This window comes from Ostrea edulis, chromosome 10 (genome assembly GCF_947568905.1).
Source record: "Ostrea edulis chromosome 10, xbOstEdul1.1, whole genome shotgun sequence".
Lineage (NCBI taxonomy): Eukaryota > Metazoa > Mollusca > Bivalvia > Ostreida > Ostreidae > Ostrea > Ostrea edulis.
Genome location: NC_079173.1, coordinates 19,642,225 through 19,714,313, shown reverse-complemented (window position 1 = coordinate 19,714,313; position 72,089 = coordinate 19,642,225). Strand labels below are relative to the sequence as shown.

At 34.7% G+C, this 72,089-nt stretch overlaps 2 protein-coding genes and 1 long non-coding RNA gene across 4 annotated transcripts; 1 reads left to right on the top strand and 2 right to left on the bottom strand.

Annotated features, from left to right (window-relative positions):
• Positions 1-10,501: 10,501 nt before the first annotated feature.
• Positions 10,502-21,535, bottom strand: LOC125665261 (arylsulfatase B-like). The gene is made up of 10 exons (XM_048897916.2): positions 21,484-21,535; positions 19,703-20,885; positions 16,206-16,307; positions 15,493-15,556; positions 15,293-15,390; positions 14,593-14,729; positions 14,418-14,476; positions 11,255-11,378; positions 10,846-10,994; positions 10,502-10,761 (listed from the first exon to the last, which is right to left on the bottom strand). Exons 2-10 carry the CDS (start codon positions 19,745-19,747, stop codon positions 10,589-10,591), a joined length of 951 nt encoding a protein of 316 aa, XP_048753873.2. The 5' UTR covers positions 19,748-20,885; positions 21,484-21,535; the 3' UTR covers positions 10,502-10,588.
• A 21,161-nt stretch (positions 21,536-42,696) lies between these two features.
• Positions 42,697-63,660, top strand: LOC125665257 (arylsulfatase B-like). The gene is made up of 14 exons (XM_048897909.2): positions 42,697-42,888; positions 44,741-44,852; positions 46,658-46,709; positions 49,218-49,321; positions 52,019-52,125; positions 59,605-59,666; positions 59,945-60,046; positions 60,704-60,767; positions 60,862-60,959; positions 61,907-62,043; positions 62,162-62,220; positions 62,449-62,572; positions 62,845-62,993; positions 63,084-63,660. Exons 1-14 carry the CDS (start codon positions 42,759-42,761, stop codon positions 63,254-63,256), a joined length of 1,473 nt encoding a protein of 490 aa, XP_048753866.1. The 5' UTR covers positions 42,697-42,758; the 3' UTR covers positions 63,257-63,660.
• On the bottom strand, positions 51,019-59,560 carry LOC125665264 (uncharacterized). Of its 2 annotated transcripts, XR_007366209.2 has the most exons (3): positions 58,622-59,560; positions 57,655-57,721; positions 55,015-55,393 (listed from the first exon to the last, which is right to left on the bottom strand). It is a non-coding gene; the product is annotated as an uncharacterized LOC125665264 (long non-coding RNA). The 2 variants fall into 2 exon arrangements; XR_008799427.1 differs by having other exon boundaries at positions 51,019-57,721.
• Positions 63,661-72,089: the final 8,429 nt, after the last annotated feature.

The following is a 72,089-nucleotide window of genomic DNA, read 5'->3' as shown; positions in this document are numbered from 1 at the left end:
ATTATCATAACTACAGTGTATATTTATGACACGTGCTATCATTTTACACCTCGTTTTAAAACTTTGCGTATCGTTATGTCATAATTACTTAAGATGCCTTAGTGTAGGGTATTCCTAAGAAAGCTTTGATTTACATTCAAAGTTTGTCTAAAAATTACCTTAAAATTTCACTAGATTTCAAATATGTCCTAGAAACTTTTTGAAGAAGAATCTTAGGAATTTTTGTAAACATGGCTGCTGAGGCATCGTAGTGTGCAAGAAGTGAATTCGCTATATACAATTCCCAAAACATTTCATGTATACTTTATATAAGAGCTCTAATGTATGCAGTCAATCGAACCATAAGACATACATTCTTTATTACATATACTAGTAAAAACTTTTGTTACATTATGCAAACTCCGTATGACTTCAATTTATCATAAGAGTCTAAGTGCCATACAAAATCTGGTCCACTGCATAAGTATTTTCGCCTCTGAAGTATGTTTCGCAACAATCAAACACTCTCCTGATTCACAACAAAACCATTCTTGATACACTTTAAGTGTAACAGTTGTAGCTGACCTGATTTGTCAATTTGTTCCGTTATAAACATAGCCACATCAAGAATATTCGAATAACCCTTGCGGCGAAACAAACCCATTTTTGCCAAAAGACATCTCAAGCTTCCAATACTAATAACAATCCCATTATAAAAAGCTAGCGATTGCAAAATTTCTTTGTAGTTAAATCCAAACTTCAAATAAAACAGGCACATCAACTTTTTCTACGCCGTCCATACTTGTTGTTTGGTGCAATTATGTCATTCATACGGCTTAATTATGTCGTAATAACGACTTATTATCTCGTCATTACAACTTAGTATCTCCTTATTACGACTTATTATATCGTTCGTACGACGTATTATCTCATAGATACATCTTATTATCGTGATATAACGACTTATTATGTCGTACGTAAGAGTTAGTATGTGTCGTTCATAGAATTCATTTTCTCGTGATGACGACTTATCATATCGTTCGTAAGACTTAGTATCCCGTGCGTACAACTTAGCATCTCGTACTTACGACATAGCAAAAAATTATATCAATTGGCAGCAATACGCTTCAGTAGGTTACTGAATTTATTGCTAAAGAGGAATAAATCGTATAAAATTACACTATTTTGTCTGATAAAATGTTTGCTTTTCTCAGTAATACATTTTCAAGTTCTATATACATGTATGTATTTTTAAAAACATTCTCTACCTTTCAAGTCCTTACCTGCGTATAAAATGTTGGCATGTGACATACAACATTAAATGAAACGACAAACATTTAGCAACAATAAAAGATGATTCATCATGATTTCTATATAGTGTTCAAATAGGGTAAAAGGAAATCGTAAACATTAAAAAATGTCCAGTTGTACTACATCAAATTTGGACTTTCTCTTCATAATTCCATATGAAGCTTATTCTATTACTGGAATAATGTAACGAAGAGAAAATACATGGGGGTATGAACGTCCTTGAACACCACCACATTTCTTAAAGTGTTATTACTTTATCAAATGTATACCAGTGTTATACCAGTGTTAAGCGAGTGAAATCATTACAATTTGTAAAGAAACCAAAACACGCACACATTCATCCAGCATTAGACATATTAAAACAAAACTACGTACCATCTATCCTTCTGTGTTTAGTAAACCAGAAGTGATAAAAGAAGTAAATAGTTTACATGATGAATACGTTTTGGTTTCAGCTGACAAAGCTTGTAGCAACATTGTTTATGTTTGTAAGGCTCATTATTACAACTTTATTTTAAACGAACTTGGCATTAATTCCACTTTTGGTAAACATACTTATACTCCAACTGCCCTTTCAAAAGATGAAATTCTTCAAAACCATGCCTCAGTTTTAGACACATTTAATATCCCAGTTAATGGGTCGAATGAATATGAGTTACCGTATCAATACTGGATTCCTAAACTACATAAAACCCCTTACAAACGAAGATACATCCCTGAATCCAGTTAGTGCTCTATCAAGCCCCTATTTTTGCTCCTCACGAAAATATTAACAGCTATGAAGAAGAAACTTTAAACTTACTGTGCGACTACATATGCCAGAAGTGGTGTTAATCAAATGTGGATTCTAAAACATTCTAAAGAACTTTTAGTGAACTTGAAATCGCAAAACTTTTCAAAAAATCAATAATATGAAAACCTATGACATTTCAACACTTTACACGACCACTCCTCTCGATAAATTAAAGACTAGACTTTTTAACATCATAGACAGTTGCTTCTTCAATAAAAATGAAAAACAGAAATATTCATATCTAGTTATCAGTCATTCAAAAAAGTTTGTTAAACACCACTCTGATTACACGCACAAGTACTCTGAAGTTGAAATAAAAAAAATATGCTAGAGTTCCACATTGACAATATTTTCGTGGTCTGTGATGATCAGGTCTTTTAACAGTTTGGTGCAATTCCCATGGGTACGAAATGTGCTCCTTTGTTAGCTGAACTGTTTCTATATTCATATGAAGCAGAATTTATTCAAAAACTTCTATGTGAGAAGAAAACATCTCTTGCTGTGACCTTCAATTCGACATTTACATATCTTGACAACGTTTTGACTATTAACAATAATAATTTTCATTCATATGTCGATTCAATATATACTTGTGAGCTCGAAATAAAAGACTCCACAGAGTCGTCCACTCCTGCTTCATACTTAGATATTTTATTGAAAGTAGACATTAATGGCAAACTGGCAATTCAACTGTATGAAAACAGGATGATTTCAGCTTCTCCATTGTCAACTTTCCAAATTTATGTACCAATATTCCATTATCACATGAATATGGTGTTTATATCTCTCAACTGATTTGATACGATAGAGCTTGTTCTCCTTAGACCTAAAAAATTGTGTGTTTCGGGTAACCCGACCTAACCTATAAAAGTGTGCCGATCCTAAAGATTTTTTAAAGTCCGTTTTTATCCGATGAAAATTCCTATTATTTCTGTGGAAAAATCCGTTTTTATCAGAATATTTTTTTTCTTATTCTTAAAGCTGACATGAATTAATAAATATAGTTTACTTCTATATGTCCGCCATATTTCTTTGCTAATCCGCCATATTAGTTAGATATTCTATTGTTATATGTATCAGGGTTCGCATGGTATATAAGGGTATGAGTTGTGCTACGTTTCACTTCACATCCGTGTCTTCGATTTACCTGTGCGGGTAGCTTCGACAGGTAACACGTACATCTCCGATACTAATTTATAGGACACCAAGAAGAAATGAAATCACGTTTTGAAATACCATGCAGTGCTCAAAATTACAATAAACATATCGTACAGTAGTAAATCATTCTAAAAGCTTTGGATAAATAAATATAGAACGCCTTTTCTTTACTTGAATGTGCGTACATTTGCAATAAATACGTCAAAACTATACAAAAAACGCGGAGAAATATTCCATCTATTATCTAGATCTATTGATGAAATGGAATAAGCAAAGGGTATAAAATCTATACCATTCACACTTACTTCAAGCAAAATGCAAATACATAAATGCTACTATACGTATAAAGAAGATATGGACATGTATGCTCGCCATGAAAAAGCATCGAATGCGGATGACTATTTACCTGGGTCTACTCGTAATATCTGTAAAGGACCGAAGATGTACGTGTACACTTGTCGAAAATACTCAAAGTAGTAGTAAAACTCCCTTTATTAGCATAATCCATGAAACAAAACGGTACACTCCATTTGTATTCCAACAGTAAACAACATTGTCCATTGTACAGACTGCGACACACTTAGCCCGTGCCGATCAGCTATCTTCAATCAGGGGAAGTATCAAAGTAGAATATTTACCCTGTATTGTGCATGAATCCTTATACCGTATGGTATGCTTGTCAGAGTATTGCAGATTTATAAATCAGGAAATCTTTTTAGGTACATAAATTGTTTGTGCATAGATAATTTGCATATACAACACTGCACGAGTGTATGGGATGAGAGAAGAGAGAGAGAGAGAGAGAGAGAGAGAGAGAGAGAGAGAGAGAGAGAGAGAGAGAGAGAGATTCAAACGATGATTTTGTAATAATCGCGCTCTTATTACGACAAATGATATCGTTAATTCAATACATGTGTAAGAGAACAGTAACTCAATATTGCTCTCATTAATTGATATTAAAGATTTATTTGATTCATTTAAAGCACGCAATAATTAAAAATTAAACATATCATTAAATAATGTTATTTTCAATTACTTCATTTTAAGCTAATTCGGCGCTTAATAGATCTTATATATCTATGCCATTTTGCTTTATTACATTCTGCGTCGGATGCAAATTGTAGTAATGCAAAATGTAATAATTGAGTTTATCATATGCGTAGTTATCAAGCACATATATTTTTTTTTCATTTAAACATATTTTATTGAGAAACTCAACAGGATTGGGCAACAGGCATAGCCTATATATGTAGGCCCTCTCCCAAATACAAAGGTCAAGTACAATTAAGGTACATAGAATCAAAGGGAGGGGCCAAGAGTGTCTGTTCCCCACCTTTGATAACAATATCCACTTTTTTGTTATTTTGTTTGTTTGGTTTTTATTTTATGTTTTCCGCCACACTCAACAATTTTACAGTTATCTGGTGGCGCCCAGTTTTTGTTGGTGGAAGAGAGAAACCAGATACAATGTACCCGGGAAGAGACCACCGACCTTCCGAAAGTAAACTGTGAAACTTTTTCACTTACCGACACGAGCGGGTTTCGAACCCGCGCCGACAGAAGTGAGAGGCCGTTATTTTGTAATGCAAATAAAAAAAAATATTGGGTGACAACCCCCTCCCCACAAACTTGACCCCAGCTTGAAAGTTCTGATATAATAGTAGAAGACACATACCACCACAATTAAGAAAATGAAGATATTATGAGGCACTCATAGTAGAGGACTCTAACCACCCCATCCCACCCCCAACGATGGAAGAAAATAAAGTGTAGGGGGAAATTATTGAGGCAGTCAAAATAAAAGACTCTTGTAACCCTTCGCCCCCACATTAGGACTTTGAACATCGGATAAAACATCTTGGTTTGTTTGGGTTTTATGTTTTATTTTATTGATGTTTTCGTTCATCTTTTTAATTATTATTTTGAATGGCAAGAAATTTTAAAGAATCCAATATTCCATTTTTTTCTTCCTGTTGTACCCCCCACCCCATGAAAAATGACGATACATGTCTGGTTATTATATGTACATTTTGCTTTTCAACACATGCATGCATACTAATTGTATGGTGTAGAATTGCACCCTTTACCAAGTTTTACTTCATTAACACAGTGTAAGGAATGGTAAACCAAAATCACAAAACAAAATGCATAAAGGCCAAGATAGTTTTAAGCGTAAGAACTTCATTCACGAATACATAAATACATGTATTCAAAAAAATCTCATGCATGTATTGCAGGACTATAGCATATGTGTGTTTTAACGTTTCTGTAACATGCCATAATGATTATTTTCATTTCGGAGATCTGGGGCAATGGATATATTCTGAAAATAGACATACCGCTGTGCGTCGAAATTTCAAATTCAAATGTATTCGATAAGATGTTAGTATTCATAAATCAGTAAAATTCGTGTTGAGGTTTTTTTTTTCTATATGAGACAGTGTCAATCCACTGTAATGCATTAGTAGGATATGCAAAAGGCAAGAGTATAAACATTTTCTAGTATCGATATCTATATGATCACGAAAAAACATTATATAAGTTGTATCCGGATTCATATGCCGATTTAGATATCAATAAAAACAAAGCTGGATAGTTTGGGGGAGGGGGTTCAAATGAGTCTGATGAAATCAAAAGAAGGAACCCCACATTTGCATTCAAACTAGATGTACTTCAAAATGATTTTATTTCTGCTCTGACTGAAAGCATGATTCTAATTTCGGGAACGAATCTTGCATACAAAATAATCAATAGGGGAACACGTAAATCCGAGCTCCTTTGGAATTCAATGAAATGCAGATATGCACCTTTCTTTCAACACGAATTGATGTTGTTTCAGGCACGTATACAGGGGGTTGGGGTAGGCAGGGAGGCTGGGCAAGCATCAACTCCTGTAAGTTTTTAATATATTGTCAATAACAAATTTTTAAATAGCTGAAATGTTTTAATGCTTGTAAGCTTACCATTATATCAGTGATCAATTTTCTTTCCTTCTGTGAAATGATATATTGTACATCGAAGTAGGACAGTCTCTCTCTCTCTCTCTCTCTCTCTCTCTCTCTCTCTCTCTCTCTCTCTCTCGTCCAATCAATGAATATGGACATACGGAGACTGTAAATAATTATGTGGTTCCCAAAGAAACAATAAAACTATATTTTCGTTTATACATTTCCTTTTATATGTGTCTTTGTGTAATCAACTGTTTATTATGGATTGCAAATGTAATACCCGCATTTTTAAACAGACATATATTTTCGATCATTATTCCCTTATTTGTATATCCAAGTTTGTATATTGTGAGGATTTCACCCCGTATCGATCGGGTTTTTTTTATTTTTGTATTATTGTTGTACATACGTTATCAATAGTTCTCATATGATTAAGGAATTGACTTGCTGCTATAAATTATTGAATATCTTACTTGTATATTTCTCTACGGATGAATTTTCACACGTGTTTAAACATTACAGCTACTTTCACTTTGATATGTCAATTTCCTGTCGATTTGGCGTTTACCTTTGACTGTATGAAACATACTGAGGAGTTCCGTATGTCAGAATTATCGATCTGTTTAAATGCGGGAAATATGAAAGGTTTACCATTGTACATACGATGTGTATTGATGATTATTTTTTTATTGCAAATGTTTTAATGTTCAATCCTAACACTTTATTGTTTCATTATGTAAGGACGAGATTCGACGTTATTTGAGTATAGAATTCTGTTTGAGAGTTTCTTTGTCAAGCGCGTGTCGTATACAGATTTCGGTGTTTTTCTGTATTTTTCTATGATTTGCTCGTGCGGAATATAGAATTCTGTATTTTTTAGTATAAAAGGCTGTACTTGCGCAGACTCGCTCTTTTGGTTCTCTCTTTATTTGGAAGCGACGTAAGTCGTCTGTTTGTTTTATTATTATTATTTGAGCAATAATAAGATTTATTTCTGAAAGAAGTTATATTTTAATTTAATTATTTTTGAGTCTGCTCTATTTTTCTATCGTTTTGGGTAACTTTAGAAATCATTTGGATTATTATTTGTGTTTTAGAGTAAGTTAGTTATTAATTTGATTCTCATAAGTGTAATAGATTTATCTTAGGGAATGTTTGGGGGAATTCTTCTTTGGGAATTAATAATTGATTTATTGCTTATCTAGAGTATGGTAATGTAATCTGTGACAGATTTCACAATTTAACTTGTGATTTAGATTCAATTTAGTATTGAATGCAGCATAGGGTTGTTTTCTTATTTGAAATTGAAGATTGATATTTATTTAAGGCTTATGGTAGGGTATTTCTCAAGAGTGATTGTCCTCTGAGAAATCTACAGATTAAAGATTCTAGTTATAGCACATTTTTACTTAGGAGTAAGCTATTGTTTGCTTTATGAGTAACTCACGAGAGTGAATACCCTTGATATGAGTATTTCGTTCATTATTCATATCTGATTTTGTCCCGAGTTATTCCCCTTGAATGTGTTTTCGGAGGATGAATTATAGAATAGTTTTTAAGTAGGATTTTCGTGCGCATGTCGATCTCGTCATCTCGTTTATTGACTCGTTTGTCATCCGCTTTTCTTTTAACTGGTTATTGTGAATATTGCACTGATGGTTTAGCTTCAACGCAAAAGAGTGAAGTCCTCGGGTGCGTTAATTTCATGTTGCTTATGTTGATTATCTTTGAAATGAATAAATAATTGACTTTTGAATTTGAGTATTATTTCTGACTTATTAAGACACTGTTTAGGTGAATCGCTTAGTCGCAACCCAGGTTTAAGTATAGGTTGAGGTTGAGTAGGGCAGACAGGTGTTTAGTATTTATTTTCCCTTGCTGGTGGGGGACATCCAGCTGGTGGCAGCGCTACTGTGGGGAGAGGACTTTCCCACCACACATTTCGATCATCGATAAATTTTGAATAGAGTACGCAATATATCCAACCAGATGCTCAGTTTATATGACTAGATTCCCGATTTCTATCAACTACAAAACCTCGACCAGACAAGCATTCAATACAGGAAAAAATTTCGACTCTGAACATCTCCCCCGATTGAATACACCCTATTTGGCACGGGTGAAGTGTGTCGCAGTCTGTATAATGGAATGACAACTTGTAAAGTTCTAACGAGATACAAATGGAGTTTATCATTTTGTTTCGTGGATTTATCAGAATAAAGAGAATCTAATATTTTCGGTAAGTGCACATCTCCGATACCTGTTGAATAGACGTCCGTATTTGATACGAGTTTTTTTTGGCGAATATGCCATGTGCATTACATATTATGCATATGGCATGGACCTGTATTTTGCAAGAATTGATATAAATAATATATTTTATGCTCTTTGCTTATTCCATTTTATCAGTTTGTAATTGGCAAATGATTTCTCCGCATTTATTCCATAAGAAACTGCAAATACTTGCATGCACTTGCAAGTATGCAAGAAAAACTTCTTCTTTTTTTTGCATCTTTTCTAAATTATCTAAACTTTCGGAATGTTGCATTGGTATACAATGAATATTTTGTAATTTTGAGCAAAGCATAATGTTTTAAAATGTTATTCTATTTGTTTCGCATTCCCTATATATTACTATCGGAGATGTGCACTGGTCGAGTCCAGCTAGAAAAATCACTCAGGTGTGACAATCACATTTGGGATATATACGGGTAGAGTAAATTAGACTACCTGAGAGAAATATGGCAGATAAGATGAGAAAGGTGTACGTATTTATTAATTCATGTCAGCTTTAAGAAATGTCTTCAAAAACCTTAGGCTTACAGTGAACATTAAAGATATTAAAATCAATATGCAAGCATTTTGATGACGGATCCGACGGCATGGTAGGGTGCTTCGTGGTCATAGGATATTGCACTATAACCTATATGTAAATACTGGAGGAAATTCGAACCCGGAAGAAATATTTCTCTCCGATCTATGGTGTCTCTTCATACATTTTTTTTTTCATGTTTAAGGAAAATTAGATACATGAATTCATGAATCGGTGGGATAAGACATTTTTTAAAACGTGGATAAATTAGTGTTCTGTCAAACATAAAAAAAATGTATAAATAGACACCATAGGTCGGGGAGAAATATTTATTCGAGGTTCGAATTTCCTCCAATATTTACATATAAGTTATAGTGCAATAATCTTGACCCAGGCGCTTATGTCCATGGTCAATATTTGGAACAAAAAATGTTCACACAGAGAGGAAAAATGGATAATTAGCATTGTAAGACACAAAGAAACTTTTGATATGTTTATAATTTTGTCAATGTATTAATTGCTGTTTAAACAATACTCTTTTGAAATGTTTCTATCTGTCTGACACATCATCTTCAGAGAAACTATGGAATGGGAAATCTTTTGGATAATATAATTCTGACACTGATATGTCTGTAATTTAAAGTTTTGTGACACAGCAGAAATGAAGAGAAAATGAAAAATTAAAATAGTATGAAATTCTGTATAATTAAGTTGTCTGATGTTTTTCAAACATGTTTGAGTTAAATTATAAAATACAAAATAATATTCTCATGATTTTCTATCTATATTTCAGTGTTTATACATATAAAAAAAGAAGAAAGAATTCCTACCTACCTACCCTAATTTTTTCAACAGTGTTACCCCAAACACACAATATTTTTAGGCCTTATGGTCAGTTTTTAAACCGAGGCAAGCTAATGACAAAGAAGTTGATGGTATATGGGTATCAACAGTCTCGATTGAAGTCGGTATTTCACAAATTCTATGGTTGTTATAACGATCTAGTTCGTCAATACATTCCACCATTGCGTCACATGCTGTCTGACGTGTTTCATGCCGTTAGTTAGGCCGTTCTTGACACACTGATTTTGACTACGGATAACTCAGTTTACCTGATCAGGATATAGGGCTCACGGCGGGTGTGACCGGTCGACAGGGAATACTTACTCCTCCTAGGCATCTGATCCTACTTCTGGTATGTCCAGGGATCCATGTTTGCCCAACTCTCTATTTTGTATTGCTTACAGGAGTTATGAGATAGATCACTGTTCGTTATCTTCCCCTTTTATTTATGATGGGATCAAGTGCCTAAGAGAAGTAAGCATTCCCTATTGATAAAGAAATAAATCCAATTTAAGTTGTTCTACTCTAGTTTGAATTTTACAATACAACATGTGATGCAGCACGCAGACTTTCCATACAAGGCATTGTTCAAGATTATTGTTGAACATTCGTGTCTGATGTTTCTTCTCAGTATGTGTCTCAATACACTCAACGGGATTTTCATGGTACGTGTACATTTATATAGTAACTCATTTAAACAAAAACAATCATTTTAATCATCGGGAGTGTTTTAACATTCTCTATTCAGCACCATCCTGGTGTCCAAAATCCGCCGAAATTCTGTGGAGCTGCAGCTTTGGAATTCGGTGGAAAATTGGCAGGAATGATCAACTTGTGATATTCTTCAAGCCTCGATTTCAGTTTTGATACCACATCTGGTAGCTTTTTAGATAAATCGACACGTTCATTTGGATCGTCTGGAAAAGGGAACATTTTATAAAAATTGATATATATTAGAAATTAAAATCCAATGAGAACAATGATTATTTAACAAATCATACCTTTTAGGTTAAATAGCATCATTTTGTCAGCGAAAAGCTGTGTGGCGTTGACAGGTGTATCACCATAGTAACCCTGTTCCACTTGATCGGGTTTGTACCAGCCCTGATAAAACCCCGGGTAACCGTCTATCAATTTATAATCACCCATTCTAAAATATAAAAAAAAAAAATAATTAGAAAAATTTAACTCATATTTAGAGATAAATCAGCGCACTTTATATTCAATTCACTAGAATTAACATCCCATTCTAAAAAGTCTAGAAAATTTAACTAACTTAAAGATATACCAGCATGATCTCTCTCTCTCTCTCTCTCTCTCTCTCTCTCTCTCTCTCTCTCTCTCTCTCTCTATATATATATATATATATATATATATATAATTTACTAGAATTGATACATTACAACTTACCTTATAGCAGCATGGCCGTTAACCTCGGGCCGCTTATCGTCAATGTTGTATACGAATTCTGTTCTTTTGGATGCCCCTCCCGTTTTTAGACTGTCCCACTGATCAATGCCATCCAGGTTTGGATCTACACATAGTAGAAAATATAATGTATGACGATCACAATTATTTTTACGAATACCTAATACATCACGATCTTATCAATGAAAAACAGTCTGGTTTTAGACCTATGTATTCATGCGAAACAGCTCTTCATAGTATAATTGAAATATGGTTACGAAACATTAACAATGGAAAACTTACAGGTGTCTTATTTGTAGATCTAAGTAAAGCTTTTGACACGGTAAATCATGACGTATTACCTCACAAACTACTGTCTTTTGAAATATGTGAAAATTCATACAATTGGTTTAAATCTTATTTCACAAATAGACCACAATGTGTTAGATGGAATGGAATTCAGTCCGACAAACTATATATTACAATAGGAGTACCCCAAGGATCAATAATTGGTCCTTCGTTTTTTATTCTATATGTAAATGACTATCCAGATTGCTTACAATACTCTTCAGTCCATATGTATGCGGACGATACAACCCAAGATGTCTCGGATAAAAGTAAAGATGTTATAGAAAAAAAATTACATATGGATCTTAAGAATACTTTGGAATAGATGGATAAAAACAAACTTACAATCAATCTCAAGAAAACGCAGTGCATGATAATTGGTACAAAAAAAAAGATTAAGAAATTGTAGAAAACTTTCGATAAAAGTGGACAATATCGCCATCGAAAATGTATCATGTGCAAAACTACTTGGTGTTTATATTGACAGATATCTCACGTGGTCTGAACATATTGAAATTTTACCCAAAAAACTTGCAAGCAAAATAGGTGTGTTATCTAGATTACGTTCATTCTTGTCAACTGAATTATTACTGAAAATTTTTAATGCAATTGTTGTTCTTCTTTTTAACTACTGTTGTACTGTTTGGGGCAATATGAAAAACAAGGACGGTCTTTATAAATTATGCAAACTTCAAAAGCGAGCTGCTAGAGTGATTTTAAATAGAAATTTTTATACACCTACAACAGAAATGATGCAGCAACTAAGATGGATGCCTTTGTCAGACTATTTGTATATAGAACTATTATTCTTATCTTCAAAGTTTTACATAGTCTAACCCCAGATGTTTTTCAGTATGTTCATGAAATTAGCAGTACATCTACCAGATTAAGTCAAAGTAATTCATTATATATCCAGAGAGCAAAGACACAATATTTTAGAAGATCTTTTACAATTTACGGTTCGCAGTTATGGAATAATATGCCAAAATTTTTAAAACATTACCCAACATTGGAAAGTTTTAAATCCGCTTATCTTAGAAAAATTTTTCATTCGGCAAATTAAAACCATATAGATTTGTTTTTGATTATTTTCAGTTTTATTTTAATTTGTTTATTCATTCATTTTGTTTTATTTTCAGTTTTAAATATGTAAATAGCATACATGTATGTATACAACATACCTTCATATACTATTTTATATTGTATCTGTATAATACTGCCGTCTGTATATATGTTTTCAGGACCACAATGGCAAACTGACAACTCAACTGTATGACAAACGGGATGATTTCAGCTTCTCCATAGTCAACTTCCCATATTTGTGTAGCAATATGCCATTATCACCTGCATATGGTGTTTATATATCTCAACTGATTCGATATGCAAGAGCTTGTTCTGGATATAATCAGTTTTTAAATCGAGGTAAGCTACTGACAAACAAGTTGATGGAACAGGGATTTCAACAGTCTCGACTGAAGTCAGCATTTCGAAAATTCTATGGTCGTTATAACGATCTAGTTCGTCAATACAACCTATAATTGGGTCAAATGCTGTCTGAAGTGTTTCATACCGATTGTTAAGCCGTTCTTGGCACATTGATTTTGACTGCGGATAACTCCGTTTACCTGATCAGGATATAGGGCTCACGGCGGGTGTGACCGGTCGACAGGGAATGCGTACTCCTCCTAGGCACCTGATCACACCACTGGTGTGTCCAGGGGTCCGTGTTTGCCCAACTATCTATTTTGTATTGCTTGTAGGAGTTATGAGATTGATCATTGTTCGTTATCTTCACCTTGCATTTAACTAATTGTGCTATCCTGTTTACATAAAGGACATTGTTATTATTATTATCACTGTTTGTGCCAAACTATTGAATCAAGTGGTCCAAAATCTAGTTAATGCTTCTGAAAATTCATAAAACATACATTAGTGGTGTCATCGTAAATTATGGTTTATGATAATTGTAAATTGAGTTTGTGTACAAAATTAGACACACAGGTTACCTCTTTATCAATGAAAGGTGAAGATAACGAACAATAATTAATCTCATAACTCCTATAAGCAATACAAAATAGATAGTTGGGCAAACACGGATCCCTGGACACACTAGAGGTGGGATCATGTGCCTAGGAGGAGAAAACATCCCCTGTCGACTGGTCACACCCTCCGCGAGCCCTATATCCTGATGAGGAAAACGGAGTCAAAATCAGTGGGCCAAGAACGATCTAATACTCAGTATGAAACACGTCAGAGAGCTTTTGACCCAATAATAGATTGTATTGACGAACTAGATCGTTATAACGACCATAGAATTTGCGAAATGCTGACTTCAATAGACATTGTTGAAACCCCTGTACCATCAACTTGTTTGTCAGTAGCTTGCCTCGATTTAAAAACTGACTATACGCAGAAGAAGCTCTTGCATATCGAGTCAGTTGAGATATATAAACCCAATATCCAGGTGATAATGCAATATTGCTACATAGATATGGGAATTTGACGATGGAGAAGCTGAAATGATCCCGTTTGTATGAAGCAGATGTGGACGACTATGTGGTGTCTTTTAATTCGAGCTAACAGGGATATATCTAATGGAGATGTGAATAAAAGCTATTATTGTTAGTAAACAAAACGTCGTCGATATATCTAAATGTCGAATTGAAGGCCACAGCAAGAGATGTTCTCTTCTCATGTAAAAGTTGTTTTTTTTTAGTAAATTCTGCTTCATATGAATATAGAAACAGGTCAGCTAGTAAAGGAGCATAATTCGTGCCCATTGGAATACAATTTTTAAACAAAGCAATCATGATTTTACCTGGTGTCCCACCGGCTGCGCTGAGGATTGTGGGCATCCAGTCTACTACATGGATTATTCTGTGTGCAAATATCAATCAAAATAGTTTTAAAGCGTGTAATTTACAAAATTGTTGAAAGCATGCCAGGAATACAAATGATGGTACATGGAGACAATGTATGAATTGAATACCTACCCATCGTAGATGGAATTGGTTTTCTGGATACCGGCCCCGGACACAAAGGCTGTGGCTCTGGTACCTCCCTCAAACAACGTGATCTTACCTCCCCTCAATGGGTAGTTATTTCCGGCAAATGTCACCCAACCTCCATTCTAATGGTATAGAAATATCTCTCTTACAGAAACATTTATAATATACACCAGCGGAAATTTGAATTTGTATGTATCTGTTCATTGGCATAAAATAGTGTAAATCTGTAATGAAGGTTTTGGGAAGTTAAAGGTCAGTTAAATTCCGTCGCAAAACCGGGAACACCGATCAGATAAAAAGAAAACAATATACCAAGCATGTAAAAAGAATGTTCGTGTTGAAGTTACAGGAAGTCGATATTCTAAAAGGAATAAATCCATAGTATATACTATTAACTAGGTTTATTTCTAAAATGAAGAGTTTGCATCCCCTTTGTGTTAATGTTGGCGTCCTATATCAACTGAACATTGCATTAAACTGACATTATGTAAAGTATGACAGACAGTTAGCATTCAAACAAACATTTCTTTATACACTGATATACTTATTGTTTGAAAGAGAAACAAAAATGCAGAGAAAGTTGAGAGTGCACCGCTGTGTATACTGATATTTAATCTTACCACCACACACACAGAGACCCCATGTAACTCATTGACAAGTATTGCCTCAACTGCACTGTACTCACGTCAGCTGTAAATATGACCAGGGTGTTGTCGAATATTCCTTTAGCCTCTAGAGCTTTTGTGATATTTCCGATGGCTTCGTCCATGGCCGTGACCATACCTGGAAAATTTCAACATGCACAGCAAAGAATTTTAATCAATTTTTCTCAAAACTTAATGACCTAGAGAAAAACGTTTGGAAGGCTAGTTTCAAAAACGTTACCCAGGTATGTCTTCCGCGACTCTGTCTTGACATTCGGGTACTTGTTGCTGTATATATCCGGAACCTACGTAACAGACAATAATATTACCTCACAGACAATGACAATGCATCACATACAGTGATATTAAATCACAGACAATAATATTACGTCACAAACAATAATATTGTAGTAATAGATGGCTTCATCAATAGTTTCACTTGTCATTTTAACTTTATATGAATGTTTATCTTGTCTCTTACAACATTCCCCAGAGAGTTAAGACAAATATCAACCCTCATACTCAGTGTCTCTATACACGAAGAATGCACTTACTGTATGACGTCATATTTATTTATAGACGGTGTTTGCAATCTTAATATTTATTTTTTGGTAAACTTGAAAATAAGGCACTGAGCAAAAATATTTTTGTTGTAAGAAATCACTGAATTAATGTAAATGCTAAATACATGTATTCTATTAATTTTGAACTTGATTCAGGATACACCTCTTGCTCAATGTTGAGCTAGTATATGACGTCATCTAAGTACGAAGCAATGTGCACTAATAGACGCTGAGTCCAAAATAAACAGATACTTATACAATCGTGTATAGTTACCTGTTATGAATTTTGAGAGCAATCTCATACTAATGTCTTATTAAATACCATGCATTTTATTAATAGTCATAACTTTTGTCCCTGTATTATAGTATTATTTGTGTCTGGATGTCTTACCTGAAGAGGTGCATGCACGGATTGGAATGGTAGATATATGTATAGCGGGGTACTGACGTCAGGGTCCTTAATGATTAATTCTGCCCTCCTTGCATAGATGTGCTGTAATTAAATGTGTGTTTTTTAACCAAATCTCCATGCTCAATAGAAGTAAACCTGTTAATACATGAGCCGTCAAATCATTCAATAACAATGTTTAGGCTTAATCTTTTTGTGTGTTTTCTTAGTGCACCAGCTGAATATTGGACCAACAAAAAGAAAAACTACTTGTAGATGTACCCCGCCTGTAATAAAGACAAATGTAGGACATCCATTGAAGTATAGCATCAAATGTTGTATTCAGATTTTATATTATTTTGGATTTCAAACATTTCGCTTGAGCATCACTGAAGAGACATTATTTGTAGAAATGCGCATCTGATGCATCAAAATTAGTACCGTATAAGTTTTACATTGTGACCCCTGGGTCGAGGCCTCTGCTGGTGGACTGTAAGTCCCCGAGGGTCTCTACAGCCCAGTAGCTAAGTACTTCGTTACTAGCTTGAAAATACGGATGTGTATTTAATTGCTGTTATAAAATTTAGAAATTCATTTCGAAATTAAGGATTATCTCCCTCACGCATAGCTCTTATCCTTAGACCAATTTGACTCCACTTTTTTTGGCACATTGTTTTTCCCTATAATAGCTCTAAAACTTTATTGTTATTTCGGATTTCAAACATTTCGGTTGAGCATCACTGAAGAGACATTATTTGTCGAAATACGCATCTGGTGCATCAAAATTGGTACCGTATATAAGTTTTACACATGTTACACACATTTAGTACAATGAAGAACTCAACAACCATCCTTTATATGTTTTCACAACCATAAAATAAATACAACTGCATCAAAAATCAACGAACTAGAACAAAAACCAAACTTGATCTGTAACTCATCAATATACATATGCATACAAAAATTCAGTTCAACATGTCAAGGCGTTTAGGGAAAAGTGCAAAAAACAGTATATTTTCTACGTTAAAGGGACACAAGTGCATCAAAAAGCAACGAACCGGAACAAATCTCATACTCGGTCTGTAACTTATCAATATACGCCTGCCAACAAAATAGCAATTCAATATCTCAAGGCGTTCAGAAAACAGACACGTGGACGGAAGGACTTAGTGGGGGGGGGGGGGCATGAAAAATAAAATCTAGACATTTGATCCACTAACTTGCATGTCAAATGAACCACAATTTTTAGTCATTACAAAGTGTTACGAAAACAGACGGACTTCCTCGTTCATTACGAGGATGAGAAAGATTTAGTAAGAGAAAGAAACATTTACAGGTGTTTTGTTGTCTCTGAGGTCTTTTCCGCCACCTGATGGTACATAGTAAATTATTCAATTGATGTCCAAAAGTAAAGAAGATTTTGTAAGATATATTGCATTTTCAATATATGACCAACTTCTCATAGGCCTGGGTCATGAAACCCGAACCCAAAATCCTAAATTTCAGTTGTGATATAGGACTCATTGCTCATTTTAATCATGTCAATAGTTTGACTGTTTGAAGAGATATTCCAAGATGTAATGCATTTGTGGTAAATGAACAACTTAGCCCCATCTTGGAAACCTGAAACTTGACCCCAAGAAAGCCTGAATTTCACAGTTTTGGTAAGATGCTCATTGGTTATCATAATCATGTGATAGTTTCATTGCTTGGTATTTAGGATCCTGATTTAAAAAAGAACAATTGTGAAGATTGCAATAATTTTGATGGTTTTAATCACCACTCTTATGTCCCAGGAATGAGTATTACAGAGGCAGGGGGTCTGGGAAGTTATCGACATTTTAACAACGTAAAAGGTTGTTTTTTGTTTTTTTTACCGAGGCAGCTGCCTCGGTTGCCTCAATGGAAGCTACGCCACTGAGGATCCTGATTTTAAAAAGAACAATTGTGGAGATTGCAATAAATTTGGTGGTTTTGAACTCTTATGTCCACCATGGCATTCACAATTTGTATTCCCCTTTACCCAAGTAGATGCTGCATACCAAAATTGGTTAATAGGATTGCTCAAGAGAAGAAACTGAAACTTTTCAATATTTTATGATCGACGCACAAAACAAATGATAACAATAAGCCACCTTAGTGACTCAGGTAACCAACACAAGATATTTGATGTATAGCATACAACCTTAAACGGCTAAATCTAGTAAAATATATGACGATTAAGTACTATATCATTCGCCTTTTCATATTCGGATATACGACATGAAACATCAAAATGGGAATGGAGGAAGTATTTCGTAAAATGTGACCATTTCACATACATTGTACCCAGAACAGGAAAATAAATATCTACGTAGGAAATCCTATGATTGATGAAAGGTGAAGATAACGAACAATGATCAACCTCATAACTCCTATAAGCAATACAAAATAGATAGTTGGGCAAACACGGACCTTCCCTATATCCTGATCAGGCAAACGGAGTTACCCGTAGTCAAAATCAGTGTGTCAAGAACGTCATAACAATCGGTATACAATACATCTGACAGTATTTGACCTTACAATAAGTTGATAATTCTTACAATGGGCTCTTTCTTTATTGTTTAGCAGAAACATTTCATTCATTCCTTGAGGAAATTGGTTTTTTGCACTGCTTATTGTAATAAACTTTTACGTACTGAAAGGGCATAATCTGATAATAGTCGTTATTTACTCACAGGAAGCTGATAATATTTATCTTATTGACGACAGTAATTTAATAATAGTTCTATATTTACCGAATGTAAACTAAAGAAAGGTGAAAATAACGAACAGTAATCAATCTCATAACTCCTTTTACGAATACAAAATCGAGAGCTTAGTAAATACGGACAGTTGGACATACCAGAAGTGGGATCAGGTGCCTAGGAGGAGTAAGCATCCCCTGTCGACCGGTCATACCTGCCGTGAGCCCTATGTCTTGAGCAGGTAATCGGAGTAATCCGTAGTCAAAATCAGTGTGCCAAGAACGTCATAACAATCGGTATACAACACATCTGACAGTATTTGATCTAACAATAGGTTGTATTGGCAAACTAAAACATTATAGCGACCCTTGAATTTGCGAAATGCTGACTTTAAACAAAACTGTTGAAACCATTGTGACATCAACTTGTTTGTCAGTAGTGTGCTTCGATTTGAAAACTGATCATACGCAAAATAAGCTCTTGCATATCGAATCAGTTAAGAGATATGATAATGGAATACATGAATATAGAAATTTGACGATGGGGAAGCTGAAATCACCTTTCATGTCATAAAGTTGAGTTGTTAGTTTACCGTTAACATTTATTTTCAATGAAATATCGAAGTACGAAGCAGATGTGGAGAAGTCTGTGGTGGTTTTTGTAATTTCCAGTTTATAGGGATATATCGAATCCTCATATAAAAAAAAATGATTACCGTTAATAGATAAAACGTGGATGTGGTCGATATATCTAAATGTCGAGTTCTCTACTTACCGACAGTAAGCTGATAGTAGTCCTCCTGACCATTGTAAAATCCATAGAATGTGTCAAAACCTCTATAAGTGGGGGTGCACTCCCAACTACAAAATCCCAGGTGCCATCTGAAATTGCAAAACGTAAGTTTCAAAGAGATACATGTGTACTTAAGAACGGTTGCAAAGTATTAATTTGCTACCACGTTTACAGATGACAAAAATGTAGTTCTTGTATCGCTATTTCATCCAAAGATACATGTACGTTGTATTGGCAAACAAGATCATAATAGCCACAATAGCATTTGCGAAGAGCTCACTTTAAACGAGACTGTTGAAACCCCTTAAACATCAACGTATTTGTCAGATTGTTTTGATTTAAAAACTGATCATACGCAGAACAAGATCTTGAGTATCGAATCAATTGAGAGATATAAAGATCATCTGCAGTTGATAATGGAATATTGGTACATACATATAGGCATGTGAAATTGACGATGGAGAAGCTGTTCAGGATTGTCAAACATTTGAGCTGTTAAATTGCTATTGATATCTTTTTTTAACCAAATCCAATTACAAGTCCAAATATGGAGACAAGCCAAGGTCAGGTAATTTTAACCTGTTATGTTTAAATAACTATCAAATCAATAACATCTTTATTTTACGTACTTGAAAGTATTCATATATATATTTTTTAAATACAGAAAAATCAGAAAAAGAAAATGTCCTTTTGTATTTGTTTAATGGGAGTCAAAGGTTGCTCATGTATGCGATATTGTTGTAATCGACACGTGTATGAATCCTTGTAAATATAGAACTGCTGTTTTAACATCTGGGAATATTGACAGAAGTGAAAATCGAAAGTAAATATAAGAAATAAAATTTAAATTCTGAAAATACACTAGGATAAGAATTGCAGGCGCGGGTTATGCATTTTTCTGCAATATTTGCAACCTTCATCTCCCCTTTAACAAACCAAAGAAAGCATTTCATTCATGAACCAAGAACCGTTTGATCAAATCAAACAGAAGAAAATATACCGCTACATCGCCATAGAATCCATTTTACTCGGTTCAACATTGCAAATTGCGGTATATATACTTTCCTATTGCATGGGTGGCGTATCCTAGCTCTTTAAGCTTCTGTGGTAAGAAAGTGTAGTTAAGAGGCGAGCAGACAGCCTGCTGGGACAATAGCACGGCGTGCTGAAATCACATGAACAAAATGTTTTCTCAATTTCAGAATGTATACATCTGAACGTTTGTAGTTTTTTCCAGTTTTAGATTTTAGAATGTTACCAAAATTTGAATATCTTTTGTTCAGTTTACATGTAAGATACAACTCTGATAATGCTTTGTTACGTAAACAAAGTTCGGTCATGTTTTTATTTACATATATATTGAAGTTGTCATGTTTAAAAGTGAATGAGATGTGATAAATACTAGAAGCCGTTTAATTGTGTTCAGAATTAACTTTGAAAATTGATTTCTTAAAAACCTGCTCTACATGAAACTTTTAATAGTATATTTAATCTATAAAATTTAAGCGCGTTCTTGTATTTATTTTCACATATAAAATTTAACCAAATCTAAGTTAAACAATTTCAATGCTTTATATACTCCATGGCTGAAAGTGATATATTTGATATGTCTTGATAGCAAGTTTGTTATTCCTGTAAAGTACACTTCGATTTCCTCTGAATCGAATTTGAACCACGTTTGAATTCAGATATAATCCAAATGCATGAGGCACGTGCATTAACACGTACAATTATGAGTTTTCTGTAAAATGACGCATACATACCTGGAGACCAGACTTGTAGGCATAATGACCACTCATAAACGAGTTTCTAGACCTGATGATTAGAAACAAAATGGAAAATCACCTTTCTGAATATTCATGTCATTGATTTCTAATTAGCATATCATAACATATTATCAATTTAAAGCTCAGTAATTCGTCATATTCGTGATCTTGTAAAACTATGCAAATATATGGCTACATAAATATTTAGCATAAGTTGATGTCAATCCTTTTCTATTTGTAAGTTATGGAATGTGAAATGTGGAAATATTTGATCTTTTCCATTTCTATTATAAAAAAATTTCATTTGTATTATATATTTTCTGTTTGTATTTCATATTTTCCATTTGTATTGTACATTTTCTATTTGTATTGTAAAACGATTCATTTATACTATACAGTTGGGTTTTTTGTTTGTTTTGGGGGCTTTTTTTTCGGGGTTTTTTTTTTTGGTGTTTTTTTTTTTGTATTACACTTGCATTAATTCCGAAAGATTGTTTACTTTTATTTGTTATCATGAAGGATTTCATTGATCATATTTAGACTGTTTCATGTTGAAAACGTTCCAGATGCTAAACCACATGATACATGCCTCCCTATTCTCATGCATGACTACATGTAGTTAAGGTAGATCGACCCTCATGTGATGTCATAGATTTTTGCAAAAATATTTAGTACATTAACTTTCTGCATGATAGAACTATATCTTTCAAAGGAATCTTATTCACTGAATAAAATAAAACAAATTGGTAAACAAATGATTATGAAAAAGTTTATATTTTCCCTAGGTAGTCAATGATTTATAATGAATTAAAAAATGTTGTCTAGGGCAATAACTCCTATGCAGGTATACTGTATGTCTATCATACAATGAGTTCCCTAATATCCACGATTGATTTATACATATTTATAAATTAGCCGTTTCTCTAAACTGTTGACACTAAGTATTTGCCATTCTAGCAAGTTTCAATCAATATATTTATTATTCTGTTTTACGAAAATATGTTACTATCTGTTGTTGACCTATATTTATGTTTTTGTATGTCTGACATCCTTAAAAAGGTGATCACATACACCTTTTTGTTTTGTTATTTTTTGTTGTTGTTATTAATCAAATTAAACTATATTGAATAGAAATTAATACAGTATTCCCACTTTCAACCGTAAGTATTGATAAGTCACGTGTGGGTGGAGCTACCTTAAATGCGATAACAATTACTAGTATACGTAGTTGTTGTAATAGTTATAGAACTAATAGATAGCTGATAAGCGCGGCAAAGTTCAGTAGAACCTACCTGTAGATAAACAGTAGTAATGAAACAGTATATTGCTCGATAATCGACCCACGGTTTGAACCAATGAAACCCTTTGTAACAAATCGACATGTGCATAAACAATATCTCCAATAGCATTGCAATATACATGAATATTATACAATACAGATAGAATATATAGAACACAAACGAAAAAATATGCAATGAAAATGGACAATATACAATAGAAATTATTTTTTTGTCAAGTGGAGAAAAGTTACGATACAATTGGAAAAAATCAAATATTGCACCGTTTGACATGCCATGGTAATTGAGACCTTAATGCCATTAGGTGTACAATTGAGTTTTAAAATAGATCGAGGCAATAAGGAAAGGATCGGAGATAAGGTAAACTGCATGTCATTATGTTTGATGTTTTGGATATTGGGCAACACTTACAAGCCGTAACAGGCATGTAGAACCGCTTTTAAAATTGGTGTACAATGTATAACGATGGCATTTCCCGTTAAAGAAATAGAAGGTGGGATTTTTGTAATCATGCTATCATTTTGAAAAGTTCATCAAATGAAAATAATCCACCACACGCATTTACAGAGTTTTGATTACTGCTTGATTTATTTCACCTAGAATTTTACATTGAAGCATATGGGAAGAGCATGTTTTATTAAATTATTTTTGAAAAAAATCATACTTTCATACAAATTTCTTAGTAAAAATTTACCTTCACTTTCTCTTTACAAAATCATGAAATAAAATTAATCAATTACCACACATATTTTTAAAAAAATAGGTTTTTCTTAATTTTACCAAGGACGAGTAACTCTTCAAAAAAGTTTCAAAACTGCAGTAATGTGAATTCGATCTACTTCACTTTCATCATTATCTATCAATAAGCATTTATGTGCAAGGTGAAGATAACGAACAGTGATCAATCTCATAACTCCTACAAGAAATACAAAATAGATAGTTGGGCAAACACGGACCCCTGGACACACCAGAGGTGGGATCAGGTGCCTAGGAGGAGTAAGCATCCCCTGTCGATTTAAATCATTTAAAATCGTTCATTTTCCTTTCGTTATACATTAAATACCTTAACCACTTTTCGGTTTTTTTTACATACAAAGTTATTGATTTTCAGAAACAAAAGTGTGACATCTGTTGGCGGATTTCCCCTCTATCTTTGATAGTAGTATTTGATGGAAGGAATGTAAGATTGAGGTAGCTCGTATAGTGAAGGTCAAATTCCCCCGCCAATGTAGGATTTTGAAATTTGAACAGAAGTTAGGACATCTTAATTTAAAAAAAACACGAAGCTACGTGTCTGCGTAATTAGGCCCATGTTTGATCCTTTGCACGCTAATTTATACTTACGGTGTACAAACGGGCATCACATACGAGGAATTCAGAATCATACCGCTGCGGGCCAACTTATCGATGTTTGGGGTGATAACGTCGGGATTTCCAAGACAGCGTAGTAGTTAGTTAGTTAATTGGTTTTCTTCTGCTGGAGTTCATGTTTTTAAGTCACAAAATACATGATACTTATTGATTCCTCATTTGTGAGTACATCTAGATACTAGTACCAGGGAGAGATATTCACAACAACATTCGATGCGCTGGAATAAGTCTATGATGATTTGCAGGAATAGATGCAAAAAGCGCTAGTTGCAGAACTATAGTTCTCTGAGAGATCTCCGATTTGTCCCAATATTTTCCCAGAGAGCTACAGTTCTGCAGCTATAAAAGTGCATGCATTTATTTCACCTTTAAGATTGGTAAAGCGCACCATACCAAAAGACGCTTGTAAACAAAATAGTAAACTTACCGTAGTCGTCCGCGACGATGAAAAGAATGTTGGGTCGTTTAACACTCAGAGAAGTAGCAAAGGATGAAAAGAAGGACAGCCCGAGGAAAAATAAAAGACTTGCTGCAGACATGATGCGGTAAAGATGCATCGAATCAAAAGTGCATCATTTATTGATTCTATACCTTTTATATAGATGTACATAAAAGTCATGTGAATTTTACGTGTCAGAAAGGGGGACGCATTCCTGTGCTATTGAAACATAGTAATCTATGTTATACCTCATTATGTCATGCCTTCTAGACTTATATTGTAGCACATAATGTATTACAATATTTTATTTCGAGAGACAGGGTTGATAAATCATCACTCATGTAGCATTGGAGGATCTAGAGAGACGAGATCAATAAATCATCCCTTATGTAGCATTGGCGGACCTAGAGAGACGAGGTTAATAAATCGACATTTATGTAGCATTGGCGAATCTAGAAGGACGAGGTTAATGAATCATCACTTATGTAGCATTAGCGGATCTAGAGGGACGAGGTTAATAAGTCATCATTTACAGTGAAACTCTTCCAAACCTCTCCCTCAAAAACCGGTTCTCCCTGAATATCGGCCGATTTTCAAAGTCCCGGCAGAAATATTCACATTTCCTTACAAAGAAAGTCTTACAAAACCGGCCACCCCTGAAAACCGGACATCGGCCACTTTTTAAAGTACATTTATTAACAAACATGTGTAATTTACCCTTATCATACCGGCCACCTTTTGAAGACAAGGCAATTTTGGCCAGATGTTGATCAAGATCGTCCTGGTGTGCAAATTGACTGACCGACCGGCCAGGTGGGAAATTATTGACCGGAGGTGTGGAAAACACGAGTGGCCTCTTTAATTTCTATTGTTTACCTGTGCTGTCAAGGGTGTTAATTGACACTTAGCTAATCTAATTGGCCCTTCCAAATTCTGTACAAAATGTAAAAAACAGTTAGGAACATATTGAATGAATACAGTATCAAACGCAATATTGTTGCACCATTCTATCATATGGATATAAGCGGTAGTTAATAAAGAAAACAAAGTCATGACTGTAAATGATAATTATTAAAAGATAACTTAATTTTCTTGGTTTCTGCAGACTTAACATTCCTAAGAAATATTCAAATAACAATTTCATTTTACTACTGTACTTTTCAAAAACGCCAAATCTAATTTGTTAATAATATAAGCGTTGCATGTAAACATAGTTTTTATACGTAAGAGAAATTCCAATATGCCTCTGTTTTCTTTATGTATCGGAATCCTGTTATAGATTTTCAGTTTAAAATTAGATGATTTCAGTGAGAATATTTCTTGTTAATTACACATGTATAATTACCTGTAGGTACAAGCGGATCCCCGTCGATAATTGATCACAGATCATAAGAAAGGGAACAGTACCTACTTTTGAATATTGAGATAAAATGTCTCTGAAATGCTAAATTCTCGGTTAACCGGCCACCCCTCCGAACCGGCCTGGGTTTTTTTTTCGATCCGAGAGCCGGCCGGTTTAGAGAAGTTTCACTGTATGTAGCATTAGCGGATTTAGAGGGACGGGATTGATAAACCATCACTTATGTAGGATTGGCGGATCTAGAGAGACGAGATTGATAAATCATCACTTATGTAGGATTGGTGGATCTAGAGAGACGAGGTTAATAAATCATTAATTATGTAGGATTTGCGAATCTAGATAGACGAGATTAATGAACCACCGCTTATGTAGCATTGGTGAATCTAGAGGGATGGGGTTAATAAATGATCACTTATATAGCATTGGCGGATCTAGAGAGACGGGATCAATAAATCATCACTTATGTAGGATTTCCGGATCTAGAGAGACGGGATCAATAAGTCATCACTTATATATAGCATTGGTGAATCTAGAGGACCGGGGTTAATAAATCATCACTTATATAGCATTGGTGAATTTAGAGGGGCGGGGTTAATAAATCATCACTTAAATAGCATTGACGGATCTAAAGGAATGAGGTTAATAAATCATCATTTATGTAGCATTGGCGGATCTAGAGAGACGGGTTATTAAATCATCATTAATGTGGCATTGGTGGATCTAGAGAGACGAGATTAATAAATCATCATTAAAGGACACATCGCATGTTTTTAAACTTTTTAATTTTTTCAGCAAAATTAATTCATTTCATGCCTAAAACCACTTTACATGTGTTTTAAATGAAACAGTTTGCGTAGTTTTCGAGTTTGAAAGCGATGAAATTCAAATCTTGCGATATGCATATTTTCTTTGATATTTTACGCGCCATTATCTGTGACGTCATATGCGACCTCGAGCGAGAAGATTTGAAAACAGTTGATAGCTATTTCATAAACAGATTAGATTTAATTGACAAACAAACAATTATCACATTAACAGCTTGTAAATAACACTGCATTAGGATGTTTTGTGCCGTTTAAGGGTGTACTTGCTGTTAGTAGAGAGGATTTGGACTGTGTTTTTTTCAATTTTCGAAGGAAAGTATTAGGGACAAGACGTGAATATTTTTTATCGGTACAACGACTTTGCCATAAAAACCCCAGTAGAATTTGTCCTTGTACTTTTTCAAACAAGCACTTGGACAAAGACGTAGATAAACTGCGAGAAAATTGTTCTATCGAAGCTACGCACTGTTACATATAGGCCTACGGCATATGCTTTCCGTTCTGCTATCGAATTCAATACACACTCGCACCAACTGACCTTCACCTTGTAACAACATATAGGCAGAACTAGCAGTGTATACTAACTGGTAGTTTTAAAAAAGAAATTTAAAGATAAAAGATAATTGAACTTTCAATTATAAATAATAAAATATAATATTTCCCGACTTTGAATTGAATTATAATGCTTTCATTTTTTTTAAGGAACGCGTACGTGTTTACAACAACAGCATACCGCGCTCCCACTTCCTAAGTAACAACGTGTTGATAACAAAAAATAATGATTAGGCCTAATAAAATTGCTTTAATAAAATAATTTAAAAGTATTGTGATTTTCACGATAAGTTTGATCATTATTATTATTATTATTTTTTCGAAATGCACCCGTGACAGTAGGCCTAGTTGTCAATGATACATAATCGTATCATAATTTAGGCCTATCTAACTTCTCCAAAAATAAATTTAATAATTATTGCACTGTTTATTTTAGAAAAGCAACAACGCTAATTACAGTTGTTTACAGAAATGGCATTACCAAATTGTGTTTAGACAGTGATCCCATGTAAACATTATTTACTCGCAAATTTATGCAGATTTCATACTCGCTTTTCTCGCTACATTTGGGTCGCTATTTGTATGTACTAGTGGCTAAAAGATATAAGACTCGGGAAATTTGTCAACATCGAAATAAAAGTTATCCATGGTAAATAAATTAGGCCCCTAAAACCCGAGTTTTTAAAAATATCTAACACTACTTTTACAACAAGTTGATCGACGAAGGTCGCATATGACGTCACTGTACCACGTGACTACCTATCTCATTAACTAGGCTTTTTGAAATCGGGGCTTAGATTTAAGTCCGTATTGTGGCTAATTATCGCAATACTTCAGCGAACGAACTATTACAATTAATTTCTATAAGCATAAGGAAGACAAAATGCCTATAATTCTGTATACTTTGAAAACACGAAATGTGCCCTTTAATGTAGCATTGGCGGATCTAGGGGGATGGGGTTCATAAATCATCACTTATGTAGCATTGACGGATCCAGAGGGACGAGGTTAATAAATCATCACTAAGTCTTATGTAACATTAGCGGATCTAAAGAGGTGAGATTTTAAAAAAAAATCATCACTTATATAGCATTGGCTGATCAAGATGGACGGGGTTAATAAACCATTGGCGGATCTAGAGGGTTGAGATTAATAATGTTTGATCGTTTAACACTCAGGGAAGTAGCAGAGGATGAAAATAAGGAAAACTAAAATACCTGCTGCACACATGATGCAGTGAAGATACATGGAATTCAAAGTGCATCCTTTACTGATTATATACCTTTTAGATACATACAAGTCATGTGAATTTTACGTGTCAGAAAGGGGGACACATCTTGTGCTATTGAATTATAGTAATCTGTGTTATACGTCCGTATGTCATGCCTTCTAGACTTATCTTGTAACACATAATGTCTTGCAATATTTTATTTGGAGAGACGGGGTTAATAATTAATCACTTATATAGCATTGGCAGATCTAGAGAGACGGGGTCAATGAATCATCACTTATATAGCATTGACGGATCTAGGGAGACGGGATTAATAAATCATCACTTATATAACATTGGCGGATTTAGAGAGACGGGGTTAATAAATCATCACTTATATAACATTGGCGGATCTAGAAAGACTGGGTTAATCAATCATCACTTATATAACATTGGCGGATCTAGCGGGACAGGATCAATAAATCATCATTTATATAGCATTGGCGGATCTAGAGAGACGGGGTTAATGAATCATCACTTATATAGCATTGGCGGATCTAGAAAGACGGGGTTAATAAATCATCACTTATGTAGCATTCGTGGATCTAGAAAGCCTGGGTTAATGAATCATCACTTATATAACATTGGCGGATCTAGTGGGACGGGATCAATAAATCATCACTTATATAGCATTGGCGGATCTAGAGAGACGGGGTTAATAATTCATCACTTATGTAGCACTCGCGGATCTAGAAAGACTGGGTTAATCAATCATCACTTATATAACATTGACGGATCTAGCGGGACGGGATCAATAAATCATCACTTATATAGCATTTGCGGATCTAGAGAGACGGGGTTAATAATTCATCATTTATGTAGCACTCGCGGATCTAGAAAGACTGGGTTAATCAATCATCACTTATATAACATTGACGGATCTAGCGGGACGGGATCAATAAATCATCACTTATATAGCATTTGCGGATCTAGAGAGACGGGGTTAATAATTCATCACTTATGTAGCACTCGCGGATCTAGAAAGACTGGGTTAATCAATCATCACTTATATAACATTGACGGATCTAGCGGGACGGGATCAATAAATCATCACTTATATAGCATTTGCGGATCTAGAGAGACGGGGTTAATAATTCATCACTTATGTAGCACTCGCGGATCTAGAAAGACGGGGTTAATGAATCATCACTTATATAACATTGGCGGATCTAGCGGGACGGGATCAATAAATCATCACTTATATAACATTGACGGATCTAGCGGGACGGGAGCAATAAATCATCACTTAAATAGCATTGGCGGATCTAGAGAATCATCACTTATATATAACATTGGCGGATCTAGAGAGACGAGGTTAATAAATCGTCACTAATGTAATTTGTGTTATGAAGCAACTAAATCTATTGTGAACTCCAGAGTACATCAAAGTTAGATTATTCTTATGCTCTACTGGTTGGCGAGCTAGCTCCAACACATTCAAAACACTGCCGCACGTCTCATATCCAGGACCTCTCATTACAACCATATCACTCCAATACTAAAAGAACTACTCTGGTTACCTGTGCAGTAGAAGACACAATATAAGATACTTACTTATACTTACAAAGCCTTACATGATGAGTGCCCAATTTCTATCAAACGATTGCTAGAGGTATATAAGCCTACACGAAATCTTAGGCCTATAAAACAATCGATCACTCTAGTTGTTCCACAAAAGTAGAACAGTTAAGTACGGGGATCGCTGTTTCAGAACAATAGCTCCAAAACTGTGGAATGCCCTTCAAGAACATGTAAGGGGCTGTAGAATATTGTGTGCATTCAAGAAGTCACTGAAAACACATTTTTTCCATCAAGTTTTCCAGGACCAGTTTCTATCAATTCAGTCATTCGTCTTTGCTGTTTCAGTGCATTAAGATTATCTTGTCTGTTTTGACTGTGTGTTTTAGTTTTTCGAGTACCATTTTGTGATGTTTTATTTAAAAAATATGATTTTAATACACCCTGAAACTGATGTTTATTCTAGCATATTTATGGTATCTTCTGTTTTCATGTTTTATGTGTACAACCAGAATATGTACAGCTACGGACTGTTTACATGTCATAACGCCTTTTATATCATTGTCTTTTAATGTTTTATTTATTTTCTATGCATTATGTGTATAACATTCTATAGTAAGGTATATATGCATTGTAAAGCACCTTTGAGAGTACATAGTGTATAAAAAGGGTGATATATATATATATATATATATATATATATATATATATATATATATATATATATCCAAAATTGAAATAGAGTCTCAGTAATCGGATACTAATATAAAAAAAATATAAAAAGAAAACACAGAAATCCTCCGTAAAGCTTTAGCGCTTTCATTACATCTTCAGAAGCTTTACAAAAATGTATACATAGCAGTATCATAGTAACAGTGATTATGACGTCGAAGTAAGCGGAAAGTTAAATGTATATATTGTGACGTCATGGATAATGTACAACAATGATCTGGAAAAAATACGGGAAAATCATAGGCAATTATAAAAGACTATTAAGATTTGACTTTAGAATACCAATGAAATGTTTTTCTTTTTCCCGTCTCTGAATAGCATTGGCACATTTGAGTTTATAAAATGGGAAAATGTTAAATCGTTTTTTACCACACGTTTCCAGGTGTGCATTTAATTGGATTTGTCTGTATTCGGGTGTACTGATGTGCTGCTTATGTACACGTACACGGGCACGGAGAGTGTTGCCAGTTTCACCAATGTAATATCCCTTGCATCCAGGACATGTGATGGCGTATATGACATTCTTTTAATATATATATATATATATATATATATATATATATATATATATATATGGTATTATTTTATATTATGTGTCATTATGTCATGCCTTCTCAACTTATCTTGCAACATGTAATGTTTTTCACTCCTAATGTTTTAATTAGTATGCATATTCAAGAGAGACAGGGTTAATAAATGTAATATTGGCGGATCTAGAGGATGATTAAGGGGGTTATAATCCTACTTCCTTTAGTTGAATATTTTAAACAAAATATTGTCATTTTGTGCTATTTTGAGGTCTTCAATCTTCCTTTTTAGGAGGCGGAAAAGGTACAAATTTGGTTGCACTCTCTCCCCATGTTCTAGATCAACCACTTTGTAACACTTACATGTATTATATAATAAGCTAAGAAACCTGTTCCCATTGTGCTGAAGATATAGCGTGGCGGTGGGAAGATGGCATACGAATCATACTGGACAAATATGAGCGGATTCGGGAAATTATGAAAACGGGGTGTTGCAATACAACCTTTTCCCACAAATGTGCAATGTCCAAAATGCTGCAAAATAACGCTTTAAGGATATTTGTTCTAATAAAAGGGATAGGTTGCGGGTTTGCAACCCCTTCTATATATGGATTCTTCACTAACATTGCGAGAAGATACTGTTAAATGATGAAAATTAAAAGGCGGAAACCTTTAGGGTCATTTACCTTGACGACCTGAGGGCAATGTTAACCAAACCCGATTGAAATCGCAGAGATTCGTGGCAATTTGTAAACTCGCAATATAAGATCCCACCTCTGGTATATCCAGGAGTCCGGGTTGGCTAATTTCTCTATTTTGTATTCCTCAGAGGAATTATGAGATTCATCACTGTTCGTTATCTTCACCTTTCATAGAAGCAAATATATGTTAATTAAGTATTTTGCTAATAGCGATAATAGGAAAACATATTTTAGTATTCACCTTTTAACTGAAAAGAAAAATAAAAACAACACAGGGTCTGTGTTTACGATGATTTCTGTGTGGACTTTATTCAAGTTCTTTGTTAACTTTAAATCGTAAGTAACATTTGTACGCTTTGAGATCTCTGATAAAGCTTTGTTTATTCTTTTAAGAGATACGAATTAGTCAGTCCCCCGTGAGTCACATGATATTCAAGATTACATATTGTTTATATCCGCCATTATTATCTTATTTTTTATCCATATCTTACTTCCGACATGTTCAATACCAAAATGGATGGGAGTAATTGAATAATAATAACAATCTAAAACTGAAGCGAGCAATAAAATACTAAACAAGCAGATAATGATTGAAGTGAGTCGTAAAATCCAAAACAGAAGAAAAATTGAAGGGAGTCGTTAAAAACTAAACAAACAGGCCAAAATCGACACGAGTCATAAAATACTAAACGAATATGATAAAATTGAAGCGAGTGATAAAATACTTAACAAACAGACCAAATTGAAATAAGTCGTAATATATTAAACTAACAGGCCAAAATTGACACGAGTCATATGATACTAAACGAATATGCTAAAATTGAAGCGAGTCATAAAATACTAAACAAACATGCAAAAATTGACGTAAGTAGTAAAATACTAAGCGATCACGCCAAAATGACATGAATTGTAAAATACTAAACAGTCAAAATTCATTGAAGTGAGTACTCAACACTGAAAACAGTGAAGATGACCAAAAGACTGCATTTTTACCATTATAGTAAAACTTGCTGATAAGGTATTTGTACACATAGTGTATTGTTGTAAATTAGCATGTCATCGTAAAAAAGAGTGACACATTACCCCGTCTATGATAGGACACATCTCGTAGATGTACAATAAGTTTCTGGACTATTTATTGATTTGAACGTATTTATTGTATATAATATATGTAAAGGATCAGAAACAAATTAATACAACTTACGAGTTTTTATCCTTATAACCTAATAACACAATGTTCGTTGGAAAATTAATATACAGAGAATACAATCATAGTAAGTGTTATATAAATGAACAATACAATATGTTCTGCGCATGGTCGTGTTTTTTTTATAAATCGAGACAGGCTACTGATAAACAAGTTGATGTTGCAGGGGTTTCAACAGTCTCGTTTAAAGTAAGTATTTCTCAAATTCTATAGTCATTAAAATGATCTAGTTTGCCATTACAACCTATCATTGGGTCAAATGTTATCTTACGTGCTTCATGATGATTCTTAGGCCGTTCATGGAACATTGGTTTTGACTACGGGTGACTCTGTTTGCCTAATCAAGATATAGGGTTCATGGCAGGTGTAACCGGTCGACAGAGGATGCTTACTCCTCCTAGGCACCTGATCCCACCTCTGGTGTGTCCAGATGGTTGCATAGCTCTCTATTTTGCATTGCTTATAGAAGTTATGAGATTGATCACTGTTAGTTATCTTCATCTCTCATGTTTTACATATTTTAGTTTCATGAATGTACGTCTGAACATAAGAAAAGTTATAATCATTCAATTATTCGGTAGATAAGACAAAGTAGAAAATGTGTATCAGTAATAAGACATTTAACATTAACAATATATTCAATATTCTGTATCTAGCGATTGAGTATTTCTTACAAATAAAGAAAATGTGATATGCATCTTCACGCATCCACAGAAACATAATGAAGAATCTACAATATTGCGTCTACAAGTATCATAATTCAAAACACAGATGTGTCGAAGTTTGGTATAGATAATATTCAGCAAACGAAAACCATATGAATAAAGGCCTTTGGTTACAAGGGATTGAAGAAAGATTTAGGACTCGAAAACTTCGTCATCGAATGGTCTTATTTATATTGTAAACGCCCAGTAAGCTCTCGGATTCTGTCTTTGTAACACAATATGTTTCATACTCTGTAGCTGCTCATCAAAGTTTGGGACGCTGTATGACCTTCACACATGGAATGAATGACCTTATGAAATGTCTGAAGACACCTTCATTTGCATGCAACTACCCGTGTAAGTTCTTGAAAAATAAAACATTTCACGTGTATAGACTAAGTCTAACGTTGCACCAACTTCAGCCGTTTCATTAATATATTGTTAGACTTTGTTTACATGCTAATTTTGACCAAAGACAATTTAAGTGCTTTCTTGATCCGATGTGTCTTCTCAAAGTTGGGTCTACGTTCGAGGCCAATGTTTTAAACCGATTTACACTTAAAATGTCGAGGTAACAGAGACATCATTCGGGTATCAAATGTTCATTTTGTTGGAACAACCTATAACTTACGTTGCTTTTGTCTCTTTAAAAACATGAACCAGGAATTAATTCTTGATTGTAATTGCATTTCCTTTCGTAGAAACTTCATAAAAGACTTCAGATGAAGAAATTATTTTCTGATTCTAGCTGTCATTTCTTATTCCACTAAAATCATGAGGACATTTGAGATGGAGACTGCAAACATTTTTTCATCAAACATTTTTTTTTATTTCAGAGAAAAATAAGCTAACCTTCTTATACTTGGTATGATTGATTGATTGTATCTTGCTTAACGTCTCGCTCGATAATTTTTCACTCATATGAAGACGTCACCAAGACCGGTGAAAGGCTTCAAATTTAGGCCTATGCTCGGCGCTTACGGCCATTGAGCATTGAAGGTTCTTTAGCGTGCCACACCTACTGTGACACGGGACATCCGTTTTTAAGGTCATCTCCGAGGACCCATCATATTCACATCTGATGCCGAGCGTTTGACGGTGGAACTGTCACTACCTATTTTAACGACTTGGGTCTGTCGCGGCCGGGACTCGAACCCCGGCCTTCCGCATGCGGGGGTGAACGCTCTAACCCCTCGGTCACCACTACGGTAACTACTTGGTATGAAGTTAGTAATGAAACATATAGTTTTTCCGTGGGAGTTAGGGTTTGGCATGACATTGTTTTATTTCTAGGTTGTAAAAGTAGTTTAAGGGTCGTTCATACCCTCAACGTCATTCAGAAGCTGTCTCTTTCCCAGCGCAATGCACACCTGTTGTGCCGTCTCCCCGCTTCTGTTGGCCATGTGTGACCACTGACCAACCTAGTTATCATAAACGCTTATAGATAAATTGATATATGTATATCAAAAGACTGAATAAACGGAATGTATCCGCTTGTAATGAAATATACATTCAGTGCTGTTGTCTTCTATAAAGGCTCTATGCTGGTATCCATCCAACGTTTGCACTGGCGCAGACTGACTCGCTTGATCAATCTTCCACCCATGAACTTTCTGTCATTTGGGTTACCTAAAGGAATGTTTGAATAAAAGTAAAATGTTTCAAGATTAAAACCGACGGCAGTCGTGTTCGAAAATCCGCATATGTAAGTTTCATAATTAGGACATGATACGTGCTGAGTAATTTATTAAATGTATACAACTGTTTGTTTCTCAAACAAGAATATTTATGCCAGTACATAGATTAGTAAAGGAAATAATATAATAATATAAGGATGCCGTGTTCATTGATAAAGTGCCCCATCTTACAAGGTTACAGCTCCATGGAATAAACGTAAAATGTGAAATTAAAAGATCATACACATTTAGAACAGAATTCTCTAGAATATTTGTCTGAGCGGCACATTGAATGCTACCACATTTAAACAGGTTTAAAGTACAATCTTATTTTCAAATTAATCAGGTCATTATATATAAACCTTGCATACTAATAAACTTGTAATCCATCCAGACACCATTGTGTTCTACTATTAATTGACAAACCTCGATTCCACGATTTAACCGCCGGGTATATTCTAGTTTCCATATCATCACTGGTCCCTCTCATGTCCTTGAGTGTGCATCGCACAGCTGTCAGTCTCTGAAAAATGTTTTTGAGATTTATATTCTAAATGTATTGCTACATATATACTTTTAGCGGCCACGATGATAAGTTTTAGATTGAAAGATAAAGTATAGTATGAACGCTAATTCTGAGTTCATGATCCACCAAACAAAATAATTCACCTTAGATACTCACCGTCAGCAAAATGTCCCTTCTAATGGCTGGAGCGGCACAAACAGCAATGATCATTGTCAGACATGGCACTACAGAAAACACATTCATCGCCATTTAGAGCATCATATGTATGATAACATCAACGATACTTTCATTGATCAATGCTGATTAAATCCTGATAGATACTCTCTTCAATTATAATGGGAGTGTAGGACATACATAGTATAAATGTTCACGATTTTATAGGATAAGGTCATTTGTTCTCTTTTATATGGAAATGGAAAGAAAGGGACAGGAAGAGAAAATGAAGGAAAGAGGTTGAATGGAGAGAGGGTGGGAGGAGAGAGGGGAATAGAAAGAAAGAGATGAAATCTTTGATTATCCTCTTTTGAGTATGATGCAACTTCGTGAGACCCTGCAGCACAAAAGAGGACTCACTTAAGAAGCATGAAATGGTTACACTTTGAGAGTTATTTGGTCAAGTGTTCAAATTCCATAAAGCCAAAAGGTCTTTATGGAAAATCTGATTACGTAGCAACCCGTATTGATATCCTGATCGATATTTTAAAATGATACCTTATTACTTAGATAACTCCGTTTACTTGATCAAGATACATGGTTCTCGGCGGGTGTGACCGCTTGACAGGTGGTGCTACTCCTCCTAGGCACATTATCCCACCTTTAGTATACCCAGGGGTCCGTGTTTGCCCAAATCTCTATTTCGTATTGCTTGTGGGAGTTATGAGATTGATCATTACTCGTTATCTTTGCCTTTCATTTACATTTTTGGTCAATAACCATTGTTGAATTGTGTTAACAACGCGTTTCCATACATTTGATATTCTTGACCTACATAGCGCTTCGTTCAAAATGGCGAAAACACTAAATAAAGTCAAGTGAAGAACTGTTTTAACTACATTGTATTAAGACGTCGAAAAACAATTATATCAACAATAACTCAGGATATATAATTGAAAACTCTTCCTTATATGTATGTTTAAATTGGTATTTTTTGAAAAACTGATAAAACGTACTGTGAAAGGGGGTGCACAACGTTACAGTTTTGATGTGCCTTTCAACAAACCGTTGAACGTTGAAGACGCAGTTGTTGAAGACCACCTTTAAAAGATATTCTGTAGACATTACGGAGTTAACAGATGACTAAGGTGGAGGAACATGAAGAACAGGGCGGCAATCGTCAGGTATAGGCAAATCATTTATAGACAGGAGAGAGGACGCAGATTAATCTCCCTGACATCACTGAGGATATGGAACTCATGCTTGCTGTGGCACGCAGGCAGTGTGGTTTATTGGTCTTGATGTACTTGGACGACTTACAAATATCAGTCATACATATGTAAATCCTCTGAAAGACGTTTTTGCTATAACCTAATATCATCGTCTAGGTACAATTTCGCATCACCAATCTCAAAGTTGCTAAATTCAGTCAATGTTTACATCAGGGTGGCCAGAGTGTAGCAAACGAAATTTAAGCTATACATCAGTAAGACATTGTTTTACAGAAATGTTTTTATTATTGATGAAAGTCCACTGCTTGGAATACAACTAGAATCATAAACACAATCTATGATGTTGATTTCATCTATTGATAGACTTTTATAGTAAGCGGGAGCAATGGCTAGATGTGTATTGCCTTAGTAAAAGTAGTACCTGCAACCGACTTTTAATAAATGTTCATACACACAGTCCTGTTGACCCTGTATAAGTATTTATACACTCAAACATATGCATTACTTGTAATAGTGTTATATAAGAGAAAACATTTGAAAATGTAAATATTATAATAGATTTTTTTAGATTTAATTTCTTGTCTTCTCAAACACTATAACAGTATGCTGAGAGATCAATGAATATAGTAGGGGTTTGAATTTCAAAGGATCCGAGGGTACCTCTATCCCAAAAAAATATTAGGTTCTAGTATTATACAATTTACATATCCGGGTTAGAATAGGTCCTCAGTGCCTCTTTCTTCTCGTAGAAGGCGACTAAATGGGGCGGTCCTTCAGATGAGATCGCAAAACTGAGGTTCCGAGTCACAGTAGATGTGGTATGATAAATATCCCTCCTGTTCCATGGTCGTTGGCACCGAGTATAGCCCAAGTTTTACAGTTGTTCACCGGCAATGGTGACCTCTACATATTAGTGAAAGATTCTCAAGCGTCAAACAAAATATAATCAGTCATTCAATGTATAGCGACCGTATCCAACAGTCTGTTGGAATTCCCATGGGCACGAATTATGCTCCTTTCTTAGCTGACTTGTTTCTATATTCATATGAAGCAGAATATATTCAAAAACTTCTATGCGAAAAGAAAAAATCTCTCGCTGCGGCCTTCAATTCGACATTTCGATATATCGATGACGTTTTGTCTATTAACAATAATAGCTTTCATTCATATGTTGATTTGATATATCCCTGTAAGCTCGAAATAAAAGACACCACACAGAATCGTCCACTTCTGCTTCATACTTAGATATTTTATTGAAAGTAGACATTGACGGCAAACTGACAACTCAACTATATGACAAACAGGATGATTTCAGTTTCTCCATCGTCAACTTCCCATATTTATGTAGCAATATTCCATTATCACCTGCATATGGTGTTTATATATCTCAACTGATTCGATATACAAGAGCTTGTTCCGCGTATAGTCAGTTTTTAAATCGAGGTAAGCTACTAACAAACAAGTTGATGGTACAGGGGTTTCAACAGTCTCGATTAAAGTCAGCATTTCGTAAATTCTATGGTCGTTATAACGATCTAGTTCGTCAATACAGCCTAACATTGGGTCAAATGCTGTCTGACTTGTTTCATACAGATTGTTAAGCCGTTCCTGGCACACTGATTTTGACTGCGGATAACTCCGTTTACCTGATCAGGATAGAGGGCTCACAGCGGGTGTGACCGGTCGACAGGGGATGCTTACTCCTCCTAGGCACTTGATCCCACTTCTGGTGTGTCCAGGGGTCTGTGTTTGCCCAACTATCTATTTTGTATTGTTTATAGGAGTTATGAGATTGATCACTGTTCATTATCTTCACCTTGCATCCAACAAAATCGTAAAACTAGTAACACATGAAATATAACGAAATTGTAAAAGTTTAACTAGTAATTCACATGAAAATTCACAATTTTGTCTTATCATTAAGATACAGTCCCCATGACATGGAAATGAAAATCATTGATTAAGTATAATATTTTTTTAAATACTTAATCTCGTGAAAATATAAGTCGGATGTTTGGTTCTCTAATGGCTTAGATTAAATATGTTCTCAGTTCAAATATTTCTTATATTTTAATGACTAAATAGCTGAACTAGTCCAGTGTCTCGTAGATTCCTATCATGGATGACTGCGAGCAGGTATTGATTTGTAACTGGACTTAGACTGAAAAGGAAGTACACAGGTAGTTGCATGCAAAGGAACGTGTCGTCAAACATTTCATAAGCTCATTCATTCCCAATGTGAAGGTCATTCATTCCATGTGTGAAGGTCATACAGCGTCCCAAACTTTGATGAGCAGCTACAGAGTATGAAACATATTGTGTTACAAATACAGAATTCCAGCTCAAGAATCCGAGAGCTTACTGGAGGTTTACAATTTAAATAAGAACATTTGATAACAAAGTTCGAATCCTAAATCTTTCTTCAAGCCCCTGTAACCAAATATTTTTTTCATATGTTTCTCGTTAGCTGAATATAATCCATGTCAAACTTCGATACATCTGTGTTTGAATTATGATCTTTGTAGACGCGATATTTTTTATTGTCCATTATGTTTCTGTGGATGCGTGAAGACGCATATCACATTTTCTTTATTTGTAAGAAATATTCAATTGCTAGATACGGATTATTGAATATATTGTTAATGTTAAATGTCATTACTTATACACATCTTCTACTTTGCCTTATGTACCGAGTAATTGAATAATTATAATTTTTCTCATGTTCAGACGCACATTCATGAAACTAAAATATGTAGCTGATAATCATGAGAGATGAAGATAACGAACAGTGATCAATCTCATAACTTCTACAAGCAATGCAAAATAGAGAGTTATGCAAACACTTGGACAGACCAGAGTTGGGATGAGGTGTCTGGGAGGAGTAAGCATCCCACCCCCTGTTACACCCGCCGTGAACCTATATATTGATCAGATAAACAGAGTCACACTTACTCAAAACCAATGTGCCAAGAAAGGCCTAAGAATCATCATGAAACACGTCAGATAACATTTGACCCAATGATAGGTTGTAATGGCAAACTAGATCATTTTAATGACCATAGAATTTGAAAAATACTTACTTTAAACAAGACTGTTGAAACCTCTGCAACATCAACTTGTTTATCAGTAGCCTGTCTCAATTTATTAAAAAAAACCTGACCATACACAGAACATATTGTATTGTTCATTTATATAACACTTACTATGATTGTATTCTGTGTATATGAATTTTTCAATGAAAATTGTGTTGTTAAGTTATAAGGATAAAAACTCATCAGTTGTATGAATTTGTTTCTGATCCTTTATATATGTTATATACAATAAATAGGTTCAAATCAATAAACAGTCCAGGAACTTGTTGTACATCTACGAGATGTGTCCTATCATAGACAGGGTAATGTGTCAGTCAAATGAATTCTTTTTTACGATGACATGCTAATTTACAACAATACGTTATGTGTACAAATACCTTATCAGCAAGTTTTACTGTAATGGTAAAAATGCAGTATTTTGGTCATCTTCACTGTTTTCAGTGTTGAATAATCACGTCAATGAATTTTGACTTCTTAGTATTCTATAATTTACGTCAAATTTGGCATGATCATTTAGTATTTTACAACTTACGTCAATTTTGGCTTATTTGTTTCGTATTTGATGACTCATGTCAATTTTGGCTTGTTAGTTTAATAGTTTACGACTTACTTCAATTTGGCCTGTTTGTTTAGTATTTTATGACTCGCTTCAAGTTTTCTTTTGTTTAGGATCTTACGACTCACTTCAATTATGGCCTGTTTGTTTCGTATTTTATTACTCGCTTCAGTTTTAGACTGTTATTATTATTTAATTACTCCCATCAATTTTGGTTTGTTTCTTTAGTATTTTATGACTCAGGTAAGTTTCATACAATGATTCAAATTTTTAATTTAGTTCCGTGCTGCTTTATTTCCTTTTTGCATTTTAGTAACACCCCTTTATGTCAACACCAATGATTTTGTATTGAACATGTTGGAGGTAAGATATGGATTAAAAAAATAAGATAATAATGGCGGAAATAAACAATATGTAATCTCAAATATCATGCGACTCACGGGGGACTGACTAATTCGTATATCTTAAAAGAATAAACAAAACTCTATCAAGACATCAAACCGTACAAATGTTACACACGATTTAAAGTCAACAAAGAACTTGAATAAGGTTCACAAAGGAATCACCGTAAACACAGACCCTGTGTTGCTTTTATTTTTCTTTTCAGCTAAAAAGAGAATACTAAAATATGTTTTCCTATTATCATTATTAGCAGTGATGAATCTCATAAGTCCTATGAGCAATACAAAATAGAGAAATTAGCCAACCCGGACCCCTGGAAATACAAGAGGTGGGATCTTATATTGCGAGTTTACAAATTGTCACGAATCTTTGCGATTTCAATCGAGTTCGGTTAACATTGCCCGCAGGTTTTCAAGGCTCTAACAGTTTCCGCCTTTTAATTTTCGTCATTTAGCAGCATCTCGCAGTGCTAGTGAAGAATCCGTATATAGAAGGGCAAACCCCAAACTTATCCCTTTTATTAGAACAAATATCCTTAAAACGTTATTTTGCAGCATTTTAGATATTACACATTTGTGAAAAGGAGTTTCATAGCAACACACCCTTTTCATAATTTCCAGAATCCGCCCATATTTGTCCAGTATGATTTGTGTGCCACCTCCCCACTGCCAGGCTATATCTACAGCACAATGGGAACAGGTTTCTTAGCTTATAATATAATACATGTAAGTGTTACAAACTGGTGTATCTAGAACGTGGGGAGCGAGTGCAACCTAAATCTACCTTTTCCGCCCCTTAAAAAGGAAGATTGAAGACCTCAAAATAGCACAAAATGACAATAATTTGGTACAAATATTCAACCACAGGAAGTGAGTTATAACCCCCTTAATCATCCTCTAGATCCGCCAATATTACATCTATTAACCCCGTCTCTCTTGGATATGCATACTGAATAAAACATTAGCACTAAAGACATTACGTGTTACAAGATAAGTCGAGAAGGCACGACATAATGAACCATAACACATGGTTTAATAGCACACGATGTGTCCCCCTTTTTGACACGTAAAATTCACATGACTTTTATGTATTTAAAAGGTATGAAATCAGTAAATGATGCACTTTTAATTCCATGCATCTTCACTGCATTATGTCTGCAGCAAGTATTTTAGTTTTCCTCGGGGTTTCATTATTTTCGTCCTCTGATACTTCCCTGAGTGTTGAACGACCCAACATTCTTTTCATCGTCGCGGACGACTACGGTAAGTTTAATAATTCGCAAGGTTGATTATATTTACAAGCGTCATTTTTCAATTGTATGGTGCGCTATACCTATCTTAAAGTTGTATGATCCGATGATCATTTAGCATTTGTGAACGGAATTATTTTCAAGCAGATTACTTAGCTTTTACAAGCTACTGTCCCTTTATTACATGCTTGAAAACATTTGCATGTAAATAAAAACAGTGAGAAGATTATTTAAAAAGTAAATATAGTGGGCATACAGAAATTATACATTGTCTGTAAGGCGTCTATAAATAGCTCCACGTGCGGCAGGGGAATCCCAACATTTTGTATCTAACTCATCTGCAACTGTCTAACGTAAAAAAACGAATTACTAAGAAGTATTTGATAATTGTATTTCTCTTAAACTTATGACACGATACTTTTGTAAGCAAATACACAGCTTTACCCATATAAGACCACCGATGATCAGCAAGACTGAACTTGACACCTGACTGTCATAAGAAATGGCTGAGTTTGTAAACATTGATCTAAAATCAAATAATTCTGTTAAAAATAAAATACACCAGAAAGTCGTCCACTTCTGTTTCACACTTAGATATTTTATTGAAAGTAGACCTTCTTGGCAAACTAACAGCTCAACTTTATGACAAACGGGATGATTTCAACTTCTCCATCGTCAATTTCCCATATTTATGTTGCAATATCCCATTATCACCTGCATATGGTGTTTATATCTCTCCACTGATTCGATACGCAAGGGTTTGTTCTGTATGTCAGTTTTTAAATCGAGGCAAGCTACTGACAAAGAAGTTGATGGTAGAGGGATTTCAACAGTCTCGATTGAAGTCAGCATTTCGCAAATTCTATGGTCGTTATAACGATCTAGTTCATCAATACAACCTATCATTGGGTCAAATGCTGTCTAAAGTGTTTCATACTGATTGTTAAGCTGTTCTTGGCACACTGATTTTCACTACGAATAGGTCCGTTTACCTGATCAAGATATAGGGTTCACGGCGGGTGTGACCGGTAGACAGAGGATGCTTACTCCTCCTAGACACCTGATCCCACCTCTGGTGTGTCCAGGGATATGTGTTTACCCAACTATCTATTTTGTATTGCTTATAGGAGTTATGAGATTGATCACTGTTCGTTATCTTCACCTTCCATGCCCTACAGTCTCATAAATATGTATGTGCAAGTATTTGATAGCTGTTTTCCTAGGTGAAAAAAAATTGTCGAAATTCGGACCATACTTCAAACTTACCCCTATTGTGACCAGAGAAAAATGATAGGAAGACAATACATTATATGTTCCGAAACTTTAATTGGGGAACATAATAACGTATGATATGTCATACACCCTCACAAATACTATATATAGTACGTACGTGCGATGATTTAACACCGTTGTTTTTAAAAGGTGTAGAACATAGTTGAAATTCGGACCATACACCTTTGAAGGTGAAATAAAAATGCATGCGCTTTTCTATCTATTCGAACGCATCACATATCAAAAAATTGGACATTGAACGATAAGTTGTTCTTTTTGATATTGAACGATAAGTTGTTCTTTTTTATATTGAACGAGAAGTTGTTCTTTTTTCATATTGTACGAGAAGTTGTTCTTTACTGCATTACTGATTTTATTAGAGAGATTCTAGACAATGTGTCTTTTTATATCATCATAAATATCATATTCCGATCTGTGTTCTTTATACCAGTCGTCTACTTTGTGACTAGTATTTAGATGTATTCACAAATGAGGAATCAATAAGTCTCATGTATTTTGTGACTTAAAGACATGAACTCCAGCAGAAGAAAACTAATTAACTACCACGCTGTCTTGGAACTTCTATTTTCCAGGCTGGAATGATGTAGGATTCCGAAATCCCGACGTTATCACCCCAAACATCGATAAACTGGCCCGCAGCGGTATGATTCTGAATTCCTCGTATGTAATGCCAGTTTGTTCACCGTAAGTATCAATTAGCCTACAAAAGGTCAAGTATAGGCCTAATTCTAATTATGCATGCACGTAGCATCGGATTTCTTTTCAGAAAAAGGAGAGGATCCAGAGAAGATTAGATGGCCTTCTGTACAAATATTTTTATTTAAACTATATTTTATTCACAAAGTGAATGGGATCGGGCAGCAGGCATGGCATTTTAAGCCCTCTCCCTGTTTCTGTCCAAATGTTAAAGTCATACATTGGCGGGGGCTACACGAGCTAATCAAATTCATCACGTCAAGCTTACATTCTTTCCATTAAATTCTACTATCAAAAATAGAGGAGACAATTCCCCAATAGATATCCCACTTTTCATGTGAAAATCAAAATAACGGAAAATGGTATTTTAAAAAGTGGGAGGGTGCAGAACCCCCTGTCCTCTGTTCTACGTGCTCTTTACGGACTTGTAAGAGTCACCCAGCATGCAAAACATCAAACATGATTATTGTAGTATATATGATATGCAATTTACATCATCTTTGATCTTTTCATTATTCTAGCTCTCTTTCCATCAAAATCAATAGTAGAAAAACTGCATTGATTTCCACTTAATATAGTTTCATTTAATCAAGGAACAAATGGAATATGTATGTTACTAACATTTTAAAGATGTCAGACAAACAAAAACGAACATTTATTCCAACATAAGAAAGCGGACATTTTCATTAAACAGCATGGTAAAATGTCCTTAACGACATTTGGTAGATAATTGATTATTTATAGAAAAAAGTCAGTATCAAATAGTTTGCCAATCTTTTTATTATGTACAGTGATTAAAATTCCTCCAAAAGATATTTCTATCCTGCATAACATTTAATGAAATAAAGAGTTTTGCAAACACTTATGACAGCACATGAGTGTGGAGTTGTGTTTCGACTCAGCTCTACGCCTAAATGCATAAAGGTCTCACTATGGCATGTCCAACGTTAGAATATTTGATATTTTCCATCTGTGTTGTATATGTTTTGTATAATTTTTCATGTGTACTGTATTCGGGATGTGTTTATTTTGATTTGTTACAAAAGATATCATTGGTTCAAACCATGGGTGGAATATCGAGTTATATCCTATACCTGTTACATTATTGTTGTGTATCTAGAGGTAGGTTCTACTGACCTTTGCCGCGCTTATCAACTATGTACTAGTTATATAACAATAACAAATAGTACCAGTCACTTTGTTGTAATTAACTACATGTAGTCCTGCGCGGAAACAGGGGACCATATAGTTTATGGTTGGGCATCTGGAACGTTGTCAACACAGAACAGACTAAAAATCAACCAATGAAACAAGTTCAAATCAACCATTCTTCGGTAGCAATACAAATGAAAAGTCATGCTATACAAATAATATATATATACATACATACATACATACATACATACATACATACATACATATATATATATATATATATATATATATATATATATATATATAATGCAATACAATTGAAGTATTATACGATACAAAGAGAATATATGAACTTCAAACAGAAAATACAAATGGAAAATTTTACAATACAAATGGAAAAAATTAAATATTGCAACGTTTGACACGCCATAACTTAGAACTAGAATTTTTTTTTACATCAAAGTACTGATAGATATGTAGCTATAGAGTTGCATATTTTTACAAGATAAAAAACAAGACATTTTGTTTATCATAAATATGGCGAATTACTGAGCTTTAAATTGATAATATGCAATTATGCTAATATGCTTTTATGAACATTTAGAAAGGTGATTTCATATTTTGTTTCTAATCATCAGGTCTAGAAACTCATTTATGACTGGCCATTACGCCTTCAAGTCTGGTCTCCAGGTAAGCATGCACCATTTTACAGAAAATTCATAACTGTACCTGTAAATACATTGTTAAGCCGTTCTTGGCACACTGATTTTGACTGCGGATAACTCCGTTTACCTGATCAGGATATAGGGCTCACGTCGGGTGTGATCGGTCAACATGGGATGCTTACTCCTCCTAGGCACCTGATCCCACCTCTGGTGTGTCCAGGGGTCCGTGTTTGCCCAACTATCTATTTTGTATTGCTTGTAGGAGTTATGAGATTGATCACTGTTAGTTATCTTCACCTTGCATGTGCACACAGGGGCTAAGCCTGTTTTGGGACCGAACTATGTGATACCATAGATATAGAAAGGGGTCTAACTCTGACCCAGATAAAAAACTAGCCACTCGCTTCAAATGCCTAAAAAATCTTAAACTAGGTAAGAAATGCGTAATGTGTCGTTTTTCTTGCATAGATGAATGCTTTAACTACTTGCATGCCAAAATTCAAGTCACAGGTTCTTAAAATAACAAAGATATACGTCATCGTTCTCTCGATTTCACTTGTTTATTTTTACTAGGACATTTACCGGTCCAGGTCACGGAGTCGTTTCTCACCTATGACAGCAGCGAAATTCAGATTAGTGTGGAAGATTTCGGACCTGTCTATTAAAATTTCACACCAATTATACGCTACTTATTTCCTCATACTTTGATAATGTTCTTCGTGTAGACGTTACACGACTTATTTTTCCTCAGCAGCATCAACTGTTGACAAGATCGGTCATTTTAATGAAAGAACTAAATACCCGATAGACTTAAAATCTCAAATACCTTAAAATTGATCAAAACATTATTCTTGTGATGTTTCACCTAGAGAAGGAAATTGAACATTATTTTTTGGCTTTCGTAATTTTTTGTTTTTGTTTATCTTATTTCATTTAGATTATTTTTGCCCATTTTCCCCTTCTTTAAAGTTTTAGGTATTTTGGGTCTTTAGTGCATATCTCAAAATGGCAGTTAGAATCAGGAGTTGATGTTTTGCAGATGTTTACGCATAGCGTACCTAGTTTAAGACTTTTTAGGCATTTGAAGCGAGTGGTTAGCTTTTTTATCTGGGTCAGAGTTAGACCCTTTTCTATATTTATGTTCGGTCCCAAAACGGGCTTAGCCCCTGTGCATGTGCAGTGTTCATTTGGATTATGTCTTAATTCAAACGTAGTGAGTGGAAAGTGAAGTCTTCGTGATTTAAAATGAGTTTTACAGAAGTAGGACACATCAAATAGGCCATATTCATTCGTAGAGTATATAAAGCAATGGGGGTGTTTCACTTTTACATTAGGACGAGGATTCCTAACTATGTCGAAGAGGTCAAATTTTTCATACACAAGTAAGACTCCAATGTAACGCCTTTAGAATCCATATGTAGCACATGGAGCTTTATGACTCCCTTTATTGCACTAGTAATAAAACTACCTATCATTATTTTGGAAACCTGTAAAACGAAACCTACCAAAACAAAACGAAACTTAATGAAATGAAAGTAAACCTATCGAAACGAAATATAACGTAAATATATCATATTGAAACGAAATATAACGAAACAGGTTGTAAAACCAAATTCCTTGATAATGATTATAATAAAAAGGCAGCATGGGCGAACATCTCAGGCCCCTGTCAAAATTGTCAAATAGAAATGATGTTCGTCCCACTTGCCTTTTTGATGATGACTTTCGGGTTTCTGAAATGCTCGCCCATATTGACATTTTTTGGTTTTTGTATTATTTTTTGCAGTTTATATGACAGGGCATGCTTACTCCTGATCCACGTCTGATATATCCAGGGGTTCATGTTTACCGAATTCTCTATTTTGTTTTGCTTAACAGGAGTTATCTTTATCTTTCATATACACGTATATCTAAAGAATGAATAAATGCTATTTAAACTAAGATATGTTAGAATAGAGCAGTAACGTTGATTCAGGACGAAGTTTACGCACAGGCTTATGAAAGCTTGACTCGTTTTAATGAGCATATTCTTTTCTTGCACAAATAAAAACAACAACATTAGCTAGTGGATACTTTAATTTCTTGATTAGGACAGCAAACTTTTGTTTACATTATCAATTTGTATAAATTAACGTCCTTATAAATTATATGAGGAAAAACCGTGATAAATCTTATAAATCTTGTGTAAAGAATACAAAATTAAGAATGGGCAAACAAGAAACTCTGTACATGCCAAACATGGAATCGGGTGCCCAGGAGGTGTGAGCATCACCTGTGGACCGGTCACACCCGTCATGAACCCTATATCTTCATACGATAAACGGTGAAATATTTATGTAAAGAGCTCCAGTATAATCAATATGAAACATGTGCGATATCAATAGCAATGATTGTAAAAACTTTACTTTCTCTTTAATTCAAACGTTCGTCTCGTTATTTACGGTATTGGGAGTTAATTCCTGATAGTTAAACTGCAAAAGTTCAGATGAATAAACTCGCAAATTGAAAACAGTTTTTATCTGTGTAATTTCAGCACATTGTGATCAAACCCCAGCAGCCTGTCTGCTCACCTCTGAACTACACTTTCTTACCACAGAAGCTCAAAGAGCTAGGATACGCCACACACGCATTAGGAAAGTATGTATACAGCATTTCTCAATGTTGAACTGAGTAAAATGGATTCTGTCGCGATGTAGCGATATATCGTGTACTGTTAATTTTGATCAAGCAGTTCTTAGTTCATTGATAAAATGTTTTCTTTCTTTATTAAACGAGAGATCACAAATATTGCTGGAAAATGCATGGCCCGCGTTGCAGAGTGGGTGATTGCTATTATTTACTGGATTCCACACAATCTACGTATTTCTATAGGCTGATGTTGGTTTCATATTCTGAATTTAACATGGGGTTTCCAATATCATTTCGAAATAAATGATGCTGCACATACCAATGCTTAAACGGTCCGTAGAATAGACGTACAAACTTGCAAAAGATTTCTGCATTTATCGTTATCCTCCGCAGAATAGACGTACAAACTTGCAAAAGATCTCTGTATTTATCGATATCCTTCTATATTGCAGCGTACTTGTTTTGGGGACTATACTGATTGGTGTTCATTTCACTCGACCGTCCCTTCTTTCGATCCGCATATCCACACTCTATTGTCGTTTGTCGCTAGTTCTTTTTAACGAATTCGCATGATATATGTATCAATCATAAACTGTTTATTTTCACTCGTCATGATTTCATCCTCTTCTCCAAAACAACTGGACCAATTTCAATCAAAATTTCACTTTCAACTTAATTCAAATTTGGCACAAATCATTTCAGGGTAAAGTGGATTCGAATTTTTTCGAATGAAGTACCATCCTCTTTTCTTTTCAGTGGGAGATAAACAAAAGAGGGCAAAAATAGGATGGGGGTCTATTTACTAATCTTTTTTTCGCAAAAACCATTTGGTCAGAAAAGTTGAAATTTACATAAACGCTTCCTGACATAATGTAAAGAAAACCCAGAAGATAGGATTAAGGCCACCATATGGGGATCATGATTTACATGGAGAGATACAAGAAAATAAATCTTCTCAGGAACAACAGGGATCCGCGGAGATATGGTGGAACCACAACAAGGAATAGATTTACCGGGGCATATATGAAATAAAATCTCAAGAACGATTAGTCATCTTTTAAAAAAAAAACCAAAAAAAACATGCAACCACCGACGAGTAGAAATCACGTCTTCCGGTTGTGGGTTGGGGATAAAGATGAAAAAAATCTTTAAAAATCACAACAGTTATAAACAACAGCTGAAAAACAGCTATGTCAAGGTGACTCAGGTGAGCGATATGGCCCATGGGTCTACTTTTGGTTTTGGGGCAAAATGTATACATGTACCTGACCTACCCTACATTTCCATTGCTTTCGATTTTTTTAAGTTTTGTATAAGACACCTAAAGTTCACACCTGCATTTCTTACATCTATAACACCCTTACAGCACCGCTGAACAATATCAAAACATGATCCACACCGTCACCTTTTCGATTGTAAACTAACTCTGATTGTGAAAGAAGACAGTTCAGTGTTGTTTCCCGTGTCTTGTAAATCTGTAAAATTAGTCTTCTTTATAATCTGGAAAACTGTCTGGAGTCATCCAATCCTGGGGAACTCACATGGCTAAAAATCAGATCATTTCATGATTAAGAAAATACCATCAGGATTCTTCAACTTCTTATCAGGGAACAAAAATTTACTAAACAAGATACATTGTAACGTCCAATGAATGGAGACAATTAACAAAAACGTCTACATGTATGCACATAACAAAAATTGAATGAACAACGATTGATTGCCTACCATGAAAAGGAACGCAATCAATAAGCAAGTATTTAACGTAATGGCATTATCGACATGTAAATCAGAGGGCTTAATTTTGGTCAAATGGTAATCATTCTTGCTTAGTTAGAAATTTAGAAATTAACCGTCTATCTATTAATACCATTCAATTTTGATTAAAAATCAGCGGAATTGTGGTAATGAAACGTTGTCCTAAAATATCTGCTTCTCTTCATTATGAACACAGCAGTTATAAAAGGGGCGTAAAACTTAAACAACAGTCAATTTAATTGATTATAATCAAAATTGTCTTGTATTTTGTATAGCTTGAATACAGATCTCACTGTTTTTGAAGTATTGGCATTGTCATTTACGACAACATCGCAGTTTTCATACGGTAGTGGTAAAATAGATCCGATGCCTATCAATCTTGCCTTTATCAGTTTTGGATTTACAATTTCATTTCAAAGTCTTGTTGGACATCTGTTATACATAACTGAAAGCTAATTAGGAAAAAGTAATATGTGGGATTGTGACTAGATTGCAGAATTTAAAACGGAATTGATAAAAGAAAGATTTGAGTAATGTAAAACTTATACGGTACCAGATGCGCATTTCGACAAATAATGTCTCTTCAGTGATGCTCAACCGAAATGTTTGAAATCCGAAATAACGATAAACTTGCTAGAACTATACTAGGGGAAAACAGTGTGCCAAAAAGTGGAGTCAAATTTGTCTAAGGATAAGAGCTTTGCATGAGGGAGATAATCCTTAATTTTGAAATCAATTTTTAAATCTTATCACAGCATTTAAATATACATCCGTATTTTCAAGCTAGTAACGAAGTACTTAGCTACTGGGCTGTAGAGAACCTCGGGGACCAACCTATATTTCAATATGAGGTCCAATTAGCGATTGCAATTGTTTCCTCTCTAAATATGGTAACAAATCACTAACTTACAACAGTGTTTGAGTAACTTTACTCACGTTTTGCAATTTCAGGTGGCACCTTGGATTTTGTAGTTGGGAGTGTACCCCCACTTATAGAGGTTTTGACACGTTCTATGGATTTTACAATGGCAAGGAGGACTACTATCAGCTTACTATCGGTAAATATAGAACCATTTTTACTTTACTGTCGGTAAGTGGAGAAATGGTATCAGTTTATTATTAAGATAAGGAGCAGTGATCAATCTCATAATTCCTATAAGCAACACAAAATAGATAGTTGGGCAAACACGGACCCTGGACACACCAGAAGTGAAGTCAGGTGTCTAGGAGGAGTAAACATCCCCTGTCGACCGGTCATACCCACCGTGAGTCCTATATGAGTCCTATGTCTTGAACAGGTAAACAGAGTTCATGTTTCAGAAACCAGAGTGGGACTAGATTGGTAATATATTGTAATATATTGGTATACATTGAAAGTGCTATAGAAAATCTTCTTTACTGCTGGACATCAAGCAGAAAAATATCATTATAATGAGCAATGTAAACGTCATGACGCTTGGGTTCCGGGGTCAGGTCCCAAATGTGTTGAAAATGCCATCTTCTTTACTCCTGGACATCTAGAAGGTAAACGGTTTCATAATTATCTATAAAATACAATGAACCCTTTTTGAAAACGCTAAAACTCATTTGTCTAGAGCTCACTTAGAACTCATATAAAGATTGCATTTCACTGTGATTTAATAAAACGTATTCACCTACAAAATAATTCTTAATTAGCAATTATGTATGACAGTTTTAACAACATATATATCGTCTAGTACAACGTATAGAAATGGAGAAATATGAAAAGTACACACATCAAACAATAATTTCTAAAGTCCAAAACTGTACATACTCAGGTGACTGTTAAGATCAATTCTATGTAAAAATCAAAGAAATCAGATAGGGTCTGGCCACTCAATGTCACAGATTTCTTTGATTTTCACAGTATTAACTTTACTTGCACCATCTTACATAATTTCAACCCCACCACCGAATTTCTACCATCCGTTGCCATGGAAACCGACAGCAGTCTATGAGGGCTAATTGAACTGCAAAATTCAGCCCGTTTTGCCCATGTTTTGTCCTTGTGGTATATAAAAAATTGAAAAAGACAACTAATTTTCTCCACAAATCTCGATTCCCCATAAAATTCCCTCCTTATTTATGATATCTATATCCACCTATGGTAAAGAGTGTGTTACTGACCGCTGTACCAATGTATTATAATTTGGCACTTTGCCAAAAAGTGATTTTTTGTTGGATTTCATTGATGAATTTAAATAATTTGGAAAATGCATACAGCATAATCAACTACCATCAAAGGATTGCCATATCAAAGACTCTTAATATATATAAAAAGATTAATGGTGAAACGTAGTGCAATTGATCTGTAGTAGCATGAAAATTGTAGATTTGGGCATTTTGCCAAAACGGGATTTTTTGTTGGATTTCGTTGATGAATTTAGAAAATTTGGAAAATACATACAGTATAATCAACTGTCATCAAAGGATGTCCATATCAAAGACTCTTAATGTATATAAAAAGATTAATGGTGAAACGTAGTGCAATAGATCTATTGTAGCACGAAAACTGTAGATTTGGGCATTTTGCCAAAACGGGATTTTTTGTTGGATTTCGTTGATGAATTTAGATAATTTGGAAAATACATACAGCATAATCAACTGTCATCAAAGGATGTCCATATCAAAGACTCTTAATGTATATAAAAAGATTAATGGTGAAACGTAGTGCAATAGATCTATTGTAGTAAGAAAACTGTAGATTTGGGCATTTTGCCAAAACGGGATTTTTTGTTGGATTTCGTTGATGAATTTAGATAATTTGGAAAATACATACAGCAAAATCAACTGTCATCAAAGGGTGTCCATATCAAAGACTCCTAATTTATATAAAAAGATTAATGGTGAAATGTAGTGCAATTGATCTATTGTAGTGCGAAAACTGTAGATTTGGGCATTTTGCCAAAAATTCATACTAATGACAAATAATACAACCTACACCATTTTCGGTTAAAATGAACAATATGAGCAATTGATATTTCAAAAATAAACATGGAGAAGTTTAACATATTAATAAAAATTAGTTAGAGTGATTAAAAAAAACCATGTAAACATAAACTGTAATCCAGTAGGACCCCCCCCCCCCCTCCCCAAACACCAAGTAGATTTTGCAATCATTTCCATAAACGAGCTATATTACATGTACTGTATTGTCACGTAAACTATTATCAATAACTATAAAAAGTCTTCTCAAGATATTGGGTAGATACCAATAAATTGTTCATTGTACTGCCTTGTATTTGTTGACCTTTGACCTGGAAATCATTAGGGTCATCTACTATTCATAACCAACCAACATATGAAATATCATAATTGAACAACAGGCCCAAGATATTGGGGGGACACCATTGCATAGAGTACTAGCTACATTGCACCTTGTCATTTTTAATTGATTGATTTATTGATATTTTCCGCCACACTCAACAATTTTTCAGTTTTCTGATGGTGCCCAGTGTTTATTGGTGAAAGTGAGAACCCAGATACAATGTACCTGGGAAGAGACCACCGACCTTCCGAAAGTAAATTGGGAAACTTTCTCACTTAATACCAGCGCGAGCGGGATTCGAACCCGCGCCGACTGAGGCCGTGTCATTTTGAACGCTATGCTCCAACCACTCGGCCACGGAGGCCCCTGCCATTTTTAATCTTTTGACCTGAAAATCAATGGGGGTCATATACTACCAGTGACCAACCCCTGTATGAAATATCACTATCAATCAAAGGGTTCTGAAGAAACTGGTCAGACATCAATTGTACAGAGTATTGTATTGCACCTGGTGACCTTTGGACCAGAAAATCAATAGGTGTCATTTTCTACTGCAGAAACTGCATGAAACTTTAAAATTTATTGAAGTTTGTTCAGTGTTACTGTAATCTATATACCAGTAATTAGTAAATTTATAATATTAACACAGAACAACTCATTTTTGCAAAGTTGTTTATTCAACAAACATGGATCACAATGTTATCCAAACAACACAATCATCTTTTTCTAAAAATCATTATAATAGTGATTTTCCTTCAACTGTTCAGTAATGAATCCTTATTCAGTAGGCTCACATAAGACACTTGCAGGTTAATTTTGCAATGTTTTAGTTACATTAGTCTTCTGACACCAAAACTTGATCTTAACTAAGTCATGGTGTTTCCTTAGAAGAACAGTTTACTGAATCAGGATGGACTTGTGTCGTGAGGTGTGTTCATTGACTGTAAAACTCGCAGCTTTTTTTCCATTCTCAAGAGCTCTTCGTTGTCTTCTATATTACATAAGAGTCATGGAATGCATATTCTGCTCTTCAAGTTCTAAAAAATGTGTTGAACAAATATTGAAAAGTTCATCTTATTTTTCACATTTTCATACAGTACACACCTAATTCAATTTGATTAAACTAAATTTACATGTACTAGATCATTCATGATGCTAGAATAGTAATTTTACCACTTAATTACTTAGTTGATAGATTATCATGCCCGCCCACCCGCCCCTAAAAAATCATCTGTGAAATAACATAGATTTATATATCTGGCATTAAATTATGCACTTCTGTTGACAAAAACTTGTTTGTCATCAATATATTTCTCAGAAAATAAAAATTAAAAAATAAAATCTTCCCACAGTCTGCCCCATACTTTTTGGTGACTCAGGATGATAATCTTACTAATTAAGTTGAATTGGCCTAAAGGATGTTAGGTTTTGATACAGTTTGTATACATGTGTTTATGCTGTATTGAAGAGCTATTAATAGTGTTAATACTCATAAATTAACAAGATGTCCACAAACCTTATTGGTTACCTGAGTATTAATCAAATTTAAAAAAATTCAAAGTATCACTATAGCTCTAAGGGCTACAAAATCCATGTTATACACTATATGACTCTTTTGGACCCACATTCACAACCCTGTGTTTTCGAAATTCGCAATTTTGGTACCCCTTTCTGTTTTTCCTTCATAAGCATTCAGTTTTATTTAAGGTAGTTCCACCCTCCTGTGATGTCATAATATTTTGCGGAGTCAATGATTTAATAAGATGTTTGCATAACATGAACATAAATTGTGTTCGAGTCTTTTTCAATAGTTATTGTAAAAAATCTTGTATAACCATAAAATATTTCAAACGTATATGAATATAATCAATGAGCTACATTTTTCACAATGCTATACGAGTTATTTCCCCCTGATTACAGGGAGCGCGCATCACATTACTGTCATTCGATGGTGTCAAGTAAGGAATAAATAGAAAATTTGCAATCAATTGCCAGTTAAGGAATTTTTCTAAGAATTAAGTGTAATGGCTTGAAAACAGTATAACTGAACAAAATGTCTTAGTCACTGATTACATGTATGTGGCCCATGTGTGTTTTTCTTGCAAGCAATGTATGGTCATGATGTAACAAAGTATGTAAATATTAACTAGTCCTCAATTTCTTTAGATCAGAATCATGATGTCCTTAGTATATCAGCAATTCTTCATTATTAATTTCTATCAATATTTTCAACAACCAAACACAACAAAACATGCAATAAGATATGCCTAAAACACATGTACAACCAACGCATACATGTACATTATCAATTTATCGTTTCACAATGTACAACACTACTTGTTGCTAAATGTACACCAGATGCCAATAAACAAAGCATGTTAATTATCTTGAATTGGCATCTCTAGTGTAAAATTTTTGTTAAAATTTAATTGTTAAGAATTTTCAGGCATTGTTATGAAGTCACACACCCCCCCCTCCTTATCACATGTATGCTTTCATTGTGCTCTTAATTCTAGGTGTCTGTTGTTTTAAAAACAGACTACTACTGAAATCCTCAGTATTAATTACATAATTTGGACACAAATAAATGTCAAATACACTTATACCCCCCCCCCCTTCCCCAACTCTACAATTTAACGAAGTGTATATCTGAAAAAGTTTTCTCCATAAAATTGAAGAAATCAAACCCTGGTTCTAAAACAAAATTCTCAATTTTGGTATAGAGCATTTTTAAAAGTACCGTCAATCCAGAGTACTTAGATTTACAATCTATGTTAATTTCCCTTGTCCCAAAGATGCTTAAAAGAAATTTGAAAAGAATTGGAAGGGTGGTTATCAAGAAAAAATATTAATGTTCAATTAACGTCTTATGATGACTGACGCACACAAATAGCAACATGTAGGTCACTTGAGTGATTCTCAACATTGACCTAATTAGAATTAATCATTTTTACAATTGATACTGAGCTCATACACATGTGTACATATATATGTGCGTCATTGACAACAAAACATCTAGTCTTTTTGAGTATGCTAATTAAGTGAAGTAATAAAATTTTTTTAGGAAGTTACGATGAAAACGTTTCAAGTCATCATGTCGCATAAAAAATGGATGGTCTCCTGTGATTTAATATTCTAGAGAATTCAGTTTCCATGCAGGCTCTATAACCAAGAAACTAAACCCAATGTACCACATTCCCCACATCTATTAATTTGTTTTAGGATTTATAATACTGGGATTCAAATTTGAATTTCAAATTATGTATTCAATGTGTATGTATTAATGCTGAATATTTACCTCCTCAAAGTCAGCAACTTGGTCAACTCCATCTTTAGGTGATTTGCACAGTATGATGCTCATACAGCTGAAACACAGAAAAGCACACATTAATTACGTAAAATAGTGGTCATGTACTTTGGCCAAAATATGTGATGAAAAAGTAAGAATTCAAAAGTATTTGAATATTTACAATTTACATTTAATATTTTTTTATTTACTTCAGTTGACAGGACCTACATGTATTAAAATTTGAGGGTACGAGTCGGTCAGGGTACGAGTTAACTTGATACCAATTTGAGGGCCCAGTTACAGGACCCAATTCAAAATCATCAATTTTTCATAATTTAATTTTTCCAAATCAAGTGTCCTAAAGTTCATAATTACAGATATGAGAAAACTTTAAATCATAATAGTATTTGTGTGATTTCTTCTGTAGATTAGAACCATCACATATTAGTGGGGGTTACCACAGGTAAACAAACTTGAAAGTAGCCTGGCTCACCAATATATATGATTTTAACAATCTTTATCTAGAATGCACACAGGCATTCACATGTTTGTTTTTATTGTAAACTTGACAGTCAGAGAGAGAGAGAGAGAGAGAGAGAGAGAGAGAGAGGTCATCACTTAGTATTACATAAATTAAGCCTAGTCCTTTTGAAAATTTCCACATGAAACATGATTTTATAAGTATTCCCCAATTTTTACAGATCCTGAACTCTGTGTAAATGTGATAGGAAACTCCCTGAGTGAATGTTAGGTTGGGGACATACTTAACTAGTATTCTATATTGTACACCCATGCAGTAAATGACAGGACTACTTACAATGTTCAGTCTACATGTATACCACTATAGCTGACTAGCCTGGCTGGCAGTATAAAATAAATTGGGGTTCTCATATGTTTACTAAAAGCCAAATTTTCTGATACATTTTATCCAGCCTTTACTTTAGAATTTGGATTCTAAATCAAATAGAATACTTACGTCCATACAAGTTCCAACACGGCAGCAGGCAGGGCTTTTTCATATTTTCTATGAATATGTCTGTCAGCCTTCTGTTTCCCTGGTCATTTTTTTTAGTCGGATGTGATGTAATAAAGCGTTAAATTCCACAACATTTACTTTTTCTACGAATACGTAGACGATTGGATGCTAGAGTCCGGTGACTATGGCAAAGATCAAACGGATTTGTATTCCATGAAATAAACCAGAATCCTTTAGCACAATTGAAGATAAAGATCGTGGTAGTGAATTAAGTGAACAAAGAGCATCTGATATTGATAAACTTCTGAAGAACAAATTGAATAAAAACTCAATTTCCACCTCCTGCCATACTGAAAACAAATGAAGGCTGTTCATATCTCCAATACAAGAGAGTGTTACAAAGGGCAATAACTCTTTCTGGTGTATTTTGGTTTGTGCACCAGAGGAAACTACTGGTTTATGTGTTTACCTTTGGTTTCTCCACAAATGTGTTTCTGTACTTTTTTAAAGTAAGATTCAATACATTTTACTAGCATGTGAGTTTACACCAAATGACTGGGCAAATATATTTTATCCCTCTCTAAAAATTACATATATCAAACCCTTATACATCATAAAAATAATTATTTCTATTGTTTCCAAGGATTAAATAAATACAAAAAATTTTCTAAAAGCTAGAACCTAGCTCAAAATAATTTTTACAATTGTTGTTTTTATAAACAATAGCGTTTAATTTTTGATTATTCAAAATATAACATACATGTGCATATCTTGTCCAGTTGTTGTTAGAGGATCGGTTTCCATGGCAACCGTTGCTAAGTCAAACCTTTGCATGTCCTTTTTGTTTTATATCTATCATAATATTGTTACACACAAAGTTTCATAAAAATCTGTGACATACCGTGGCCACTGAATTTTGATAGTTACATAGAATCAGTCTTAAAGCCCTCGGGCCTCTTGAATAATTTGCTATGCATCAACAGCTGGCGGAAAAGACTTCAGAGACAACAAAACACCTGTAAATGCGACGGGGGAGTACTCTGCAGTAAGTCCGTTCAGTTTTTGTCTCTTACTAAATCTTTCTCATCCCCGTAATGAATGACGAAGTCTGCCTGTTTTCATAAAACTTTATAATGACTAAAAATTGTGGATCATTTGAAAATTCACATCTTTGTCTCTCACCATTTTGTTTTTCCAATATTTAACTAGTGCACTAAGAAAGCGTATAGAAGATCAAGTGTGGATGGTGTAATGGATGCATCTTCTATTAAGGGATTTGATTCTATTGACCATTTGGTAAAAATATAACACAATTAATTACAGCACATGTATGCAAGACGGGCAGAATCGATCATTAAGGACCATAATGCCAGTGACCCGCTGTACATATATCTACCATTCCAATCCGTACATCAACCTCTTCAGGTAAATCTTCTAAGCATGAACAATGCTTTCTTACAGGAAAAACAGGTTACCGCTCCTGATAAAATGTATGGGAATTGATAAGGCACTAGTATCGACATTTAAGGCTTGAGATTGCTCTCAAAATTCATCTCAAATAATCGACTTTATAAGTAGCTGTTTACTTAGTACTCATCGTCTACTACCGTACATTGCTTAGTACTTGGATGACGTCATATACCAGTTCAATATTGAGCCAATCTTGTAATACTTTTCTGAATCAAACTGAAAATGAAATACAACTGTATTTAGCATTTCAATTCATTCATTCAGAACACCAAAACAGTTGTGATTTAGTGCCTTATTTTCAAGTGCATCGAAAAATCAATAAAGGGTGTGGAGAAAAATTTATGAATGAATATGACGTTATACAGTAAGTACATTATGCCTGCGTAGAAACATTGAGGATGGGGTCGATACTTGACTTAACTCCCCAGTGCAAATGTTTTAAAAGACAAGGTAAGAATCTATTAAGCTCTAATGACAAGTAACTCCATTGATGAAGTCATCTTTTTCTACAATCTCATTGTTTGTTGTGTAATATTATTGTCTGCGACTTAATATCATTATCTGTGAAATAATATTATTGCCTGTGACGTAATATCATTGTCTTTGACGTAGGTTCCGGAGATGTACAGCAACCAGTACCCGAACGTCAAGACAGAGTCACGAAAGACGTACCTGGGTAACATTTACTTTTAAAACTTTTTTCTCTAGGTCACTAAGTTTGAAAAAAAAATTGATTACAATTCTTTGTTGTGCCTGTTGTAATTTTCCAGGTATGGTAACGGCCATGGACGAAGCCATCGGAAATATTACAAAAGCTCTAGAGGCTAAAGGAATCTTCGACAACACCCTGGTGATATTTACATCCGACGTGAGTACAGTGTAGTTGAGGCAATAGTTGTCAATGAGTTATATGTGGTATGTGTGTGTGTGGTAAGCATTTAGCCCCACAGATTAAACATCAGTATACACAGCAGTGCATTTTCAGATATCCTCATGCATTTTCGTTTCGTTTTACATCAGTTTCATTTCAATCTTAAACAGCTGTCATATTTTGCACTTTATTCAACATATTGTACGATTAACGCAATATCAGGTTAATATATGACGTCAACATCAACACTCCTCTAACAACCCTCTTCTAAAAACCTTCCACAATGAAGCTGTGTTGAGAGGTTTAAATACGACATTGGACGATGGCAATTGTGCTCATATGTTCTTGATTATCAAATATAAGCGAGTGATGCACATGTATATCTTAGCTTGTGGGGAGTGGCTAATCTCGGAGTAGAGTATTCAGAATTCAATGGAAAGGTACAGCCTTTTCCGCGATATCAATTTACGAATGGTAAGAGTTTTGGCTCTTTACACTTTAAATTCTTTTTGGTGTGCTAGAATTTCTTCATAGTGACAAAATTTAAAGCTACCCACTGAAAAAAGAAATACTTTCTAGTTTTTATAAAATGGATATTTCTTCAGTTCCCCGGTCACGTGACATTGAGGAATCTCTGGAATATTACAGAAAAGAACACCTCTCTTTCCAAATTGGAAACTTTTTCAGCATCACGTACTAGTGCAACATGCATAATTCCAACAGCCACAATATAAATTATTATTACTACGAAATGGTATTTTCTATAATGTTTTGCCCAGTAAATAATGTACGTATACAATTGGAAATAATCTAACTGACATTTGACCTTGAAAAAAAGATTGACTCTACTTTGTAACACTGAATACCACAGATGCATTCAATTCAATGGTCCGCTGGTGTATACTATCAATGTTTCTGTAAGAGAGATATTTCTACACCATTAGAATGGAGGTTGGGTGTCATACGCCGGAAATAACTACCCATTGAGGGGAGGTAAGACCACGTTGTTTGAGGGAGGTACCAGAGCCACTGCCTTTGTGTCCGGGGCCGGGATACTGAAACACAATTCCATCTACGATGGGTAGGTATTCAATTCATACATTGTCTCCATGTACCATCATTTGTATTCATGTCATGTTATCAACAATTGTGTAAGTTATACGCTTTAAAACTATTTTGATTGATATTTGCACATACAGAATAATCCATGCAGTAGACTGGATGCCCACAGTCCTCAGCGCGGCCGGTGGGACACCAGGTAAGGTCATGGATGCTTGTTTAAAACTTGTATTGATAAAGACGCGACCTTCGTGTCTAATTTTGTACACAAACTCAATTCACAATGATTATAAATCATAATTCCAATGAAACGACTAACGTATGTTTTATGAATTTTTAGAAGCATCAACTAGATTTTGGACCACTTGATTCAGTAGTTTAGCACAAACAGTGATATTTCATACATTATATTTTCTACTATGTGTAGATCCGAATCTCGATGGCATTGATCAGTGGGAGAGTCTAAAAACGGGAGGGGTGTCCAAAAGAACAGAATTCATATACAACATTGACGATATGCAGCCGGAGATTTGCGGCCATGCTGCTATAAGGTTAGACGGGCTATAGGTATTCAAGTAAATCATATATACATGCAGAAGTTACCTTGTGATGATATTCCTAGTAAATTATATATACATGTACAGGTCGTCATGTGATGTTGAATTTAGGGAATTATATATATAAATTATGCTGCTATATCTGTATGTTAGTTAACTTTGATAAACGTTTTTAGAATGGGATGTTAATTCTAGTGAATTGAAGAAGAAGTATGCTGGTATATCTCTGAGCAGTAGTTAAATTTTCTAAATAATTTTTCTTTTAGAATGGGTGATTATAAATTGATAGACGGTTACCCAGGGTATTATCAGGACTGGTACAAACCCGATCAAGTGGAACAGAGTTACTATGGTGATACACCTGTCAATGCCACACAGCTTTTCGCTGACAAAATGATGCTCTTTAACCTAAAAGGTATGAATTGACATATAACCATGAGGCTTCTCATTGGGTTTTAATATCTAATGTATATTCATTATTTTATAAATTGTTATCCTTTTCCAGACGATCCAAACGAACGTGTCGATTTATCCAAAAAGCTACCAGATGTGGTATCAAAACTGAAATCGAGGCTTGAAGAATATCACAATTTGATCGTTCCAGCCAATTTTCCACCGCCCTCCAAAGCCTCAGCTCCACAGAATTTCAACGGATTTTGGACACCAGGATGGTGCTGAATAAACAATTCTTTGTTAGTTTCATAAAAAGACTCTGTTTGTTATCTTCACCTTCCATATTATATTGTCGTTATAACGATCTAGTTCGTGAATACAACCTATCATTGGGTCAAATGCTGTTTGACGTGTTTCATACCGTTTGTTAAGCCGTTCTTGGCACACTGATTTTGACTGCGGATAGTTCCATTTACCGATAGGATATAGGGCTCACGGCGGGTGTGACCGGTCGACAGGGGATGCTTACTCCTCCTAAGCACCTGATCCCATCTCTGGTGTGTCCGGGGATCCGTGTTTGTCCAACTATCTATTTTGTATTGTTTGTAGGAGTTATGAGATTGATCACTGTTCGTTATCTTCACCTTTCATATAAAAATATGTCACAATGATTAAAATGATATTTTGTTGATATGAATTACTCTTTAGATGTACAAGTATCCATGAAAATCGCGTTGAGTGTATTGTATAAGATATATACATACTGAGAAGAAACATCAGACACGAGTGTATAACAATTATCTTGAACAAGTGCGGTCCAATGGCTTGTATGGAAGGTCTGCGTACTGCATTTTATGTTGTATTCTGAAATTCCCTCAATACCAATTCTAAACATTCCATGTTTGATGCGGCCGCTGGAACATAGAGTTGCTGGTACCGGAGAAAATGGAGTTTGGTACTACTTGGTGATGTTGACATTGTTGAAATGAAGACCTGAAATCTTAAAAGGTCCTAAATTCATAGACCTCGATCTTATAGTTGTCGACAGAACTTTATTTCTATTATGAATTCTGGCAAAGATTATGCCATATGATGTGCTAAATATAAAGAAGAACTTGATACATTGTCAGAATGTTGTTGAAAGCAGAAAAAGAATATCAGAATCTCGTATTAAACACATCAAAATAAAAGTGCTAACCATCTATCCTTCTGTGTTCAGTAAACCAGAAGTGATCAAAGAATTAGATAGTTTACATGAGGAATATGTTTTGGTTCCAGCTGACAAAGCTTGTGACAACATTGTCTTTGTAGGACTCATTATTACAACTGTATTTCAAACGAACTTTGCAAGACTTCCATATTTAGTAATCCTATTTATACTCCAGCTGCCCTTTAAAAAGGTGAAATTCTTCAAAATATGCTTTAGTTTTAGATACAGTCAATGAGATGGATGAATATGGGTTATCGTACCTATAATGAATTTCTAATCTTCACAAAAACCAAAGAAAGATACATTACTAGATCGCGTAAATGTTCTACCAAGCCCCTATACTTGTTCCTCGCGAAAACAGTAACAGCCGTGAAGGAGAAACTTCAAACGTACTGTGCCACAATATAAGCCAGGAGTGGTGTAAAGCAAATATGGATTCTTTAAAAAGTTAAAGACTATACTTCTTTCATAAAACGAAAAACGGAAATATTCATATCTAGTGATCAGTAATAAAAAAAAATCACTATGTTGAAGTTGAAATAAAACATGTGCTGGAGATTCTCGTTGACAATATCTTGGTAGTCTTTGGTGATCAGGATTTCCAACAATCTGTTAGAATTCACATGGGCACGAATTGTACTCTTTTGTTAGCTGACCTATTTTATATTCTTATGAGGCAGCTCATATTCAAAACCTTTTACGTGAGAAGAAAAAATATCTTGCTGTGGCCTTCAATTCGACATTTAGATGTATCGACTACGTTTTATCTATTGACAATAATAACTTTCATTCATGTAGATTCGATACATCCCTGTGAACTCGAAATAAAAGACAATAAAAGTCTGCTTCGTATTTAGATATCTTATTGTACATGAATATTAAAAGCAAACTAACAACTCAGTTTTATGACAAACAGGATGACGTCAACTTCTCCATCGTCAACGTATCAAATGTATGAAGCAATACTCCATTATTACCTGCATATGCTGTTTATATATATCAACTGATTCGATACGCAGGAGCTTGTTCTGCTTATGATGAGTTTTTAAATCGAGGTAAGCTACTGACAAACAATTCGATGGTGCAGGGGTTAGAACAGTCGCGTTTAAAGTCAGCATTTCGCAAATTATATAACGATCTAGTTTGCCATTACAACCTATGATTGGGTGAAATGCTGTCTGACATGTTTCATACCGATTGTTAGACAGTTCTTAGCACACTGATTTTGACTACGGATAACTCCATTTACCTGATCAAGATATAGGGCTCACAGCGGATGTGATCGATCGACAGGGAATGCCTACTCCTATTGTGCACCTGAATCCACCTATGGTGTGTCCAGGGGTCCTTGTTTTCCCAACTCACTATTTTGTTTTCCTTATACGAATCATGAGATTGATTCGTTATTTTCACCGTACGTTGATTATGATACGGCGCTGTCGGCTAGTGACGTTTCCTTGGGGTTGTCTCTGTTGAAAGCTATCTGGCTGTACTGCGAAAGAAAGTTTATATTGTTGAGGATACAATACAATAGTAATTGGAATTGTTCGTTGCCATGAAGACAAACAGATCATTGTTGTCTTGAACTTCTTTCAAGAAATAACGTCTTATCAAGTGTTACTGGCAAAATGCCGAGCAAGACATTTATTATTATTATTTATTAGCAAAACCCAGAGCAAGAAAAAAAAACTTCTAAATTGTCGAGAAAGAAGTACTGTCCCTTCCTAAAGTGTTGTTGGTAAAATACCGAGCAAGAAAAAAACATCTCCTAAAATATCATTGGCAAAATGCTAAGCAAGAAATGTACGACTGTCTTGAAAACAAAATCATTATGCCTGAAAACTGATTTGTTTTTTACCAAATGGTAATGAAATTTGTTCGCACTTTTATTACACTTTGATGACAATTTGCAGAGAAAGATGCATTCATTTCCGCAACTTGAAAAACAGAATATGAATGCACCTAAAATTTAGTATTAGTAATAGAACCATTTAAGTTCACTCGATAATACCCTCCAGTTGATAAAATTTTGAAGATGTTTTCAGAATTTATTGTAGTAGAACGTTTCCATATCACTTAAAAAGATTTGTTCATGAAACAGTTTTCACAAAACAGAACAACGAATACGCGAGTCTTTCTTCCTTTTTATTGTAAGTCCAGTTACAAATCAATACCTGCTCACATCCATTCATGATATGAATCTACGCAAGACGTAAAGAAACAATGGACTAGTTCAGCCAATTTGTCATTGGAATATAAAAAACACCTGCACATATGAGAACATTTTAATTCAAAGCACCCCTGCTTCTATCCTGGAGAGTACATTTTTTTCGATTAAATATTTTAAAGAAAATATACTTTGTCAATGATTTTCATTTCCATTTCACTAGGAATGTATTTCAATAATAAAACAAAATTGTAAACTCGAAGGACCCACTTTTCGTGTGTTCCTAGTTAAAATTCACAATTTCGTTAGTTTTCATGTGTTACTAGTTAAAATTTCTTCAATTTCGTTACTTTTCATGTGTTACTAGTTAAATTTCTACAATTTCGTTATTTTCGTGTGTTACTAGTAAAAAAAATTACAATTTCATCATTTTTCGTGTGTTATTATTTAAATTTTTGCAATTTGGTTATTTTTCTTGTGTTACCAGTTTTTCAATTTCGTTATTTTTCGCGAGTTTCTAATTTTACAATTTCTTAGGATTTAGCGGATACGATCGCGATTCATTGAATGACAGAGAGTATTTTGTTAGCCATTGAGCAGGCATGGGTCTTTGTCGTAACACACCTGCTGTGACTCGGGACCTCGGTATTTTGCGGTCTCATCCGAGACACCGTCCAATTTAGTCGCTTCCTACGACAAGCAATGGGCACTGACAACCTATTCTAACCCGGATGTGTAAATTGCATAGCACTAGAACTTAAAATTTTCGGGATAAACGTACCCTCGGATCCTGTGAAAATCAAACCCCTACGATATGCAGTGATCCCTCAGCATACTGTTACAGTGTTTGAGCAGACAAGAAATTAAATTTCAAAAAATATATTATAAAAACTCTCAAAGCACCCCCTGTTGACCGGTCACACTCGCCGTGAGTCCTATATCTTGATCAGGTAAACGGAGTTATCTAAGTTATAAGGTATCATTGTAAAATATCAATCGGTATATCAATACGGGTTGCTACGTAATCAAATTTTCCATAAAGACCTTCTGGCTTTATGGAATTTGAACACTTGACCAAATAACTCTCAAAGTTTAACCTTTTAATGCTTATTAAGTGAGTCTTCGTTTGTGATGCAGGGTCTCACGAAGTTGCATCATACTCGATTGAAGTCAGCATTTTGCAAATTCTATGGTCGTTATAACGATCTAGTTCGTCAATACAACCTCGCATTGGGTCAAATGCTGTCTGGCGTGTTTCATACCGATTGTTAAGTCGTTCTTGGCACACTGATTTTGACTGCGGATAACTCCGTTTACCTGATCAGGATATAGGGCTCACGGCGGGTGTGACTGGTCAACAAGGGATGCTTACTCCTCGTAGGCACCTGATCCCACCTCTGGTGTGTCCAAGGGTCCGTGTTTGCCCAACTATCTATTTTGTATTGCTTATAGGAGTTATGAGATTGATCACTGTTCGTTATCTTCACCTTGCACTCATAAGAGGATAATCAAAGGTTCCATCTCTTTCTCTCTATTCCTCTCTCCTCCCATCTCTCTCTCTCCATTCAGCCTCTTTCCATCATTTCTCTTCGTGTCCCTTTCTCTCCATTTCCATAAAAATAAAACCAAACGACCCTATACTATAAAATCGTGAATGTTTGTACTATGTAGGTCCTACACTCCGATTATAATTCAAGAGAGTATTTATCAGGATTTAATCAGCATTGATCGATGAAAGCATCGTTGATGTTATCTACTCATACATATGATGCTCTAAATGGCGATGAATGTGCTTTCTGTAGTGCAATGTCTGACAATGATCATTGCTGTTTGTGCAGCTCCAGCCAGTAGAAGGGGCATTTTCCAGAAGGTGAGTATCTTATGCGATTCATTTTGTTTGGTGGACCTTGTATTCGGTATAAGCGCTCATTCTTTATCTTTCAATCTAAGGCCGATCCTATCCTCGTGAAATAAATAAAAGCTATGTGAGTATTACTAGCAATACATTTAGAATATAAATCTCAAAAACATTTTTCAGAGACCGACAGCTGTGCGACACACACTCGAGGACATGAAAGTGACCAGTGATGATATGGAAACTAGAATATACCCGGCCTTTAAAACGTGGAATCGAGGTTTGTCAATCAATAGTTGAACACAATATTGTCTGATTGGATTACAGGGTGAGAGGTATGCAAGGTTTATATATAATGATCTGATTAATTTGCCAAGATTGTGTTTTTAAAGTGTTCAAATTTGGTAGTGTTCAATGTGACTTAGTTTAATATTCTTGAGAATGATATACATGTACTCTAAATATGACGATCTTTAAATGTTATATTTAATGTTACTTCGTGGAGCTGTAACCTTGTAAGATTGGGCGATTCATAAGTGTACATGTCATATTTATATTTTCCGTTGTATACGCAGTCTCATCCTTAAAGGGGCATAGACACGATTTGAGTTGTAAATTTTCCAATTTTATTTTTCTATTTTTATTGTTTACAATGCTTAACTAAAGTATTTCTAATGGTCAACCAAAATTTGAATATCAGTTGTTGATTTACAAGTGAGACACAGCACTCACAATTCTCTGTTATATTAGCAAGGCTCGTGCCATGTTTTTGTTTACATATAGATTGCTGAGTAGAAATTGTTAAAAACAAAATGAAACGTGCCAAACACTAGAAACTATTTAATTGTGTTCAGAATTAACTTGTGAATTGAAGAATTGTGTTTTATACGAAACTTTTACTAGTATATTTGACCTATGTAAACAAAAACATGACACGAGTCTTGTTAACATAACAAAGAATTGTGAGCTCTGTATCTCCCATGTATCCAGACAACTGTCATATGCATTCAAATTTTTGCTGACCATTGGAAATACGATCTCAATTAAGCATTTAAACATAAAAAATGAAAAAAACAAATTTGAAAATTTTCACCTCAAATCGTGCAGCTTACATAGGTGGATTTTCGAACACAAGTGCCGTCGGTTTAAGCCTTGGAACTTTTTACTTTTATTCAAACATTCTTTTAGGTAACCCAATTGAGAGAAAGTGCATTGGTGCAAGATTGATAAAGCGAGACGTTCTGCGCCAGTGTAAACGTTGGATGGATACCAGCATAGAGCCTTTGTAGAACACAGCAGCACTGAATTTGTATATTTTCAGTACAAGTTGAGATATTCTGTTTTTTCATTCTTATACATGTACTATACATGTAACAAAATATATATCAGCGTTTGTGGTAAGTAGGTTAGTTAGTGGTCACATATGGTCAACAGGAGCGGGGAGACGGGACAACAGGTGGACATTGTGCTGGGAAAGAGACACGTCGAGGAGATGAACGACCCTTAAACTACTTTTACAATCTAGAAATAAAACAATGTCATGACAAAAACCCCAACCCTCACGAAAAATCTGCATGTTTGAATGCTAACTTCATACCAAGTATAAGAAGGTTAAGTTATTTTTCTCTGACATAAACAATGTTTTGTGATCCCAATGTTTGATGAAACAAGAGGCCCACAGGCCTTATCGGTCACCCGAATACTAGTGAAAAAGTATCACTACTTCCATGGTCTATGAAATCTACAAAAAATGTCCTGTTCTGAGTATCTAAGCTAAATTCTAATGTTCAGCAACAGTATAAAACAAGATGTGTTCTTAAAACTTCACTGCCTTCAAAAAGTATATACACTGATGAAAGGCTTTAAATAATAGGTGCATTATAGTATATGTAACATAAAAACACCAAACGATATGACTAATTTGGACACACCCTAAAGTCTAACCCTGGGTTATGATCGAAATTCACTGTTGTTGTTTTTTGGGTTTTTTTTGTACATCCTTTCTGCTATTTCTAAGTATGCATTTAGATTTTATATAGTATCAGCAAACTTGCACAGAAATACTATATACTAAGTTTGGCCCCACCCTGGGATCAGAACCCTTACTCTGGGGATCATCAAATTTACAATTTTGGTAAAAGACTACCTGCTCTATCCATTTAGTTTCAATTTAGTATCAATAGCACTAAAGGAAAAGTGTTTTACACATAAACACTATATTACAAGTTTGGCCCCACCCTGGGGTCAGAACCCGGGGATCATGAGATTTACAATTTTGGTTGAGGCTTTCTTGCTCTACATCACCATGCACTTAGAGTTTCTTACATATGTGTGGTTCTTGAGAAGATTTCTGGAAATTTGTCAATTTTGGACAGATTTTGTCCCGCCTCTAAGGCCCCAGGGGTGCAGGAATCCTGAAATTTACAATTTATGTTCCCCTTGTTCCAAAGATGCTTCATACCAAATATGAAAACAATTGAGATGATAGTTATCAAGAAGTTAAAAATTCTATTGTTTACACATTTAATAACTGTCCATTTTGGCTCCACCCCGATACCAAAACCCCTACCCCTGGGATCATCAAATTTACAATTTTGGTAAAGGACTACCTGCTTTTTCTAAATATTTATTTAGTTTCAATATAGTATCAACAGCTCTAAAAAGATGTTATGTAAGTGTTTTAAACATAAACACTATATAACAAATTTGGCCCCGTCCTGGGGTCAAAACCCCTACCCCGGGGATCATGAAATTTACAATTTTGGTAGAGGCTTTCCCGCTATCCATCACCATACATTTAGTTTTTCTTACACATGTGCGGTTCTTGAGAGGAATATTTTTGAAAGTTTGTCAATTATGAGCAGTTTTTGCCCCGCCCCTAGGGCCCCAGGGTGCTAGAGTCCTGAAATTTACAATTTATGTTCCCCTTGTCCCAAAGATGCTTCATACCAAATTTGAAAAGAATTGGACAGGTAGTTATCAAGAAGAAGTTTAAAATGTTCAATTGTTAACGCACGATGGACGACGCACGTTGCCAACCAATACGTAACTTCCGAGATATCAGCTCTTCTGTGATAGGGGTGCGTTTGTTGTTCTGTTGAACGCTTGGATGGGTACAAGATGTATACATATACTATAGACTAGCTATGTAAATACGGATAAAAGTAATGAAAGAGTAAATTTTGTTTATATCAGCTGTTGGTATACATTAAACTGACCATATTAAGAATAATATTTGATTGAAGTAGGCCATTGGATTAAATATAAAATTATTTTTATATCCTCTTCTGCATGGGTGATATACTAATCAAAGAAAAATGGTGATTATCGATTTTTGTTTGAACTGTTTTATTATTAAATACATCTAAACTTACTAATATTGTGTGCCCCTGCAGTTTGGGTGGTTGCATGATGTCTGATAATCGGCCTTTAGACAATATATGAAGGCATCGATAAGCATTTGTACCCACCGCGTGTGGACGATAGTATGTTTTGTGTCTCACTGTGCGTGAGAGTTCCACAAAGGAGAAGAACTATTGGGTAACTCAGAAATTGCGTATTGCAATAATGTTTGCAGTGTCCATTTCAAATGTCATCATGATTTTAGGTGGAATAAGAAATTTCACTATCATTGATGATGGAGAGAGAAGTGAATACACACATGTAAACAAAGTCTAACAATGGCCGAACATTTTAGTCCGACGTTAGAATGTGACGTTGGAAAAACAGTATTTAGTTACTGGGAGTTGAACAAAAATTTGCCAATCGCAATGTTAAATCAAATACGATGCGCGTATGTTTAGACACACAAACATTTCACAGGTCTGTCATTCTAAATGTGTAACTCACTCATTCCGAATGTGAAAGTCAATCATTTCGAATGTGA

Coding starts and splice junctions, on each gene's coding strand:
- LOC125665261 (XM_048897916.2), bottom strand. CDS start 19,747: ATGGATTTTACAATGGTCAGGAGGACTACTATCAGCTTACTGTCG. Junction 15,557..16,205: donor CCGTGCATGCACCTCTTCAG/GTAAGACATCCA, acceptor TCTGTTACGTAG/GTTCCGGATATATACAGCAA. Junction 14,730..15,292: donor TGGTCATATTTACAGCTGAC/GTGAGTACAGTG, acceptor CTATACCATTAG/AATGGAGGTTGGGTGACATT.
- LOC125665257 (XM_048897909.2), top strand. CDS start 42,759: ATGCATCTTCACTGCATTATGTCTGCAGCAAGTATTTTAGTTTTCCTC. Junction 52,126..59,604: donor CTACTATCAGCTTACTATCG/GTAAATATAGAA, acceptor ATGCATCAACAG/CTGGCGGAAAAGACTTCAGA. Junction 60,768..60,861: donor GTCACGAAAGACGTACCTGG/GTAACATTTACT, acceptor GTAATTTTCCAG/GTATGGTAACGGCCATGGAC.